This window comes from Phragmites australis, chromosome 5, assembly GCF_958298935.1.
Source record: "Phragmites australis chromosome 5, lpPhrAust1.1, whole genome shotgun sequence".
Classification (NCBI taxonomy): domain Eukaryota; kingdom Viridiplantae; phylum Streptophyta; class Magnoliopsida; order Poales; family Poaceae; genus Phragmites; species Phragmites australis.
Window position 1 is genome coordinate 10977187 of NC_084925.1, and position 67009 is coordinate 11044195.

Here is a 67009-nt window from a genome sequence, read left to right on the forward strand (position 1 = left end):
ATGAGATCTACTAATATATATTCATGACAAATATATTAGTCTCATTGACTATGTTGTCATTAATCACCAAAATCACAATCATGATCTAATAGAGCCATTTTCACTACATCGGCAATATGTACTCCTAGGAGCATAGACTAGTTTTATTATATATATAACACGTGCTCCAACCCCCACCCCTCCTCCGGGCCTCTCCCCCACCCCCGCGCACCGACCTCACCCTACTCGGCGTGCCTCCTCTCCCTGCCGTCACACCCTGACCCCCCTCACCCTTCCCCGTCGACATGCCCTGATGTTTCCCCCTCCCTATCGGCGTCGTGCTTCCCTACATGCTGTCACGCGGACCCCCCACCCTTCCCCATCGTCATGCCCCGATGGTGCCCCCTTCCTATCGGTGTCATGCCTCCCCTCCCCGCCACCACGCCCCTCTCTATTGCCACCACGCCTCCCCCTCCTCGCTAGCACCGCACCTCCAGTTCCCGTTGCCGCACTCCGACTATGAGGAACCACCCAAAAAGTATTCTAATTAATCATTAAGTCGATCATTTCTATAATCACGACTGCAATGATTAACCAGAATACCATTCCGATAGTCTCGACATGTGTTTTGTGACCAAGATCGGAACACATGTCTTTCCAACATATATCATCACAACAAAGCTTAATAAAGAGTGAGTAACAAAATAAAGTCTTTAAGTATTAACAATTTTTGATAATTTACAACAAAAGAGAGAGCTAGGGGGACAATAAAACAAATCATCCCTAGCGAAAAGAGAAACTACGCAGCAGAAGACAAAATCTATTAACAACAAAGATAGATCGAGCCATATGCCCTTAGGTTCCTCCCCAAAACAACATCACATAGGTAGTTTGCACTATTCATCCCCGCCACCTACCTCGGCGGAGGCGAAGTAGCCGAACACTACCTCCTTCACATCGGTAGCACCTGAAAGAGAAACATGAGTACAAAAGTACTCGCAAGACTTAATCCATATTGGTTACATATAAATAACCTGACTCCAAGGATTATGCATTTGGGTGAATTAGTAAGGACCGACCATAAGGTTAAGTAAAGTTCATATGCGAAAGCAGTTTTGACATAAATATGTGAGCATCTATTCATAACCACATGCACCTTTCTACTATGTAATCCTCGACACGAACCTATATGTAACTTGAACTATGATAAACATATCCATAACAGAATCATCTCAACCACATCCCAACATACCATAGCACATTATCTCATATTTGAGACTCTACGACTGTTGCAAATGGACAGAAACATGCTCATGACTAAAAGCACGACAATTTAAATTATTTTTACACCCTCTAGGGGGGTACATCTTTACCCATACGACTCGAGAACCATTCAGCTTGCGTGACTACACAGGCCCACATAAGGGGGTACTCATGTCAACCTTTCTCATACCCAGAACTACCACTTGCGCATGCCCCTATGGCACCAAGGTTACCGTGAGCGTGTTTTGGACACCTCCGGCTCCTTGCCACCTTGCTTCTCCTTTTTTTCCTCTAACGCGTCATAGTGCCGCAAGGCAAGCGTCAGCACGGCGTATGATAATCGGCTTATCTTACCATTAGATCGACATTTGGTTGATACGAAAAGTGCTAGAGCCAACTACAACAACGGTCGATGCTTAAACGATGCAAGCAGTCTATGACATCCGAGTTCCTCTCCAAAAATGCCCCTAGCACCGACTACATCCCATCTCATCCTCACAACTCATCCATCCTAATGTCATTATCATTATAAACAATAAGTAAGCCTTAAGCTCACGAGCAATGGTTGAACCACCACTCAACTTCTACCGAGAACCAATGCATTGCTAAGAATTTCCGTTAACCTTTGAAGCTAGATATCAATATTATCATACTCAAGTACAAGGATAAGGATCAGCAAAAATATCAAGGTTAAGGTAATGCATCAACATAGGTTCTACCCATATCACCTGACTTTGAAATGCTAATCATGCAAACATATATAAATCATAATGTATCATATTAGACACAATTGATCCTAAAGAAGTGGGTTGAGTATGCTTAGATGCTTACATTGCTACTCTGGCACTTGCCTAACGCTACCTGCGCTACACTCACAGAACTCTGATGGTCCGGTATCGCCTTCAACCACATGGACCACCGGCGCGACACTCTCAAACGAATTAAGAATGTATCGCATAAACAAGTGAACGATGGAAAAGTGTGCATATGATGCATGCTCGAACAATAATAGAGCACCATGTTTAGAAAATATTTGCAAAGGAACGCTAAACAATCTGGGTTAGAAAAGATTTGAACCTCGGATAAGATAGCCTAAGTGCATAAAGCTTCGAGCTACTAGCGGTCAAACCGATGGTATGGTGGCGGTCAGGCTGGTGGCGTGTAGAGAGTTTATGTCCTTGGCGGTCAAACCGATGGCCCTAGTGGCGGTCTGACTCCTGACTATTGGGTTTTGTTGTGGTTTTGAACTAACTCACCTGTGGTCAGAACGGCCAGAGCAGCGGTCAGATAGAGAGACTCTGTTGACGCCACTTTGTGATGACACCGGTGAAGGCTCCAGTGAAACCTTCAATTACGAAGGGTACCAAAGTACTCCACAAGATTAGGGGAATGTTTTCTATGATTTTTCGGACAACATGCATGGTCCAAACACGTGAAACCCCATGGATGAGATCTAGATCTAGGTTTAACTTGGGTTTCTCGGTTCAATTCAAAATGGCGAGCAACTAGAACTAGGAAATGATAGAAAATGGCATAGGAAGGTTTACCTCGGCGTAGGGGAACTTCCTATCGAATTGGTTCGCCTCAGGGAAGCTCCGATTTGTGGATTGAGCCTCGAGGTGGTCGCTAAGCTTGAGATGAAGCCTGGGGAAAAACATCTTCGGCGATGGAGAAGAGGGGAAAGAGCTCGTGAAAGACTTCGGGAACCTCGAGGAAGTCCCCACTGTCGATCTCCAATCATCGGGGTGGTCCTCTCCTTCTCTGTCTAAGGTTTGGTTGAGGGAGAGGAATGAGAGAGAAAAGAGACAAGAGAGAGCGAGAGAGAGTGATCGAGTCACTTAAGTTGAGGCTCTAAGCTCTGGTTGGATTGTGGCAAGCCCACATGGCTACCCCTAGCGGTCAACCCGCTGGGGATCCCAGTCAGACCGCAAAAATGATCTTTTTCATTTCTTTTCCTTTTTTTCTATTCTTCTTCTTCTCCAAAGTATTTAGGGTTTTTCTAAAGATCTCTAGACCATCTCCTAAGTACTTTTGAAACATGTTTGAAACTTAATTTATAAATAAATTCATAAAAATAATTATCATGATGATTATGCATGCTTAATTACATGATTAACATTTTGGGACGTGACACCGACCACCCCCCACCCCACCCCGCTAGCGTGCGCTGCCTCACAACAGGAAGGGCCGACAACGATGACCACCGCCACCACTGCCGCAGTGGGGAGCCTCGTGGATGCCTGTCAAATTCAAAATTTAGCGACTCAAAACTACTAAGTATTGACACGACCATGACACGCTACTTAACACACCTACTAACCAATAACTACTAACACTACTAAACAACTACTGATACTACTGGCAACCACTAACCACTAGGCATGAACCAGTTGTGGGAAAGTACTGATACAAACTACTGAACAAAATTACTAATATTACTAAATAAACTATTGGTACTACTAGCAACTACTAACACTACTGACACAAACTACTGAATGATTTTACTATATCTTAGAACTATTGAACAACTACTAACACTACTGAACAAAAACTACTGACACTACAGAACAAACTACTAATACTACAAGCAACTGCTGATAACTACTAACACTACTGAAAACTACTGAACCGATACTGATATAACTACTGAACAAAACTACTAACAGTTATGGAAGCATCTGAACTATAGAAAACTTTACTAAAGATATATATATTTGAATTGTGTGAGTATTCTGCATCAATCAGGGCCATTTTGAATTTGAATCCCCACCCTGATTGATGACACCCAACTATATATTCAATATATTTGAAAGGTTCTTAGGATTTCACATCAGTCACACTGCCATTTTGAAATTGAGTTCTTGGAGTAAACACCATGCAAACGAAGAAGGAAATATAAGCATTTCTAAGGCAAACATGCGTTGCTGTTTTTTAAGGTGCATGATTAAATGGACGAGAGGATCCAATTCTATTCAATTAATTCAAGATAGTAGTATAGATAAAAAGATGTGTATGTGTATGCTAGTATAACTCCAGAAGTAAATGCCCTTGTGAAACATTCCACCCATCCATTCAATTATACGGTATATAGTACTACCTCCATTCTCAAATAGATGTCATCCTAAAATACGTGCAGTCAAATTTTAGAAACTTTGACCGCTAATATATATATAACTATTAGAATTTGGCATATGAAAAATACTTTGGCATCATCTAATTTTTATCAACTTTTACCAAGATATAGTTGTCAAAAGTAATGGTTAAACATGCTTGATGGAGATCGTGTCGATGTCCAAAACAACAAGTAAAAGAAAACAAAGGTAGTACATGTTTGTGAATAGTACTATATATATGACGGCATATATCATGTATGTGTTTAGATAGATTATACTACGTACCACTATACACGATACTGAATGTGCATCTAGCTCTTATGTGTGGTTTTAGTAATTAATGATAATACTTATGGACTAACAATATTTTTAAAGAATTGTTAGTAGGTTGTTCCATAGGTGATGCTTGGAGGAGATATATGCATCAAGATGAATGAGCTCTAGGTGATACTTGGAAGAGAAGCTCAAAGAAGATTGACAATAAACATTAAGGCTAAGTCACTTGTGGAGACTACGTAACTAAAGATATAAAATTATCAATTGAGTTTTAATGGACTAACTCATGTGCTTTGTGCTTGAGAGTGAGTTGGTGTTAGGTTCCTTAAGAAGGTATGAGTTGAATTGAGATATTTTATATGCCAAGAGTGAAGAACAAGATTGAACTCCATATATGATAAAGTGAATTTATTGAAATATCAGATAGAAAATGGTTTTCTATGGTAAGACGATGAAGCGCAATTAAGACTCAATTGTGATGGACCATCCGGTGGTGAAGGACAAGCAAGTGGCTTGGCGCTGAAGGACTAAGACGGTGGTGAAGAGTGAGTGAAGGGTTTGCACCAATACTGCACGAGGCCATGATAAGCTATGGGTGATTCGCATCAATCACAAGAAGAATCAAGAAGAGATGGGGTGAATACGATATAGAAGTTGGCAACCCTTAAGGTTTGAAAGAAAGAAGTGGTACTTGAAGGTATTCAAAGACTCAAATTGGTTCAAACAATTTTTACTCTTGAATTTGAGTATAGTTATACCGCACTATTAAGAGGTATGTAACATGAGCTATTTGTCGTGTCTCATTGCTCAAGAGTTTCTAATCAACCCAAAATGAGAGTTCGCTTTAGGAATCCGGTGCGGAAAGTGTGAAAGTTTTTGAATTAGTTTTTGGAGTGTTCATAATTTGATTCTATGTGTTTGAGATCATGAATTCAACTGGAATGTGTAGCTCTCTGAATAAGCTTTCCATAGAGTCCAAAATCGTTGAAATCAAACTTCGAGATCAAAAGTTATCACCATTTTTAGAGGCTCAATTGTGCTGAACTCGGACACTCCGGGTTTAGCTCCGAGCCTGGTGATTTGTTAGGGCCTAAGTGTTTCACCCGGATACACTCAGTTGAGCTGGAAACTCTGGGTTCTGGTAGTTGTCCGAACCGTCTGAGTTGTACTCCAGCCAGGGCTCTCGGTTATACGTTTTAGTGCCAACCCGGAGACTCTGGGTTAACCCGGATACTTCGGGTCAGTACAAAATGTTGTGTGATGGCTAGTTTTTGGGGGAAGGATATAAATAACCCCTCACCCCCACCCTTATTTGCTACTGCTTGGGCGTGAAAGAAAACCTTCTAGAGCAAAAGGAACTCTCTCCCACTCCAATCTAGTGTGTGATTTGAGAAGAAAAGTGAGTTGGGTTGAGAGATTGAAAGATTGAGTGCAAGTGGGCTAAATCTCATCTTGAGCATTCAAGTTTATCGGGAAGAAGTTTATCATCGTGTTTATTACTCTTGGAGCTTTGAGCTCCTAGGCGGCTAGGCGTCGCCAATGAGCACCCAAGGTTGTGGTGTGCCGTGAAAAATTTGTGAAGACTTTGATTTCGCCTTCGGAAGGGAAGAAATCAAGAGTGGAAATTCAAGCTCAAGTGTCACCAAGCTTGGAGAGGAAAAGGGTTGAGAGAGACCCGGCTCAAGTGTGACCGAGCTCTTCAACGGATACGTAGGAACCTCTAGAGGAGGTGTCTAAACTTCGAAAAACAAATCTTGTGTCTCCTCTCTTGTTTTATTGTTCTTGAGTTCTTGCTCAATATTTATGTATATTGCTCGATCTACTTGCTCATGTTAAATTGATTGTAGGTTCTCCGTGGATCTACTTGGAATCATCATTTGGAACACAAGATTTTATTCGATTTGAGCTAGAACTCCTTAGGTGTCCTTTAATTTTAGTTTTGAGTTCATTCTCTATTGAACCCGGAGGTTCTGGATTTAATCTGAAAACTTCGGATACTGTACAATCATATCTGAACCTGGAGTATCCGTGTCAACCCGGAGTATCTGATGAACAATGTTTTAGGATTTTCAACTAGCATTTTCTTGCATATCTTTTGCTATGAATAATCTTGGTCACACTAGGATTGTAACTTTCACACTTATTTAGGGTGATTGTGCACAAATTGAGCCTAGCATATTTAGGATTTTCACTTATGAAAAATTCGTTAGTTTATTTTTTGCTACAAGTTTAGTCCAATGGTAAAAGAGGACGAATTTTTGTAAAAATACCTATTCACCCCCCCCCCCCCCCCCTCAATTGATATCAAAGTCAAGTCTCTCTTTTCGGGCTTTACTGCCTAGAGAGTGAATATGTTGACTAGTGGATTATTGCACATAGAACCACTCCTATTAGATGGCTCTAATTATTTTTAGTGGAGTACTCGCATGCTATTAAATTTTAGGACCATAGGTCCTTAAATAGAGTGAGTTGTTGATGTGAGAATTTCTTCTCCTAGTGATAAACTCTTATCAGTTGTAGAGGAAGAGAAATGCATACATCTTAATGCTCAAGCTACTAATACTTTATTTAATGCTTTGAGTATAGATATGATTGAATCCATCTTGCAGCTTGAAGACGCTCATCTCATTTGGACTACACTTAAAGAAAGGTATGACAAGCCCAAATATGATGAAGAAGAACTTCTTCCAAAGACGTCATTTGTGGAATGCTCTACTTTATCATCACACCATGAAGAGCACCAAATGATTTCCTCATTTATTCAAGAGGATATCATTTTATCATCCACCTCACCAATTGACAAATCCGAGCAAGGAAATGATATGGTGGGTGAGACTAGTAAGTGTTTAAACCTTCCTTTGAACTTTGACAACACTACTAGTGAAAATTCCATATCCACTAGTGTTGTTAACCCTTGCATATTATCTAGTGCAAAAATATCTATTCATCATGATTATATGGTTACTTGTTCTCATAGCGATGCATCTATGTCTACTAGTACTTGTGAAACTAAATTTTTGAAGGAAATAGAAGTCTATGAGAGACAAAGCCTAGGTGAAGAAGCATCCACCTCTCCAATATGTTCATCTCCTCATTCCGACACCCATATGAGCCTTATGGCTAAAGGTAAAAGAAAACCGGTAAGTGAGGATAATAGTAATAGTACCATTGACGGACTTGAGTTTGGTCATTTGAGCAAAAAGAATATATATAAAATGATCAAGCTCATGCCTGTCATGGAAGGCTTAGAGGATAGCTTTGAGAGGCAAGAGAAATTCCACATTGGGAAAATTGAGAAACTCAAAGCCTTAAATGTGAAATATGAAAAACTTTAGAAATCTCATAGTTCTTTATCTAATCTTTATGGGTATTTTAAAGTTAAGTATATCTCTTTGCCTGATAAATTAGATGTTTTGTCTCGAGTTGATTTAGAAATGCCTTATCCTAATTGCAATGTTTTATCTAAGGACAAATCTATTATTTCTCCTATTGATGATGCTTGTGCTACTAACTCTAATTCTTGTGTAGCATCTTTATAGAAAGAAAATGTTGAGCTAAGGGCTTAACTTAAAAGGCTTACTAGCAAGCATGTGAGCCTATAAGAAAATCATGATAAGCTTTTGTGCACTCATGAAGATCTTGTAGATTCTCATTCCATGCTAGAAATAGCTCATGAGGTAATAGTCATCATGGTAAAATCCTATGAACCTCATGTGAACATTCGTATATTTTCTTTGCCTAATGTAAATGTGGCATGTGCTAGTTCCAGCAATTCATTTGATGTCAACTCTATATTCAATGATGAATTTCCTACTGATCCTTATTGCTCTAAAGCTAACATTTTCCCTAGTGTTGCTTGCAATATTGATAGTAAAGGGAAAAGTAAGAATCTCAAGGATCAAGTGCATTCAAGAAGTAAAAGTGAACTTGGAGTCAATTCCAACAACAAGAATAAGAACAACAATATCAAGATCGAAGGGCAAAATCAAAAGAAGATCAAGGCTCCCATCACTTACTTCAAGTGCAAGAAAGAGGGTCATCATGTGAGAGATTGCCCTTTGAAGAAAGTAGAAAAGAAGATGATCAAGAAAGAAGAAAATAAGAAGAATTTTGCTCACATCGAATGCTTCAAGTGCACCAATGCGGAACATTTGCCTTAAGTTGTCCTAACAAAGTTAATGATGAAGTAACACTTCCAAGAAAGAAATCAAAAATCAACCAAAGGAAGTGTTATAGTTGTAATGAGAAGGGGCATGAAATTGGATCGTATCCTTACAAGAAGGAAGAACTTTGCAAGTCATCAACCAAAAGGCAAACCGGCAAAAAATAAAACAAGAAGCAAGACAAGAGGAAGAAAAGATCTTGTGGAAGCAAAAATCTACTTTGCTACAATTGCCGGGCAAAGGGGTATATTGGTAAAAATTGTCCCAAGGGTAACATTCCTAAGTCTAAGTCATTCAATAATGATAAATATTTTCCTAGGAAGGTTAGGAGTGGTACTTGTGTTGCTAAGGTGATTAGTTCACCTCATGTTAATGTAAGGGTCATTTGGGTGCCTAAGTCTCTTGTGACTAACCTTAAAGGATCCAACATGGTTTGGGTACTATAAAGTTCTTAATTTGCTAAATAGGAACTTAGAGATGTATTGAAGACTTGGCTCACTTGAGAAGAATTTTATTGCAAATCTCATATCAAGTTTCCTTTCAAATCATATTTCTCACCATTTGTGTAAAGAGCACCAAGTATAAAGATTATTAATCCAACATCAAGAACCAATAATATTTCGGTAACAAGTACCTACTTTGAAATATCTAGCCACCTTAACCTTGTGTAGGTGTGAGTTTTTCATAATCTTTTTATGATTGTGAACACTCAAAGTTGGCTAGGTAGATTTTTGCTTAAATGTCTACATTCTTATAAAGTGATGCGTTTAATAATGCTCTCTAGAGCAAAGTCTTGTGAGTGATGCAGGCAATGAATACTGTGTGGTGGTCATCAAGAAAAATATCAAGAAAAGATCAAGACTCATGAAAACCCCAAGCATCTTAGCTTTTTCGATATTCCAAATTGAATCTGGAGGTTTCGATCTTTGTAACCGGACATTCCGAGCTAAATTCGGAAGTTCCAAAATCTGCATAAAGTTGGAGGTATATTGAGATGAAGAAAGGAGTTAAAATTGAATCTCCACTACAAGTGCCTCGTTCAATAGCTCATCAATAATCCAAAAGATCATCCCATCAATGATTTTCAAGGAGACATTTAAAAGAAGGGTGGTAATTCTTAAAACCTCTAGTTATAATTTCTTGTGAATTTTACCTTTTGTGTCCTTGTGAGCTATATAAAGTAAAAGAATACTAGAGAATTTGTACTTGGTGATGGCTATGAAAGATGAACTTAATCTACGTGATCTCATGGTTGTAAGTTCATTCTTGGCACAAATATTTTCTTTCTACATTCATTTTGTGCCTTAACTCAAAATATCGGGTAAACTTCTCTAGATTCTTGAATGAACTATGTGTATGTTACAAGTAATTCAAGTACTTGTATGCACATATTTAAGGGGAGCTCATCCTATATTTTGTATTTTGAGACTAATATTTCTTCAAGTAAAATTTGTGTTTAGTCTCTTTGTGAAATGAATATCCTCAAGGATGTCAATAAGAATTGGTATTGGAGACTTGGCTATTTATTTGAAGAACTATCTAATTGTTTGAAGAGTTGAGTTATATGGAAATATATTTACTGTTTATCAAATGTCATTCTATGAAGGTAAAATTCTATAAAAATATCTTAAATTCATATTCTTGTTCATTGTGTTAGATTTTTATTCTACACAATTCTCTAGAAAGTTCTAGAACTTTGAAGTTTTGAGTCAGGTCGGAGTATCCGAGTGCTCCAAAACTCAGAGGTTCTGGGTCAGGTCGGAATATCCGAGTGCTCCAGAACTCGGAAGTTCCGGGTTGTATCCAGAAATTCCGGATTTTGAAAGTTTTTAGCTCTTTGCATGTGTAGGTTTTGTATCTATGCTTGTTTTAGATTTTATGATTATTCTAGCACGTGTAGACTTTATTACAATCTTGTCATGCCTATATTTTATATCGATACATGTCTTGATTGCTTGCTAAGCGTACAATAAATTTGTTTCTAGTGCATCTAGCTTTTCTTACCAACTAGTATGTGTAGGTCCTATAACTAGTATGGGTAGGATGCATTGCACTTTCATTTGTTCATTGTATGGTTTTGAGTCTTATTTGATTTTATCTATCTTATTGAATTATATTTTGGCTCTTTTCGAGAAATTAAAGGAATATCACATTATGGGAGAGTATTATGCTTTGTGCATCTTAAATACCTATAAAGTGTGAATATTTGAGTAATACCACTTAGAATTGATATCATTACTTATCTAGTATCTATGTGGTGTGTCAAGCTCAAATTTGCAAGAATCTATTAATTAATCCATATTTAATGTTAAATTGAAACTTGTGATTCTTAGTACTTCTCTAGTGATCTTTTAATCTCAAGATTTTGATTTGAATCTTTCTTGCATTCTGATCAAATCAACTATAGTTTTTATGTATTTATTTGTGTTAGTTGATTTTGTGAAAAATGACTTTGAAGCATGGTGTTTTTTTTTCTAAACCTTCCTCACATAATTCTTTGAAAAAAGTTGGTATATGCCTTGTTATGATTACCATCTTGTGATATCTCCATATACTATTATTTCTTATAATTGGTAATAATACAAGTAACAATCCTTATTGATCTAATATCTTTAGGTGATGCACACTATGTTTGGCTACCTTTAATAGACCATAACAAAGATCCAATATATCAAGGAAGAGAAGTCACGAAGATCAAAAAATGAGAAAGATTGAATTGGACAAGTCTCCCAAAAAACATAGTCACCTCATGATGCAGTGAGGTCATTGCATGGTCACACACCGTATGATATGGTGATTGTGGACAACTAGTTTAGAAGGTTTTCCAGACATAGGAGATGAAGTCATCGGATAATGTGGTGTCACAGTATGATACGGTGGTCCAGTGGGATGGTGCACCATATGTCTGTTGCAAAGAGGTTGCAAGTCGAAGAGATCTAAGGTTAAGTCATTGCATGATATGGTAACCATCAGACGGTGCAGCATACTTTATTTCCTGAAGGTTTTAGACTTTGGAGAAGAAGCTCACTGCATGATGTGGTGGATTTTGACAAGGCTCCAATGTTTTAATTGAAGACCATTGGAAAGGGGTCATTGCAAGATGCAGTGACTTCACCGCATGTCACAGTGACTCAAAATTTCGCAGATTCTTTCCCAACGTCTAGGTTTTTTTTGTTGGCTCTATATACTCCCCATCCACCAGCCATTTGAGGTTGCTCATACCACCACAAGGTACATATTGGAGAGGTATTTAAGCACCTTGGAGTTGAAGTTGAAGATCAATACACTAAACACAATATTAAGGACTTGATTAGTGCTAATTTAGGCCTAGTATGCATCTAGCTAGGCGATTAGCTTAGAGTTGAATCAAGTGAGAGATCCACACTTGTTATTCTTAGTGTTTGCCTATACCTAGATAGCTTGGTGGTGGTAAGTCTTGAGGCATCTTCCAACCGAGTTTGTAGAGCAGCCATAAGCGTTGTGAGTGGGAGTGGCCCGTGCCAGACCAGTGAAACAACTACTTCAGTCAAGATGGTGATGGGCATCTGGATACACCTAGTAGGATACCTACCAGTGTGTAGGGGTGAATTAGATAAACCAAAATCAAATTCAATCTAAATGTGCTATAGGTTTATTCAGTGTGGCTAGTCTATCACAACAAAGTTTTACAACCTAAATTATAATCCTAGCAACTACACATGCAACTCTAAAAATGGTAAATGCGGAAGATAAAATTATACAATATTCAAGTACATAATGTAAATGAGTTAAAGAGCGCAAACTCAGCACGACTACTTTTTTCGGTGGTATCGGAGTTGCTTCTCACCACTAATCCATGTAGGACCCCTTCACAAGGGCCAAGTTCCCCAGTTTTGCTATAGCATTGGATTGCAACTCATCTTTATCGTCTTTTGTAGTATCATTGAGCTTACACAAAGGGTTCATGCTGACATTTACCACCCTCCAAACATCTAAATCTTTTAACTCATGATAACAAGGCATGATGATCTTTCAATGGGGGAAATTTGTGCCATTAAATGAGGAGCCCTACTTATATTCATGTGTTATAATATCACTTATGCTCATTATATTTGGACCATGATCATCAAAATACATGATAGTACAAAAGATGTGTATGAAGAAAAATATCATTTTGTCATGTCTAAATTGAGTAATTTTGTCATGCTCACTCATGAAAATACTACTGACATGTACTCACATTTAAACGTTATTGTCAATGAGCTAAATTGCATAGGCTTAGCAAAAATGGAAGATGAAGATGTTGTAAGAAAGATGCATCAAATTCTACTCTGGCTAAAATATGATAAGATCATCACTATCCTTCACAACCCACAAAAGTTCTTAGAAAGCTCACCGCACATAAGCTTTACATGAATGAAGGGCCTTATTCATCAAGCAACAAGAATCTTGCTCTTTCAAGGAAGCAATAAAATATAAAGATGAAGAAGAAAGAAGAGTCAAACTCATCTTTAAGTGAAGAAGAAGAAAATTATGATGATTATGATAATTCAAGTGAAGATGAAGTTGATCTGAAAGCCATTGAAATCATGAAGAGATTAAAAAGGACTTTGAGAAAGATCAACTTCAAATTAAGGCATCCCAATTACAATCAAAGGTGTCGCCTTCACATCTATGAGGAGATAACAGAGGAAGATAAAGTGTCTTAGATGTAAAGAAAGTGGACACTACATTGAGTTTTGCCCATATCTTGCTAAGAAGATAAAAGACAAGTTCAAGGAGGAAAAGAAGTAGAAGAATAGGAAAGAGAGAAAAGACACATGCAAGCATTAGTAAGTGGGTGGATGTAGAGGATGATGCAGCTTCAAGCTCAAGCGATGATGATGAAGCAATCTTTAGCAACAGATGGGCTGCTCTCACCATCAAGGAATCAATTCCTTCACCACTTTCTTCATCATCACGCATATGCCTCATGGCGAAAGGTAAAATTAAAAGCAATGTAAGTGATAATGACTCCGACTCTGAATCTCCTACCTATGATGAACTTGTTAAAATAATAAATGAGCAACATAAGTCCTTAACGAAACTAACTAAGAAGTTCAATATCCTTAAATATGCCCATACAACATTTGTTACTAATTATGAAGAATTAGCTAGCAAATATTAATTGATTGACAAGTAGTATGGAGAGCTTAATGGAAAATTTAAGGATCTTGAGCAACAACCTAAGTCCTCAAAGAAAACATCCATCTCGCTTAATCATTTTAATTCTAAGATAGATGCGTCTATTTTTTATGATGCATTAATTGATGAGTAAGTTTCACAAAACTATAACTATTTAAACTAACTATAAAAAAACAACTTTTGGAATGATTTTCACAAAACTACAAGTACTTGTGCCCCTAGTAACACAAAACTACACAAAAATAGTTTCACAAAACTACAACTATTTTGCACAAAATAGTTGTAGTTTTGTGCAAAAAATATAGTTTTGTGTTACTAGGGGCACAAATACTTGTAGTTTGAGAAACTCGTTTTAGAAATTGTAGTTTTGTGATAGTTAGGTGCAAATAGTTGTAGTTTTGTTAAATTTACTCTTAATTGATATATCATGCTCATCTACTTGAAACGAAAATATTTGAATTGAGACTAAACCTTGCAAGTGAGAATAATGAGCTCAAGTAAGTAGAGAAACTCAAGAAGGACTTTGACCAAATGAAGCAAAGTAATGTCAAACTTCCTCAAAATATTGGTGAGCATGGGCATGAGCTTGAGTCGACAATTCACAGGATTGAATCAAGGCAAGGAAAATGGTCCCCCAATAATAAGCTTACGGAGGGAGCAAATATGACTTACTATCTATGCCATGAAGAAGGTCACAAGTCCTATCAGTGCAAGCAACTTAAGAAGAAAGAGAAGATGAAGAAAACTACCACCTCCAACACCTCCAGCAAGAATAAGATCCAAGGCCTCCACTATCTCTTCAAGAAAAAGATGGCAAGGTGGTGGACTACAAGATTGGCATGCAAGAATGGCATCAATAATATGAATGGCTCCAAGAAGGTATGGGTTCCAAAGACTACTTAGTGTCCAAGGGAATGTGAATGATTTGAAGACATTAGCTCAAATGTGAAGATGAAGTGGAGGTTCAAGCGAAAAAACAAGCCAAGTACAAGAATCAAACAAATTGGTGCAATTATTAATCATCCTATGCCCAAATCCTCTATATAAAGGTACAATAGGGTAACTAGATTCAAGTTATTTCTTATGCTTTCATCTAATCCCTATACATGTCTAAGATTTTATGATCATGTCTATTACTTGTTGCATGCTTTTACTATTGGTATATGTTTAAAAATTCGTGCAATGACTAGGTGAACATTCATATGGTAGGTTGCTATCTATATTTTAATTCTTGTTCATAAAAAATCTACATGTTTTATTAGTTGTACATTAAAGTTTGGCATATATGTGTCAATTCATATATTTTATATGCTGTGAGTCCGAAATATAGGGTAGTCCCCTCAACGGTCATTCATGACAAGTTTTATGTCTCCCACAACTAACTCAATTACTTGTATCCACATATTCAGGGGGAATCTATCATATGTTTTGTGATTTTGAGACTAACATGTTTGCAAGCTTATCTTTGTTTAGTCTCATGTTTAGTGATGAAATCTCCTAATGTATACGATATTTTTCTTTACAAGTGGTTAATAGTTTATCCTTACATATTATACCATTTATCTAACTATCTTACATAATATAGCTTAAATTTCCTCAATTGATTAAATGTTAGATTGTGCATATATTTTTCATTCCACTATATGTATACACAAATTTTGGGGGAGTTTAGTCCATGTTATGAGCTTTCATGAATTATGATCCATATACCTTCCACATCTAAAGGCTCATGATTTGTGAAGCTCTCCATTGTGCTTTTAATATTTTTCCCTTTTTGGTGTTTGATTCTAAAGGGTGAGAATTTTTTGGACCAAAGCAAGCAAGGTGCATTTTCATCGGTATCAAGAGCACTTGCATGATTGTAACCGAAGGGATAGAAGAGATGGTCAATCGATTAAGGGGGAGTCTGATATTCATCATGACCATAAAGGGGATGAAAAATGAAAGAAATAGGTAAGAGCAAGGTAAGCAAGTCACATGCATTATTTCAAATTTTCAATTATCTTCAATTCTTAATATGATCATGCGTCCAAGAAAGTAGTTTCATTTAATTCTGTTTTTATCTTTGATTTTGTTGTGTTGCCATCAATCACCAATCACCAAAAAAGGAGAGATTGAAAGATCAATGACCCTAGCATTAGGTCAATGTGATTATGGTGATTAATGATAACATAGTCAATTGCACTAATATTATTTGTTAGTATAAAAATTTAAGTACCATGGATGCTATGTGATAAACTTGGGGGGGGGGGGGTTCAAAACATGCACCACAAACAGATGACCATTGAGATTAAAGTAAAGCTTCGTGAAGATTAAAGGACCTATTGTTTAGACAAGTGATTATGGTGTTGAGAGCATCACTTGTGTAGATAGGCTTGTTTTCTTTGGTCGTACTATTAAGAGGGTTTTGGGTTATAGACCAAAGGAAGACCCAAGATATCAAGGAAGAGAAGCCATAATGATCGGGACATGAGATGGAATGAATTGGACAAGCCCCCTCTAAAAAACATGTCATTGTATCAATAGTGTATAGATATAAGGTAGCAAAGTTTTCTTAGAGTCATCGTACCATAGAGTGAAATAACCGTATCGTACAGTGGACACCATACCGGAAGACAAAGGGTTTGTCAACTAGTGCCCCATAAAGTCAAGTTACCATATTATACGGTGGGCCACCATATCATACGATGAGTGCAAAGAAGGCTCCAATGGTCAAATTTCTAACCGTTAGAAAGGTGATCATCATATCATACGGTAACTAGAGTTTCTGGGCAGATTCGTCTAACAGCTAGTTTTTAGAGTTGGTCCTATAATTACTCCACCCCGGGCTATTTGAAGGGAGCTGAATCTAGAGGGAGTGTTGCTACACATATTTAAGAGCTCTTGCCACCAAAGTGAAGATATTAAAGATCAACACAATTAGCATAAGATTAAGAACTTGATTAGTGGTAGTTAAGGCCTAGTTTGCATCTAGCTAGGTGATTATCCTAGAGTTGGATCAAGTGAGTGATCCATAATTATTATTCTTAGTGTTTGCCTACACCTGGATGGCTTGGCAGTGGTGAGTATTGTGAGACCCTGCAACCAAGTTTGTGGAGCAGTCGCAAGCATCGTGAACAGGAGGAGTGTCCCATGCCGGAGCGATGAATCACTACCTTAGTGAATACAGCAGTGAGTGTACAGGCGCGCCTAGTAGGAGACCCACCGATGAATGGGGACATCTAACGGCAAGAGCTATGGAGTTAACCGAAAACAAAGCTCGACCCTTGCGAGGGGCTCCAACATGGACTAGTGGTGAGAAGAAACTCACTGATATCACGGGAAAAATCATCTTGTCGAGTTTGTGATATCTATCTTATTTACATTCCACACTTTAATATTGCACCATTTTATCTTCTACATTTACTTTTTTCTAGAATTGCATGTGTAGTTGCTAGGATTAGAACCTACGATGTAAAACTTTGTTGCAATAGATTAGCCACACTATATAAATCTAGAGCACATTTAGATAAAAATTGATTTTATGTTTATCTTGTTGAATTGTGCTAGTTAGTTTTTAGGAACTCTAATTCACCCCACACCTTTTTAGGGTGTCGCCAGTCCTTTCTATTCAAAATCTACTTTCCAATAACTTTTAATATAGGCTCTTATGGAAAACACCACTATTATGGAAAACACCACCTAGAGAACCTAAATGGTGTCTATTTAAGAACAAAATCAAGTTTCAAAAATGTCGTATATTTTACAACGGTGAGAGTAGTAATCACTATTAAGTCTCAGAATGGCAATCATGTCCATGGATTCGGGTACCCGCAGATACTGTACCCGATAGAGTTGGGTATGTTGGGAAACATGTAGGCTACGTTAGTGAAAAATAAAAAATTACACCGTGTTCAACCAGAAAACCATATGAGTAGGGGATCATGGATTGTTACCACTAGACGTGCGGTCCGTTATACAACAACATGATAGCCTTTTGGCTATAATTAACCATGACACGTAGGCCATAAAAATTACACACATGCATCACATACATATAAAGGAGACACTATTCACATCACTCTCTACAAAAACAAGTTAATCGTGGAATCGAATTCTAATGCCGCGATGTAAACACGTTATCCTAAAAAGCCCTATGCTCGGACAATGGAATTTTTTTCGAGGTATAGATCGCATCTATTAAAACGCTATGAAAATTCTATCAGAATAATCATAAAAAGCCAATTCCGAGTCATTCAAAATGTCTCTATTGTGGGTCCCTCAAAAGGACAACAACGCGTAACCTCGATCAGCTAGCTTACGACTTATGTCAGCTCATGGTGTTAGCCCCGATGGTGATTCTAGCTAGTAGGGGCAAGTCACGGCATGTCCTAGTTGGAGCACGAGCCAATCTTGTGGTAGTGTGTCATTGTCTATTCATACCTCATACGACACCTTAAAACCGATTGATCTCATCAACTCGTGCATTAACCAATCCATCAAAATGAACCGATTATAAAAACAATAATAGATCCAATCTACTACTACTGTATATCAACTATATGCATCGATTCAAATAAAAAAATATGCAGGATGGCTTTAATACCAATGTTGTGGAATGGGTAAGCTACTCTAGTGCAAAATTAAAAAAAAAATCTGCCATGTTCAACTAGGAAACCATTGCGAGTAAAGGATCATGGATCATTACCACTAGACGTGCAGTGTAGCAAAAGAACAGCTGGAGCAATTGATACAACGTCATATGTGTCGATGTAAAGGAAGCAGTCAAACTCAACAGGGTTATCGTAGATGATCGACTTCCTAATCGGGATCAACTTTTAGGTTCAGCTTCCTTGTCATGAGCGTTTCGACTACATAGATGGGAGTGTTCTGACAAGGACTATATAGTATCCACACATCCTGGGCTAGAACGTTGAATGTTGGTGTGCTAGCACCATATGCACAACTAGGTTTTCGAGAGGTCTGGTGGAGAGGGTGCATCTATGGTTTCAGAGTGGCTCGACCGTACGCGCCCCTCCCCACGCCTCCCTTTGTATAGATCCTATTATGGACTCCACGTTGGAATCCTATTAGGACTCTAGTCCCTCACAGATAACAATCCGTTTAAGACATCTTACGAATCCAATCCTCATGTCATGTTCTAACCTATTAAGTGTGTGACTCGTTAGATTCATGTATAAATGGCTACGACTCGAAAACCTCTTTCTGAACCAAAATCAACAGTTGGCCCTAACAGGGCTTATTGACCCTCGAATTTACATAAAGATCATATCGACTGAACCTTAATATACACATGCACCAATCCCTTTATCTCACGATACCAGTTAAGCTCAAGGTGAGACACTTGTCATCCATGTGATAGTTGGACCATTTACTCGATCTCGTAGAAGATTACTCAACTCGTGATTAACCCTTTAATCATATTTGCATGACATGCATTTCTAATCCAACAACATTGAGAGGCCCAGAGATATCTCTCTCCTTATATAGGAGGCGCAAATTTTATCTTGATCGCTCACACCCCACGACATGATTCATGGCAAACCTGAAAGCTACCTTTATAACTACCCAGACACGGTAGCTCCTAAGTATGCAATTACATATTCTAGGAATCAATGATGATCTCATATCTAAGGATTCTGTGGGTACACTATTTGAGATTACAACTGATGGCATATCATATAACAATCCCAGCAGTTTCTCAATGTAGGTCTATCCAATACCATGTTCTCTAACATGTGTACACATTATTGATTTGATATATCAATATCTATGATCTGTGAAATATGATCATCAATCAACACATGTGCTAGTCTGTGAATCATTATTGTCTCACATAGTGTGATATAAGACTAGAGATCATTTAGAATAACATCACAATAAAACAAAGAGCTTCACAAACAAGTCACATACTTGCTAATCAATGTAAATAATAATTATCCAGGTAATATAATAACATATTATTTAAAAGTACATAAATATAGATAAGATACAATCATCTCTATGATTGCCTCTAGAATATATCACCAACAGGGCTGATTACCTGCGAAGTAGTGGATCGAGCATGGGTTTTTTAATCTATCCACGGGTCTACTCGATAACTTACAATATTAGCCTGATGCTCCATTACTCCACAGCCTAGCCCATTTGTGAATTTGCTAGTTTATTCTAGGATAAAGTATTTATTTGAGTAATGAACCAAACATATTCTCATTAATATTGTTTTCCTGAATTGTGGTTTTTTTTTTCCTCTTGAGATGATCTTGGAAAGGGTTTTCTAGGCTAGCTAGAAACCCACGAGCGACCTATGGGTTTCGGGTCGCCAGTGGGCACGGACACTGGCATAGATTTTTGCATGTTAGCTTTGCGGGCATGGGTCGGGTTACAAAGTTCATGTGGCTGGTTGAGTGTGGATGTGCTCCGACATGATCTATTGTCATCTCTAATTAAGTCCCAACACTCCAAGATTGCAGCAGGCGTCGCCCATCTAATGGTCTGAATGATCCATATGTATTAGTATCATGTAGTAGCGATTTTGGCAAAGCATAGTTGAAAGTCGTAAGGAACTACTCCCTCAAGTCACAAATTAGTGACATTTTAGGTTGCATGCAGTCAAACTATCTAGAATTTGACTATCAATATTGAGATCGAACATTTGAAAACTATATGAATAGATGTGTCTTCAAAAGTAGTTTCACAATACTATAATTTTGCTATACTTCATAGATATATTACAATAGAAACCAGTAGTAAAGTTACATTTTATAGACCCGATATCCAAACGTTATTTGGGAGAGACTCCACCTAGTGACGACATAAGTGACTTGAGGGCTATAGCGAGCTGCTACTATATTGTTTGAGTTTAAGAAATGATCTTTAATTTGGTGAGTATGAAATAAAAACATGGCCAGTATAGTACGACGTTACTGATGCTAAATGAAAACGTATTGCATCTGTCTCCCGCGCAGACAAACACGTACAGTCCCATGCATTCATGTATACTACTACCTCCATGATTTAATATCGATTCAGCACAATCAACACTCTTACTCCTCTTAATTGTTCCTATTTCTAAGTAATGGCACCGAACTCACCAATCCACTATGATCATTTAATCTTATTCCAACTATCAAGAGTTTTAATTATGGCTTCTTTTGATAAGATCATCTAAAAATAAAACGACATTTATTGAAGAATATAACCAAATTTAAAAACGGCATCTATTTAAAAACAAAGCAAGCAGTGCATCCAGCTAGCTCCCGAAGCGAAGCTTCATCGAAGCCAAGGCAGCAAGCCAACAGGCAGTCGCTCTAGCTAGGGCATGCATGCATTGAATGCCACCACGAAAGGCGTATGACATGGAGTCAAGGAGAGAGAGATCAGAGATCATCTCGTCTCTTTACTTTGGAGGGGTCCAGCCCGCTTCAGGAGATCTCCATCGGTGACCTGCGTCATCTGCACTAAATTTATTATCAATCCTACTCCCATAGACGCGAATGAGGCAAATCTTTCTGAAGAACTGAAAAATGGGAGAGAGCACTAGCTTCGATCAAATGCAATTAGTAAGAAATGAGATGAAACTGATGATCAAATGCACTAGCTTCGATCGGTTGGTGCTAGCTTGTAGTAGACCATGCATGGCTTCTCACTTTTTTGTTCACGTATGTATGCATGCATGGCTTCCAATCTACTACTATAGTAGATTAGCCGTGCTGGGAACTTATGCATTCTCGATGGGGTAGTTCTTCGTACTACTAGCTAGCAAGCAGTACTAGTAGATCGAGCTCAATTGCATGTGGATTGTACTACGTGCCTGCCTTCACTGGGGTGCATGTCGGCCGGAGTCGCGCGCGCGGGACTCGGACAATAATCCAATTCAATTCGCCACCATAAAGGTTCTGCCCTGACTCTGCCTCTGCCTCTGCCTCTGCATCTACATGGTTGGCTGCTCCCAAGACTTCAGTTTTTTTCACGTATGTGTGCATGCATGGCTTCCAATCTACTGCATTCTGATCGATCCGTTATTGTGGCGCAGCTTCCCATGCATGAATGCGCGTGCTTGCATGCATGTAAGCATGCAGCTGCTTCTAGTACCAGAAGGTTATCGGGTTATGGCCTTATGGGTTGTGGAGCTTGAAAGATTCTGGTTGGTTTGATTCGGTATAGTTTCCAGCTGAGGCAAAGCACAGCAATGATGTTAAGTATAGCGCTCACTACTACACAAATTATTTTCAGATACGGTCCATAACCCGTTTTCACAGACGTTTAGTGTACCTACCTGTGATCGAAGACCCGTGGAAATAAATGATTTACACAGACGCAAAATAGACCATCTATGAAAATCTATTTTGACATGCAATTCACTTAATTAACCGGATATGAAAATCGGTTTCCATATACGGTTCCTTAAGTGAACTGCTTATAGAAATAGTTTTCATATGCGGTTCTCTTAAGGAACCATTTATGGAAATAAATTTTCACAGGAGGTTACTTAAGTGAACCGTCTGTGATAATCGGTTTTCGAATCGACTTTTTTTATCTGAAAAAAGCGAAAAAAAAACCTTTTTTATCAAAGGAACCCCGCGGTCGTGCCGTTGCAAGTCACGATCCACACTATATTTTTGCATTGTTTTCAAATTTTTGCGTTCCATAGGAATCGAACCCGCGGCCTCCCTTCACTCTACCCTCACGCGCGAACCCCCTTACCACCTCACCTATCAAGTAGTTGTGATTGAAATTGGATATTTTATCCTTTTAACCTTTTATGCCAAAGGTTTTCACAAACGGTTCTCTTTAGGAACCACCTGTGAAAACTAATTTTTACAGGCAATTCTCTTTAGAAACTGCCTGTGGAAACCGATTTTTACTGGTGGTTCCTTAAGTGAACCACCTATGATAATTGTTGTGAACCGTCTTCGATAAAACAGTCATAACTTTTGCATAAGGACTCCGATTTTGATGTTTTTTTACTCTACGGACATCCACAGAAAAAATTATATCTATTTCTCCCTGACTTTGTCGGGTTTGCCGATTTTTTCGAGGCCAAATTCGGCTTGGAAGATTGCTTTCTCGCCCTCAGAAGTTTCTGCACCGTTTTTGGAACACCCGTTTGTGTACATAGCCGTCACCCCTTATATCTCAAACTTGAGTAGAAATGTACTATGATTTCTAAAAAATAAAAATAAAAATAAAAAATATTTATGGTTGTACTGACGCTTGATGACACTTGATGATATTGTTATCACTAGTACTTTTGTAAGTATAATCTTGTTATTGATAGTGGGGGTCTTTAATCTTCTTCTAGATGATCTTGCTGGAGATGTTGAAGCTGGTAGTATTCTTTTTCTTCTCTGAGCTTACTTGCATTAATAAGACCTATGGTAACAATAGCATATGTGTGATCGGAACTTATGTGTAAAACTTCAATTAATTATTTGGATACATAAATTACCTTAAATAAAAAATATTTTCAACTACAAAGTTATAGCTCATCAAGGGCTATGATTTTCATATAAAATTTGTCTCCATCAAAGTTCGTATGAGAAAGTTATAAATTTTTTAAGATAAGATGTCATTCATTTTCATATGCGGTTTCTTATGTGAACCGTCTGTGAAAATAGGCGCATGCAATTCATATAAGGAACCGTCGGTTCCTTATATGAACCATCTATGAAAATCGCGACCTGCGAAAAAAACTATACCACAAACGATTCACATAAGGAACCGTATGTGGAAATGACCTTTACACAGGCAATTTCTTATGTCGCCCGTCTTTGAAAATCACTCAAATAGTTTACCATACGACCCGTCTAAAAAAAGACACCCTAGATATCTCCAAAAATAGTTTCTGTAATAGTTGCTCTCTCTCTATCTATCTATCTCTCGTGCGAAAAGACTTCATGAATTCGACGTAAATTTGTGGTGCTTTGGAAGGTATCAATTTTGAGAAAAGAACATTTCTTTGTTTTCAACGGAAAGAACCACTACTCTCCCATAGGTCATGGTGTCCTGAAATGTTTTTTACTTATATATTTTTATTTTTCGAAATTAGCAGAAATGTGAGGTCATTTTAAAAAAATGGAAATAGCTGCACATTTCGGTTATTTTTAAAAATAAAAATATATAAATAAAAATAAAAATCTCCTAAAATAAGCTTATGGGCTGATTGAGTTTACATAGGCCTTGGGCCCAAAAAATGTTAGCCAGTCCGATTGAGCCTTTCCAGTTTGTACTTTGGTAGAATACAGGGTAGCCCGTGGGTCCCAATCTGTTTAGAGAAACAAGCTAGGGACGGCCCAGGCACATGTTTTTCACCGTTCTCTCACGTCCCCCTTTTTTTCCGAGGAACGATCCTTTTTTTCTAGAAAGAAAAAGGAGTATTGTGTCCCGTAGGTTCACTGACTCCGTACCGCCTGTTTTCTCAATACGATGCTGTATGGAAGCATATTTTCTTTACTTATAATTCATAAATGTAGCCATGTTTGAGCACCTGTACTGGTAAGAAATTTGTGCAATATATGCTGCTAAGGAAAAAACTTAAATTACAGAATATCTGTAAGACCTTTTGTCATAGAAAAATATAAAAATATTTCATAGAACGGTGCATGATGTTATGTGTGGTACCAAAAGGGTTTTTCTACACCCCAAAGCTAGCTATTAAGGTGAGGAGAGGGCTCTTCCCTCCCTTTGTGTGCATTGTCATTCCAACCAAGATATGAGATATATTTCTACACAATCTCTCACTTCGCACATTAGTGTTCATCAATCCCTTTAGCAACCCTTCATCGTATACCAACGGTCCCTCGGTGAAGGGATCGGTAATATTTTAAGAGAGTGTGGATTAGGACATTTAGAACTATTTCGGCTTCAACGACAACATAAGAAACATATATCAATTTCTATCTAAACATGCTCTAGATTTATCTAGTGTGTCTACTCTATCTAAACGTGATCTACGTACTATATATATGCATATATATGATGAGAATGAAATATATGTACAACTAGATAATTTATCAAGATAGTAAGTTTAAGCTATATTATGCATGGAAGTAGCTTAAATAAATAAAAGATTTGGCAATAATATCAATTGAAGCATTTAAGCATTGCATACCTTTGGGGATATATTAATTACTCCATGAGACTACAAAAGATATCACTAGAAAGATATCTTAGTCTCAAAATCACAACCTATAGGATATACTCCCCTTAAATGTGTGCATATAAATGTTGAATACTTGTGAGATATATATACACTTGTTATTCATAACAATGAGAGTTTATCCTATAGATTAGATATCATAGTACATAAAAGATACCAAATGTAAAAACTAGTGCCATAAAATGAACATACAACTAATAAACCATGTAGGTTGCTCATGAGTTAGAGATAAACACAAGCAACCTATCATATAAAAACCTACACTAGGCATTGCAATAAATTAAAATAAGCATATGCAACCCTATATGAGGCAAATAAGCTAGAAGTAAAAAAACAAAATGTATGAACATAAGTCTAGCTATCATTTACCTCTTTTCCTTTGGATGAGATTTGGGTATGTGATGATCATAATATTCATCAATACACCCATCTTGTACACTTGGCTTCTTTACTTGAACATTCACTTCATCTTGTGAGCCAAGTCCCCAAATCCCCATAACCGCTTTGGGCTTCAAGTCTTCTTTGGAATCCAAACCGATTAGAGCCCCTTCATATTGGTTATGACTTCCTTAGTAACCCAAATAGGTTGGTTACACCTCCAATTCTTTCTCTTAATCAGGTGTGCAACCATCTTGTCATTGTCCTTTTCTTGAGCTTGTAGTGGTTGCTCTTGGTCTTGATCTTGAGTTAGGCTTGATGTAGAGGTTGGAGGTCTTGTTGGAGAGGTTCGTCATCTTATTTTTCTCCTTGGTCTTCTTCTTCACTTGTTTGCATTAGAAGAACTTGTGACCTTCTTAATGGCATTTGAAGCATGTCACGGTGGACTCCTCCGTAAGCTTATTCACCATGAAAGCACAGTTATCTTCAGAAGGTTGGACATGTCCTTTGCCCTTTAATCTTGCCAAGTTTTCTTTGAGCCTCTTCACTTCTTGCTTAACCTCATCTTTCTCTTGTGCAATGAGATTATTAGGTGAATCTACAACAACATTCTCAACGCATTTCTCATTGCAAAGAGGTGAGCTAAATATATCAATTAAATCATCACAAGAAGTAAAAGTATCTACTTTAGGACTGAAATTAAATAGAGAGGTAGATTGCTTCAAAGGGACCTTAGTTTAAGATTCAATGCACTCAAATTTAGCTTTAAACTCATCATACTACTTGTTTAGCAAATTAAATTTGCACAATAATTATTCATAATTAGTAACAAAGGTAGCATGAATGTCATTAAGTGCATTGAATTTCTTAAGCTCTTTAGATTGTTTCTTAAGGGTCCTTTGTTGCTCATTGATCAAATGAAGGAGAATCCTCATCGGATTCATCATCACTTAAATCGTTATCCATACATTTAGTCATAAGGCATTTGTGAGATAACTTGTGCGATGATGACTTATGTGATGACGACCTTGAGGAAGAGCTTTTCTTAGAAGGGAGGATGGTGAAGCTTTCACCACTTGAGCTTGACTCTTTATCGTCGCTCACCCATTTTCCAATGCTAGCAACTACCTTGGCTCTTCCCCTTATCTCCCTCTTCTTGATCTTGATCTTTTTCTTCTTCTTGATATGATCAATTGTGTTGACAAGTCTTCAATAGAAATAGGATGATCAACCTTGGCGTTGAACCTCTTTATGTTCTTCTCTATCTTTGAGAACAGCTTGACCATCTTAGGATCAATTTCTTCATCACTTGATGTGCTTTGATCATCCTCTTTATAGCTCTCTTTATCTTGATCACCATCATCTTCGCTTGAGCTTGACTCTTGCTCTTGTCTCCTTTCTTGGTATCAAATAAGGAAGAAGCTTCTACCTCCATGTTCATTGTCATCTCATGGACGGTGATCTTACCGAGCACTTGACTTGGAGTCATCTTCTTGATGTCATTGTTGCCGTAGATGATGGAGACTATCAACTTGTACTTCGGAATAAGAGCTTAAAGTATTCTTATCCCCACTTGATTATCTTCAATTGGCATCAAACCGAACCTATTGATCTCATTGATAAGAATATTCAAACGTGAGTACATGCATTAGCACTTTTATGGGGTAATTGCTTGATGCAATTGAGCTTAGTAACAGGCACATGATATTTCTCATTGTGTACATCCTTTGTAACTTCATGTATTTCAATGACACTAAACCAAATATCATGTGCATTAGTGAGATAATAAATATGATTAAATGCATCAACACATGTAGATGATAAAAAGATACTCCTGGTCAATACATATAATTGCCTCTCCTTGTTGGTGATGCGAGGTCGCATCCCATCCTCGGTGACTCTCTAAACATTCAATCATCGGGCTTACAAATAACAAGTCATTAGAATTTTTCACTAGGAGAAGTTTATGCCATCGAAAAGTGAAACACTATAGGAATCCATCCCAACCCCAAACGTCACTACTCACTAGGCGGTAAGCCTAACTGATCACAATGGGACTAAGCCTCAAATGCCACTTGAATTAGTGAAACCTTATGAAAGGTATGAAGCTCTAACACAAATTGTAGAGCTAGATGTGAGCCCTAACTCTGATACCCATTGAACGGATTGGTGACGTCCTAACAGAGGAGTGAGTTAGGACACTTAGAACTATTTCGGCTCCAACAACAACACAAGATAAACCTATACCAATTTCTATCTAAATATACTCTAGTTTTATTTAGTATATCTACTCTACCGATCAAAGCACTTGCGACCTATCTAAGAAGGTAAATTGTAAGAATGTAAATAAGAAAACGTAAATACGGTAGAGAAAGCAAACTCGGCATAAGGGATTTTTTTTCTGTGGTATCGATGGCATGAATGCCACCCCTAGTCCATGTTGGAGCTCCACAAAGGATATGTTCCCAGTCGGCACCCGGTCACGGCTCTTGAGCCACCAAGTCACAAAAGCAAAGTCTCCACCCGGATGAGCCACCAAAGCTCAAAGGCAAGGTCTCAACACTAGCCTCTCTTCTGGTTCCTTACCGCCGTGATCACTTCAGAGCTTGAGCTACCAAGGCAAGGGTCTCCATGTCACTGCACAATCGCCTTGTCGCCTCTCCACACCAAGTCAAAGGGTTAACAAGTTTGTTGGCGAGTCATCAAGACTCCAAGGTGTCGGCATACCGAGAGGTACAAGCTTGGATCACTCCTTGATCCAATCTCTAAGCAGCAATCACCTAGCAACACTCTCTCTAGGTCTATAAGCACTAATCACTCTTTAATGGTATGCTTAATCGTCTTGAATGATCACTTTAAGAACTTTGGTGGCTTGGATATCTTCTTAGATGTACAAAAATTTCTCTGGACTTCAGCACCTTCAAATGGCTAAGTGGGGGCTATTTATAGCCTCAAACCCGCGTATTACACATCAACCCAACGGCTCTAAAAGCTGTTAATACTAAATGATCCGGTGAGAACAGTAGTACTAACACCGGATCATCCAGTGAGTACACTTTCACAAACTAACCGTTGAAACCCCAATCAAGCCTCTATGAACACCGGACACTCCGATGTATACTTCATCTTCATCACCGGACTATCCAATGAGTTATCCTAACCCATCCAAGTGTTTCCTTCTTCTCTATGTAAATTTCTCTGATATATGCATCTGGTGCACATCACTTCATCACTAGACTATCCAGTGAGTTGACTTCAGCCAACCGAGCCAATGCAACCTTCTCTGGAAATAATGCTCCAATGTTACACAGCCTTCTTCTCCGGACCATCCAACGCCTTGAACTTTGTTCCGCTTCTTTTTATTGTTTATTGTTCGGTGTATTGTACTGTGTTCATTTCATTCACGCCGAACCATCTGATGGGTTGAACCTTCGATCTTCAGCAGTTGCATCCTTCTCTGATAATAATGCTCTGTTGCATTCATCCTTCTCAACACCGGACCATATGATGGGTTGAGCCTTCTCTTCTTTTCTCTGAAAATACTCCACTGCAACTCTCACTGATCACCAGACTATCCGATATGGCTTAAGTTTCATTCTTCAGCACAAAACCTTCTCTGGAAAAATTTCTCTGGTGAGCACTCTGCTCAAACATCGGACCTTCCGGTGAGGTCTTTAGGCTTCTCTCTCATTTGACAAATACACTCTAATGAGTTCAAACACCTAGAGCATCGGACCATCCGGTGAGGTAAATTTTCCTAGGACTTCTCCAGTTCAGTTCAGCTTTGTCCCGGTTGCGGTAGCTTCTTCATGTATTGCATACGTGAGACCTACTAGCATACATTTTTAACAAATATGTTAGTCTCATTGACTATATTATCATTAATCACTAAAATCATAATCATGACCTAATGAGACTATTTCGCTACACTCGAGCCATGCCACACTGGTACAAACGGTACATCATGAACCTTCTCACACTAGTGTCCATTGGGCTAGAGATGCGTAGACCAAACTATAATACCAATTGAAGGACCGAACAAAATAATTAGAGGAGGGTGAATCTGACCCTCACATAATTTTTGGATGGTCTTTCCTAATTATCATCCAACACGCCCCTCGTCTAACATAGCCAAATTCACATACACAATAGCAATTGAACCTAGGAACTAAGCTAGAAACCCCTTGATACAAGCGGAAGTAATAATGCAACAAGAACAATCAAATCTGAACACACTAAGCTCCAGCGGCCTTGCCATAAAAGTTTGGTGGTCTAACTGTTGGGACCTGGCTGTTTGACTCTGGGTTGGTCCAATTCAACTACGATGCGACGGAAAAAGAGTGGTTTGAAATCTCTGTCTTCTTGGCGGTGTGACCGCTACCCGTGAAGGATTGATCGCAACTTTGGCAGTCTGACTCCTGATGCTTCGCATAGAAAAACATAACGAAGACCGTGGGTCTTGGCTGTCTAACCGCTACCCGTGGTGGACTGATCACATCTTTGGCAGTCTAACCCCTGGCGCTTCATGTAGAAAAAGAGAACAAAAACTTCTTGGGCTAACTATGATGGTCTAACCACGGCTCTGACGGTCTGACTCCTAGCACTTCACGTAGAATTTAGATTCAAAACCCTCTCAAGTGTACTTCTACAGAACATAGATTTTATCGGTGATGCATCCAATTTCCTATAGAGACTTTATCGGTGACAAACAGATTCACTTACCTATAGAGACATTGTTGGAGAAATATGCTTCTGATATACAAGAAAAGATATAAATTTCTATTTGTAAAATATAAAAGGTATATTTCTAAATAATACAATTTACCTTTTATAATCCTCAATCTCCAACGTGTAGTCAATTTCACGAATTTCTACTATTCATGTTTTACAAAATTACTAGCTTATGCAAATACATTGATAGACTAGGTAGTTTTCCAAATAGTATGATAGGATCTAGTTATATAAAAATATGTTTCCTTTAAATTCATTTGAAATGAACTCAACCCAAATGGGCGTTAAGTTTTTTGGGTTAGCTGGTACATATAGCATAAGCATACTTGCAAACAAAAGGCATACTTCTACTGAACATAGACTTTGTCCTGCTAGTGACGCCTCCCACCCCACACCACGACTGTTCATAGTGCCTCGAGATTCGAGAATAGCGTATTAGCACAACCAAAAAGGCATTGCCTACCTGCATTTCCCGCTCTGATCTCAGCGCAGATCGCGTAGGCACCGGGATCCTCTGATTTTACAGGGTAACCGTTAGATGCTAGTTTGATGGACAAAATTTAATGGTATAATAGTTTTACAAATAGTGTATTCGCTACAGTAATTTATCTACAGTAAAAACTGTTTCACTGCAAATCAATATAGTGTCTCTCACACAATACTGTTTCTATCTGACTTCACTGAGAACTTGGATCCACCATGGGAGACAAAAGGCACACATCACGAGTATACCGAAAGCAGAACAAGAATCATTAGAAAAGGATTAATCTCCCATTATATATGTCACTGCGTATGCAATCCATTGGAGTGATCATATCGCATGACTCTTGGCCGGACCTCAAATGCATTCGCTGCAGAATCCGTGACATGCATGACGCCGCCCGGCCACACACTGCAATGCAAGCGTTCCACCACTCACCACCACTACCTGTAAAGCTGGTAGCTGCATGCATTCATGAGCCTTTCTCTCTCCCTTATCCTAACACCTCTCTCTCTCTCTCTCTCTCTCTCTCTCTCTCTCTCTCTCTCTCTACTTAAGTTTGTGGCCAAACACAATTAGACATATAGCTAGCGAGTAGCGAGCCTTATAAGAGTATAGAAACACGTCCTAAAATAGAGATAGCTAACAGTGAAGGCGCCAAAAGATACACGAGCTCGCAAAGCCTACGCTCCACCAAGTAGCAGTAGATCGACGACATCCAATGTCCGGCATGCCGTGGTTCCCAGCCGTGCCTCCGGCGCTGGCGGCCGCCGACGGGGGACGGATCAAGAAGCGTGCGGGGCTCCCGAAGCTGCTGCGCAAGCTCTTCGTCAAGGTGCTCCGCCTCAGGCCCGCGTCGTCGGCTGATGAGCCGGGAGCGGCGTTCGAGGCGTACTACGGCTACAGGATGGGCTCCGACGAGGAGTACCGCTACTACTACAGCTACGGCGGCTGGGGGTCGTCGTGGGCCGGCGTGCTGTCCTCTATCCCGGAGGAGGAGGACAGCTCCGAGGAGGGCACGCCGGACCACGGCCCCGGCCCCGCCGTGCTCCGTAAAGCCCAGTCGGAGAGGTTCGTCGTCGGCGCACCCGACGCCGACACAGTCGTGCACGTCGAGGTCCTCCTGTAGCGCCTTCGCAGCTGAGCTTGTAGGCTCATTTCACCTGCGTCCTCTGCCTTCGTGTACGTCGTTGTAAAGGGCGCCCATATGAGGGCACCTTAGGGCACCTTGGCCGTCCGATCCCGATCCAACGCCGGGATTCTAACTAGACGGAGCCAGTGCGCTTGCGATTCCTCACAAGACACCTGGAACTCTCCGGAAAGAAATTTTATAAGACCCGATCTCAAAAAAGATTTTTTTTTTACATGTCACGTGTCCCTTTCTTTCTCTCAGTTACACGTGCTAGTCGTTGAATCAGAGAAGAACGACATGGATCGGAATCTTATAGAGGTCTTTCGGTAAAGGGTTTTTTAGAATTTTCTTCTGAACTCCCCACCCTATCCTCAATCATCTCAAGGTTTATGGGACGGCTCCAAATTAAAGACGCCAATAGTATCTTAGAGCCTAATGTACAGTGACAAAGAGGATCCAAATCTGTAGCTCGCATACTGCGAATGTGAAGTAGTCAGTTTTATTTGTTCGCCTCTAGTCGAATTCGTGCACACAGATAGCAGGATTAATTCTCAGAAGCATAAAAGGTTTGGCTTGCGAGGCAGGAAAATCGAGCAGGAGAGCTTCTGCGGAAAAGAAAAAGGAGAAATTATGTGTCACCATAGACTCATGGGTGTTGTTTTTGGGCAGCAGCTAGCAGAGAAGTTGCTGTCTTGTTTGACATCACGAGTGATGTGGGTTTCAGTTCATGTTTGCCCCGCATCACATGTCATATATATATATCGTTGTAACCTTTTCTGGCGTGTGATTGAGGGCAGAAGCCTATTGATCCAGCTTTGTGTTTGCTTTGAGTGGTAAAGCAAGTCGTCATGTGTACAAGCCGTGAAAGGAAACTTTTTGTTTCGCATTCCCTGTTATCACGGTGATCTTGCTCAGCTGGTTCTTGTAAAGTGATAATTGGCGTGTACTTTCACAATAATTTAGTTTCACATGACGAATACACCTTTAACATTTGGTGGCCGTCATTCCATGAATGGACTAGCGCTGCAACTACTTGTGTGCTCAAAAGGCAGGATGATACATATCCTGATCTAGGAATATATAAAAAAAGATTTGTGGATTAACAATCTATACCTATACTGATCACAAACTCTGAGGAAGTTCTCACGTTAACCAGAGAGAAAAAAAACATCTGACCGTTTGCTGTGGGACTAAGTTATAACGGTTCGGATTTAATCTAGACCAGAGATCCATGCAAAAGTAACGCCATGCATTACTCTAACCAGGAATCAACGGCTCCTGTTCCATTGATGCATGTATCCGACACAGCACACTAATTCCAAGTCCGGGCATATCCGGCAGGTAAAAATGGCATCAGAGAAAGAAAGCAAAAGGAACTCCATTCATGGAGCAGAAGGCAAGTAGATGACCGATGCATGATTTTTCATGTGTGCATGCACAATAGAACACACACTCGTTCAACTCCATTAAAAAAAGGTAATTTCCTAATAGCGGAGAAAAAGAACTACAAGGAAGATAAGGGTATGTATATATACAAATCTTTCTTAAGTTTCACATTTTCAAATTTACTAAAAATTAAAATTCTAAGCATATATCATCTGAAACTGCAAATGTGTACAAATGTTATAGTAAAAAATATCATATTACAGGTACAAATGTGTTCAAATTAATACTCCCTCCAGCTATAGAAACATGTTTTGGATAGTATAGGTAAAAAGTTAATGAGTAAATTTTATAAAACCATAATTATTTGCACCTAACTATCACAAAACTATAACTTCTTGAACAAGTTTCACAAAACTACAAATACTTATGCCTCTAGTAACACAAAACAAAACTATATTTTTTTGCGTTTTGTTACTAGAGGCATAAATACTTATAATTTTATAAAACTCGTTTCAAAAGTTATAGTTTTGTGATAGTTAGGTGTAAATAGTTATAGTTTTATAAAATTAAGTTATTTTAATGAGATTTTAATTAAGTACTGATAATAATATAGTAAGAGAAATAACAAACAAGGCCGCGCAAGTGCCTGGGTTGACGACTAGAAAGAAAGCATTCTTGAAGAAATGAGTTGCTGGATTTTCTGCTAAAATCATTGTATTGAATCGCTTAGCTTTTCAGCATCTGAATTTCACCAGATTGTTAAAGTTCAATGTTTTGAATTCAATGATTGTTAAAGCTTTTCAGCATCTGAATTGACCAGATTGCACAAGTAGGTCATGGAACCAATAAAAACATAACATAATGATGTGCTCTGTAATGTGCGCCAAGGAGCAGAGTGTTGCTGCAGACAAGGATAGTTTCCGCATCAGGTATTCACTATTATTTCAGTTTCAGTTCAGAATTTTCTTCAAATAGCTCTGGCAGCAACAAATAGCTCAACTTCAAGGAGCAGAGTGCTGAGATTTCTAACTTCAACTATGGTTGAAAACACAAATAGCTCTGGCAACCATCAAATGGCACAAATCTATTCAAACCAAATGCTCAAGAAACTACTACTGAAACTAAGCCAACTAAACTGTCACGAAGCTAAACGACCAGGATTCAGAGATGAGAATCCTTATTACGGAAGTTCAACTCAACTACAGTTGAACTGCACACAGGAAGCCGTTATTCTGTCAATCGGTCGAGCTATGAGCCTTGTTGTACTCCTCCATCTCCTTCTTGTATGCTGCCATGCCCTCGGCGGCCTTCTCGTTCCACGCCTGCCTCTCCTCGCCGCTTAGCTCCTTCCACTTCACCGAGATGAGCGCGTTCAGCGTCGAGTTGTTGATGCCGGGGCGCTCCTCGAGCAGCTGCTTCCTCGCTTCCTTGCTGAAAGTTACATAATTTCACGACAATTCAGCACAGAGGCCATCATGTTACAGCGCTGGATTGTAAAATAAGTTGGGGCATGTGATTTGTGTTCAACCTGAAGAGGAGGAAGGAAGGGGCAGGCTTCTTGGGCCTGTTCGGGTCAGCGTTCTCCTGCTTCTTTTTCTGGCGCTTTTCTTTAGTTTTCTGCTCAAGAACAAGGGCTTATTAGATGAAATCAACAACAGATCGCATAGTACCGTGACATTTAGAAACTAGAAAATCTAGTGGAGCTTCAAGATACCTTGATGATGTTATCTGCCTTCTCCTTCTTCCTGAGCAACTGGAGAGCCTCTTGCTTCAGGATTTTCTTCTGCTCCTCCTCTTCCTTCTCCAAGCTCGCAGCTTCCTGAACACAATCCACGAGCTTCACATTACATATCTATCTTTCAGCACAAAAGAAACATAGAACCATATGCTGTATATAATTTTTTCACACCTCGATCTTCTTCTGCTTGTACACCTCCATCTGCTTGTGGTACTCTTCTTTCTGCCTCCTTGCAACCTAACATGAGCAACAACAGATCAATACCCAGAAACTAAAACATAAAACCACTATGCCATTTGCCCATGGACAAGGGAAGCTCACCTCCTCGTAGGGAGCCTTCTGAGCTCCCGTCATGTTCTTCCACTCCTCCCCAGTGATCTTGCCAATCTACAAGAGCACAAGAATCTTACATCAGATCAATGGACACGCACCAACACACAACCTGAAGTCTGAGAAAACTGGGCACAGTCCACCTCAGGCACGTTCTTCTTCTCCGCGACCAGGGAGGCACGCCTCTCCTGTGAGTACACGAAGTAGGCCGACATGGGCTGCTTGGGCTTGGACGGGTCCTTGTCCTTCTTGTTGTTCCTCCTCTTCCCCTTTTTAATGTTGTCGTCCTCGGCCTCCTGCCTGAACTTGAGGTACTGCTCCAGCAGCTCCTTGGCGGTCCAGCGCATCTGCTCCTCCTCGAGCAGCTTCATTGCCTCGGCCTCACGCCTCTCTTGCCCGACCACCTGCAGGTAGGCCTCCTTCTCCTGCCGGTACAGCTCCTCGTACGGCTGCTTCTCCTCGGCGCCCAGCGCCTTCCACTTCGCGGCGAGCGCGTTGGATACCTCCTTGAAGTCAGCCTCTGTGTTCTCCTTCTTGATCTGAGAACACCACGGGCAAGACAATTCGTCAAACACCTGGCGCGCAAGCCAAAAGAGGGAAGAATCGGGCAGGTTTGGGGCGGTTAATCTCACCTCGTTCCACTGGTCCTTCAACCATAGGGCGTACGCCGCGCAGGGCTTCTTCCTCTCGGCGCCGGCCTTGCCCTTCCCCTTCTTCTTGCCCTTCTTCTTGCCCTTGTCGTCTCCGTCCTGATGTTTCTCGAGCAATGACTCGACAAGAGGGAAGCTCTGCACAAGGAACCAAAGTAGATCAGACGAATTCTAATCAACAGAACAACGGCGAGATCTGAATCGATACTGAGAGATCTGAACGCACCACGGTGGGCTTGAACTCCTTGGCGCGCTGCACCTTCCTGAGCTCGGCCTGGAGGCGCTCGTGCTCCTTCTCCTTCGTCTCGATCTCCTCCTCCTTCTTCCGGATCACCTCGTCCCGCTCCCTTACCATCTCCTCCGCCTTTTCCTTCTCCAGCCGCAGCCGCTCCAGCATTCCCTGCAGCTCCGCCATCTCGTCAGTGGCCACCGACGGCACCTCCGCCGCGGCCTTGGCCTTGCTCTTGGACGACGCCCGCTTCGCCTTCTGCGGAGAGCCGACGGCCGCCAACACGTCGGCCTTCCCAGCGGAGATGTTGGCCTCGTTGTCAAGCACCGCCACGAGCGCCTTGCGGCCCCGGCCGCCGCCCCTCTTGCTCCCCGCCACAGTCGCCATGGATTGGGGGAGGGGGGGGGTCGAGCAGCGAGCGAGAGGGAGAAGGTGTGGGCGTCGAGGAGGAGGAGATGGAGACGGCTTGGTCGGTGATCTGATTCGATTCCTTTGACTTTATAGGATGATGAAGACGAGGGGAGAGCGTAACGGTCAGAAATTTTGAAATTTGAATGGTGGTTAATTAGGAAGGCATTGGGGCGCGTGCAACGGCTAGTCCTGTGTGAGTCGCTGATAGGTGATGCCCACACCTGTGTTTTAATACTCGCTCCGATTAAAAATGTAGATAATTTTAGTCTCATCAATTATTCTTTAAATATAAATTATTCTCAACTTCTGTATGTTTTTTTTTACTTTCTTACCTTTGTTTAATAAATATTATCACTCTCACAAATAAATAAGTTATCTTTTTCAATGTAGAATAAATAAAAGGTAACAAGATCATTTAATCTATTTTTTTAATCTTTATGTATAAGTCTAAAACGATCTACATTTGTAATCGAAGGGAGTAGTTTATAGACCTGAATTACACTGTAGAACAAGTTTAAAGGTCATTGGTGCATTTTACTCTAAATAATCAATCTATTAAGTGGCCTTGAGTAGAGAAAATACGTAATTATGAGATATTATTAGAACAAGAGTACATATGGAATTTTATGGTAGAAGCTTTAGGTTCACTAAGACAAAAAAAAGTATCATTTTAAACTACGGGTGGCAACAGGTCGAGTTTTGCATGCCTGCACCTGATCCACCAGCTCGTAGTCGCGCACTTCACCGCCATCACACTGAATGGTCTGTAGTCGTCCCATGCACCGTCCCGCCGACCCACGTCGCCCCTCAAGCGCTAGCAACTGTCCTTCCCACGCCTGTTGTCGACAGATCTAGCCCTCCAGTGCGCAAAATCTGATGGGAGACGGTAGAATTTGGTCGATGAAGCGTCGTGCAACCTACCCCTTGGCTCCTCGTGGCTCGGAGGGGACGAATTCGTGCTCGGGGCTCACAGATTTAGCATGCTGCTCACAGGTGGGGTAAGCGGCGGCGGGGAGCTAGGAGGGGGGAGATGATGAGGGAGGCGGGAAGGTGGAGATGGGAGGGGCGGGAGCATGAGACAAGAGGGAGCAGGAGCAGGCACCAGTGACCGGTGGCACACCGGTGCCAGCTGCCGGAGGGTAGGGACGACCAGGGAGTGGGGGTCATGGCTTGTGGGAACGAGAAGTGATGAGGGAGTGAGAGATGGAGGGACTGAGGGGAGAATGAGAGATGAGGGAGGGACGAGTGGACGACAAATGAGTGGGCGGAGTGGTTCTGTGGCTGACATATCTTCGGGTTTCGAGTGGGCAGTGGCCCCGTCGGTGGGAAATTAGACTAGGACCCAAACTCGGTTAGGATCGGGGCCCAACCCGTCAACCCCGCAGGGCCATTTTTTTTTACCCAAACCTAACCCCGTCGGGTCTAAAACCCGCAGAGACCCAACCCAACGAGACCAACTACCATCCCTATTCTAAACATACATTATTTTAGAGAACATATCCCTAAAAATCATGATGTAGCTAAATGTCAGATGCAAAGATATGTTGTGTTTAACAGCGAACTCACACTGACAATATTGTACAAAGATACATCAATATTGCAATAATTGAAGGGAGGCTATCATAATCATGTTGAAAGTTTCTCTCAATTGAAGTACTTAAGAATATCAGGTTTCTCCCTTAAATTAGGATAGCCTCCCTTCTTTTTTTTATGCCACCCACCACCAAGAGGGAAAGAAGTAGCGCTACACATTGTGGGTGAAAAAAAATGAACCAAGCATCACAGCCAAGAAAAAATTCAGGCATCAGCTACACTGTGGATGGCCTTAGGAGACTTGTCTTTATGCACTCCACGTTCAATACCGTACCAAGTCAAATCAGCTCACTAGTCAACCTGACCCGCCTCTACATTGCATTTGATGGTGAAGTAAAATATATTTGACAGAACTCTAACTCTAAGATCTATGTAGGATTTAGAGTTTGTAGGATAAAATAAATAGTTTAAATCTATTTTAATCTAAAATAATAATAAGATGTTTTAATCAAAGACTCTTAAACTATCAGCAACTCTGGCTCCAAAAAATTTTAGAATTGGGGCTCTGCCAAACAGATCTAAGCAAAAAAAAAATTTAGAATTGGGGCTCTGCCAAACAGACCTAAGCAAGAAAGGTAGAAAGATTCTTGCAAGTTTACCATTATTGTTCTCTCTTACTGTATGGTTAAAGGACAATTTGGACTTCGTCCACCTAAGGTATGTCATAGGCAGATAAGGATTCCACAAGTTGGTAAAGTTTGTAAAAATATGAATATACAATGATAATTGTGGATGATTTGTATTAAGCTTCGTGGGCTATTTATATAAAGTGTGTTGTGGCTTTGATCTCAAGCAATCCTAGAGATAAAGATGAAAACTAATTATACTCTACCATAATAGTCAGATCCTTGAGGATCATTTACTATATACTCTAACATCTCCTACAGTCGTAGCGTAAGCGAAACAGACGCTAAGAATGGAGTGAAAGCTGACAATTTGCTCAAGATGATGATAGCCCTTTTAGTGCCGAGGTAGCCGAGAACGAGGTGGCCGTGGTCGTAAGCATGGAGGGGGATGTAGGCCTAAAGCACTAACATGAGCACATGCATACACAAAGTTAGGTTGATCCGCCCAATGACAACGACTAGCGTCGACGACGGTTTGGAGGTGTCGAAGGAAGGTGCTAACTCGAAGCGATATCTGGCATGGTGACAAGGACGAGCAGCATGGGGTGGAGTCACTGCTTGGAGAGGCGACAACCCCGACGATGATGGCGTGACCACGAGCGTGTGTGCTGCAGCCATTATAGGCGATGTAGCGACAGACCCGTTCTCGGTGGTGTGACGGGCTCATGCTCGCAGACAACGGACTGGCGACGATGATCCGACATGATAACGACGACAGACGAGGCGCTTGGAAGGCCATGGATGAGGGCCATGTCGATGAGTGCATCGCATTCAGCCACGACGCCATTAGAGGAGAGGAGACGTTAAAGAGGTCGAAGCTGAGGTGGTGAAGTCCGGAGGTGAGGAATGTTGACGGGTCGGCAAGGCGATGCAAACCAATCTATTGATCGGGGAAAAAAGTAGAGAAAACTGAATCTAAAGATGATCAGAGAAAACTTTAATTGATGGCTGATCTATGGATTGACAACACGACTAAACTACGGGTTGTGCAGCCCCCAAGAGAGATCATGAAGATTGTATCTCCTCATAGGAGCGGGGCAACAGCTTAGGGGCGACGTTGGCTCTATACCATGTAGAAATATGAATATACTGCGATAATTGTGGATGATTTGTATTAAACCTCATGGGTTGTTTAGTAGTTATAGGCGCAACTTCGGAAAAGATAATCTGATAAAGCTTTTCTTACCTTGAGTCATTGAGTCATTATATAACCTATTCTATTGTGGATCCTCCACGGTCGCGTACTCTGATCCTCTTCTACGAATCTACAACTCTCTTTACTGAGCGAGACTTCATCTATATCCCTAAAAGTGGATTTTGATTCGATCGTCGTCATATGGTGTTTCAGGATGACATCCGCTAATGAGATCCGGCATTTCAGTAAGGGAGGCACAGGATCATTGAAGGGCTCCTCGACTCTAAAGAAAGTGTCTTAGGACAGAGTTTAGCCTGGAATGTCGTCGTCCTTGCAAAACTTTCTAAACTCTTCCCATATTTCCTTGGCTTGGTTAAAGGGCTCAAATCAATTGGGTTGGTCAAGGAATTAGAAGTACATTGTAGCTTTGATCTCAAGTAATCCTAGAGATAAGCTGGAAACTAATTCTATCCTATCATAACAGGCGGATCCTTACGAATTATTTACCATATACTCTAACATATATTGAGTTGTATGCATTGATCAACTCACCCAAAAGCCTAAGCTAATGAGGAAAATTTGATAATTCACTTATATTTTAATACTCCCCCTCACGTGGAGGCTTCCTCAGGCCTCAGATGTGAAAAAGGAATTGACTGTAATTTTTTTGTTTAATTGCGTCTGCCAGGACTCAAACTTGAAACCTCTAACTCTGATACCATATTGAGCTGCATATACCGACTAACTCACCCAAAAACTTAAGCTAATGAAAAAAGATGAACAATTCATTTATACTTTCACAAAGTTAAATTTTTGTGTGGATGAAGTTTGAGCCGGAGCCATGCCAAAGCTCCAAAGGCTCAAATTGGAACTGAGGGCACAGTGACAGTTCAAATGTGGGGATCGTAGGCCAGTTCTTGGACTGCAGCATCTGTTAATATCAATTGGACTGCAGACTTTGGAGGATGACATTAAGGATGCAGCGGTCACTTTTCCTAACTGTCCCATACCAGCGGCGGATTTTTTTAGGGGGGGGGATGCTTTCCAGTTTCATTTCTTACGGCTAATTAGAAGACCTTGATTAGGAAAAGGTACGATGCACACCTGACACCTATGCATATGTTTTCTTTGCTTTACACCAGCTTATATACGAACATATCATAGGTGAGTCAGCAAAATAACACTACATCTCATTTGATCAGCAACTAATCTTTTTTGCCCGGAAGGAGAGCAAATGATGTTTATCCATCCAGTTGAAACCGTTTTTTTGACTTGTACTCTTTCCACAATATGTTTTCTGAGAGAATTTGCGTCACTGCGCCATTGAATGATCACCTAAAGGTGTATCATTACAGCAAGGTTCACTACTGAAGCAATCTCCGCACTGAATGTTTTGAGTTAGTAATGAAATAAAACAGTTCAGGTGTTCTTATCAAACTGAATTATAAACTACAAGTGCTGAAATACATTGTTATTCTCCAGCGACGGTTGTAAGGACTGAGGGTTGAAAGTATGCAGCATCAGTAGTGCATCTACAAACTAGGGAAAAGATATGAAAATATGCTATTATAACACAAGGTCTAGTGTAAGCTGAGGAATATGGTCATCCCACCAAAATCCATAAGATGATCTCACGATAGGACTCAAATCCAAACGACGGTATGGCTCATAACAGGACTCACAATAGGAATATGGCCGGATTTTGGGAAGATGTGAAGCTCGGCCTTCCTCAATGGAAGAAAGAGAAAGAGCAAGTGACGGAAGGGCTGGACGTTGAAGATGGGGAACGAGGAGAAATTTGGCTCGCTTTGGCTGTGGCCGTGAGGTACGATCTCTCGAGCCAAGTCAATCGAATAGAAGTCGAGTCGAATCACGAGCTGCAAGCTTTTCTTGAGATCTCGGAGCTCTTTCTTGCTTTATCATTTCTCTCTTTCTCATGGTTAGTTTTTGCATCCTGATAATATACCTTCTCAATGCGAGAGCTCTTCTTTCTCCTGCGATTTACTTGCTCTAAGCAGCAGCAACGGTTAGATTTGGGAAGTTCAATATCATATTTCATACTACAGCTCTCAATCGCGAGGTCTCTATTGATTTCTTCGGAACAAATGGAACCCACCGATGGCTGTATTGTTTCCCAGCACACAAGATAACTCGATCCAACTAACCCATTGAACCCACCCGACCCGACCCACCAGCAAATCTAGCGCCGTGGCAACCTGTGCAAAACCAACCCAGCCCAAACTGGACAACAAGCCTGTGGGTTTGTTTGCAAACCCACTAGAAACCGTGCAACCCGGACCATGTACACCCATACCTAACAGCCTCAGAATTTCAACACCAAAGAGAACAGAGGCGACAAGAATCGCAAACCAGAGACGCAGCTGTTAGTGTAAAACTACAAGGAAATTCAACGCCATGAAAGCGGGCATTGGCACAGATCACTGATCAATTTTCCAACGGCAACCAAGTACAAATCTTAGCATCATACTTTCAGTGATCCTAAAGCATAAGCCGAAAGGATGTTCTTCGGGCAAATAGCAACAATATAGTGATTCCCAAGTCTTGAGTCGACTACAAAACCCCAGGACTCCTGAAGAGAAGAACTAGATCACGCTTCAGTCTGCTCCCTCAAGCGACGGATTGTGCTCCTGACGGTGACCGCACTCGCAGTGCTGCAAAAACACACAACAGAATTGTGACGTTTGCGACAATGTATGGTTGTTTTGGAAGAAAAGAAGCAAGTTGGCAAGGAAATACTTCATGGTATAAGCACCACCAGCCTTGACCTTCCCACAGTCCTTGCATCCCCAAATTCCAACTGCTTTCCTCTTCACAGCAAACTGGCAAGAAAACACAGCAAAGGTGGTATTAGGACAAGATATCCTATTTTTCACATCTATATTTTAGAAACAAATTGCCCATCATGCTTAAACGTCTTATAAACCATTCAAATAGAGACCAGATAAACAAAGGAATATATTTAAGGCAGGTTGCTTTCATGTGCAAAGTAGATAAAGATAGCTTCCAGTAAATAGCTAAAAACAGCCAGTAGCAGCTGGACAAATGCATAATCAGGCCAACTAACAGAAGACCTACCTTCCCACAGAACTCGCAGAAGTACTTGGAGTGCTGAGACACCTCCATCTTCTTGATTTGCTTACGCAAGCTAGCACCATACCTAGTTCCTATAATGTTGTCATTTGCAAACGTTTAACTTTGGAATGTCCCAGACACATAAATAGGGAAATAGATCATATTTTTAAAGCCCGTACCATATTTGCCAACGATTCCGGCCTTCTTGGTGCGCTTCGTCTGCATAGGCATTGCAAAAACAACAAATTACACAGCTGCTTACTAAAGTTGTTAAATACAGCAAAACAGGAATAAGTTTAGTTGTGAAGTATTAATGCAGTTTCAAGACTAACAAATTGGACAGCTACATGTTAGCACACACTAAGGTTGACACACCACAAGAACACGATATCATTCCTAACATAAGATATGTAAGTCACTAAAATATCATAAAGTTATGATAGTAACATGAGCAAAATCACCCCATCGCTAAAGTCCAACTTTATTTCAAACATGAAGCACAGTTATGTCCTTAGAAATTTCTGACAGAATAAATACAAGCTACTTGTTCAGGTAATACAGACAACTGAAGAGTGAAGGGTAAAAACTCATATGAACCCAAAGAAGGAAAGAAAGAAAATGCTACAGACCACTAGAAATATCATATGCCAAACACCCGTGAGTTAAAAATGAACCTTGAAAGCTGTTTATAAATGAGGTATTCAATGGCTAGAACTTAGCACTGGTAGCTACTGTCATGCTGCCAGGTGCAGCACGGAGGCAACGCCAAAAGCAAGAAAAACTCCATCCCTTTCCTTTTGGCAACAAATGGGTTGGGATGACAAAAGGACAACATAACATGAACAGTACAGTTCTGACAATATATTTTCCCAATTTTGTTGGGACTCGCAAGAGCACTAAGGACAAAACCACACATACCACATGCCCTAAAAAACTGATAAAATACGATGTCCGTTCACACATACTTGTCACCATTGACTTCAACTGGTCAAACTTTCCAATCTGGCCAATAAGATTTTCTAAGCATCTAGGTTGGTAAAACTAAATTGATGCAGCTAGAAATATAATGATCAACAACTACATTTTTTAGACCGTGTAAAATCAAGTGCCAAGCACTTGAGAACAGAAGGAGTATCTCATCACTATCTTCTCAACTGATACTTTTCAGAAAAGTTACTGAAGGGTGCAACTACTTTAAAGAGCTCCCAAGTGTCTTCATTAACATTAAATAACCAACGAAACTGCAGGGTTAAGCCTATCTTGGACTCAGATTGATTGCACAACTAACATATGGAATATAAACCTACCTCAACACCACCTGCCAATATTAGTTTCATGATTTTCTTAGGTGCAAAGGGATCCTAACAACACTGAAAACTTTGGTCCAACTAACATATCCTGTTTTCAGGTGTGTGGAGTATAAACCTACATCATCAGACATCATCCCCAGCCAATATTAGTTTCACAATTTTCTTAGGATCCTAACACTGAAAACTTTGGCAGAAACAGCTAAAGTTCACCACCATCAAGTTTAGACATGCCGCCTTAGGTGTGGCAGACTTTGGGTTATGTGTGGCCCTACAGTACACACTATTGAACTCCTTCGTGTGCCTTCCCCTGTACAAAATGCAGGGCGCGATCCAACTGCCCACAGCCCATACCTCACTCCCAAAGTGCGTCTTCTACCCTACCGACGGGCTAGCACTAAACCACACTTAAGAAGCTATTACAGACTTGCAGTGATCCTAGCATGCTAACAACAACAACTCGATGCCTTATGTATACTCTAAAGGTCTGTTTGGACATCCTGTACCACCCAAAACACTGCAAGTTCCAAGAGGATTGGAAAAACACAACGACTGCTCCGAAGTATGATTGCCGGACGAAAAATCAAACAACACCCCAATCCCAACACTAACCTAGAATTGCAGCTGAACCACCAAGTTTTAGCGCCCACAAAACACTTTTACGATCTCGCAAGACACATCACAATCACAAGCGCCCAGAACTACGCATCCTCCAAAGGATGAAATGGAACTCATTTGACGCGGCCTACGAGCATTCCAGTATGACCCAGATCTGCGCAAGACAAACCCGCAGATGGTACAGGCCTTCTTCATAGGGAGGAACAGCAGGAGGAGGAGGAGCGGCGTACCATCTCGGCGACGGGTAGGAGGCGTCCGCGGCGGCGCAGGTGCGGTGAGGGCTCGAGCAGGAGGCGCGCGATAGAGAGAGAGGGGTTATATAGTGGCCGGGCTAGGGTTTCGCAGATGCATGGACCGGGCCCCTTGAGCTCGTATTTCTGGGCCTTCCTCTAATAGCCTTCAATCTTCTCATTTGGCCTAGGCCTTGGTCCCTCAAATCGGCCCATTTTGTAGTCATCTTGGGCTACATCTGCGTGTTGCACTCCACGCTCATTTTTTCCTGCTCCTCTCTCCATTTTTTATTTTTTATTTTAGCATTATAGGCAGCCGTTTGAGAAAATAGCAACTGTAGGTGTATATTGCCCAAATTTTAAGAAATGAAAGTGTTGCCCTTACAACAGATGACATGTTAAAAAAAATAGACAGCATTCTAGTACTCTCAAAATTCAAAACACTATGTAAATAATCATAAAATTTTTGAAAATAATATAATATAGAGGATGCTATCATCTAGCTTAAAAAAATTATCTCAAAAAGTTACTTATACAATGAGAAAAAAGGACAAAGTTTAGAGATCCTGAAATTTGGACGTATGTCATTTTTGTTTCTTATTGTATAAATAATTTTTTAAGTTAAAATTTTTGTGAGAGCTAGATAGTAGCATTATCTACACCATAATTGTTTTCAGAATTTTTTCATGACCATAATATTGTATTTTTATTAGGTTTATTTTTAAATCATGTCACCCGTTAAAAAAACGGCTATTCGTACTATTTTTTCAAACGAGCACTTAAATTACTAAAAAAATTGAAAATATAAAAATTCCTCTCTCCCCCGTCGCCTCCCCATGGCGGCATGACCCCATCGCCCCCCTTCTCTTCTCTTGCCCCCATCCACCTCGGCAACTCAGCAGCGCTTGCGAGGCGGCAGCCCTCGCCGGTCTCGCTCAGCCCATGATAGAGGTGGCCACCATCCAAGCTCTTCCGCTGCGGCGGTCCTCTTCCCCGTAGCGGCCGTGGCAGCTCCAAAGAAGATGCAAGAGGCCGTATATTTTTTGTCCCCTCTCAGTTGAACCCGTTGGACATATCAAAAAGTTTATTAGCTGATGCACGAGGCAAAATGGCAAGAATAACCTAGTTCGGGCAAGCACAATGACAAGTAGAATAAATCATGCATGGATAAACTCTAGTAGCAGACGGTTGCAATCACTATAGGGTATCACCACAAAGTCTAGAATATGCTGTAGCGACCAAAAAGGCTGGTGTAAGATGAACAGATTACATCGCATATGGAGCAGCTACACAGACAGAAAAAAGATGGTGCTCTATTTGATGTAAATGAATACTTGCAGTTGCACATGATTCATATGTAAAGCGTAGTAAGCAGGGTAACAGGTGTATAAAACACGGTTGTTCTGTTAGAAAATGCACATCAGGGGCAAGCAAATGGGAGTGCTAGGTGAAGAAAGAGCTGGGGCTAAACTCTACCTTGTGTGTTTTGTTTTCATACCCAGGGGGTTGTTTTCAACGACCACACGACACGCAGGTGATGCAATACGTGAAAAGGCAACATACAGTTTGCTCATGAGACACCAACTTTGTTGAGTGTTTGTCCGTGGCTCTTGTTTATCGTCAATTAGTCACGGAAGGTGGTGGTATTGCCTTCCTTTTTTTCTGATGAGACGAAATGATTGCCTTCCATGCTTTGTTGGTTCTTTCTGAATTTGTGAACGTTGCGAGGTGGGGCAGAATAGAGGCTTCCTATATGCAGGTTGATCGACCGGGGTTCCCAGATTGGAAGCGGTAAAGCCGCGATCTTTTTTTCCTAATACTTGTAATTAATTCACCTTTATATAGAATTATGATTTCCTAAGCCGCGATCTTTCCTGAACGAATGGGCCTGCAGGAGTCGTCAGCTGGTGCTCATCCAGCTGGGCTCAGACCCTTCCTCTCAAAAAATATGGCTGGGTTTGGACCCCCCCAGTTCCAGAATCTGCACAGCAGTGTCTCAACAATTCAGACAGGTTTGGACGACACTGAAACTTGTATTGCAAGGCTTCCACAATCCACAGATACACCAAGAAGTAGAGGTAGCTCGAGGCAGCAAAATTACATCACACGGGACACTCCAACACCCTTCCTTCTTACAGAATAACTAGAGGCAGGTTAGGAGGCAGAGCTACGGCCAACAGGCAGGCACGCACGCAATAAGGCGCGGCACCATGCAAAAACTAAGCTTCCGAAGAGAACAGGATGGACATTCCAAGACGATCTGGAATTCCACAAGTCGATCCATCAACTCGCCTGACAGCCACCATCACCAAGAGCTCGGTTCAGTTCCAGCCCTCACTGGATGATTCTTGGGACTCGCATGCCGAACCCGCGTTTCATCTTCTCCACCCTGTTTCCGACAACAGATTGTGGTTACAGCTTTCGAGTGATGAGAGATGAGTTCAGAATGCAAATATCTTGGAAACTAAACACGTAGAACTGAATACGCTGAAGACGACGGTAGTATGTGCATTAATCAGACCGGGCTAAGAAGAAAGATCTCACCACGTTATAGAAACTTGGCCTTGAATAGAACTAAGCTCTTTGAACTATTCGTAGCTTGACTTTTTTTTACCAAAAAAAATACAGATCTGTAGCATCTAAAGAAATTTACCAGTTATACTAAAGAGTTGGTTTGACGGCCAGCATAATTCATAGCATGCAAGAGATATAACACCGTCAATCATCCATCAAAATTTTAGTTCAAACAAGTAGCGATATCCAGGAATCCCTCCCTATACATGCCTATCTCGATCCTATATGATCTAAGAAAGGCCTTTCTCAAAGAGCAATCAGTTGGGTATGAGTAATGATGCTACGCAAGAGAATTGAACATTGCTCGTCAGGTGGGGGGGGGGGGGGCTCCAGAATAAAGGAACCGGAATAATTTGAAGTTGTTTTGAGTTACTTACGTTGGTGCAAGTTTGCCGAGGCAATACAGCTCTTCGCCAGATACTTCGTCGGATACTTTACCAGAAATCTCAACTCTGTATGATCTACCAGGAGAATCTGGCAGTCCTCGACCCACAAGTAAATCCAAGTCCTTCTGGTGAAGTTCTCTCCCGTTGATGAATACACCAGTATTTCCACCACCACAGTTCTTGGGCATAGGATAATTAAATTCCGGAATATATGGCTGCACCACAAAGAGCCAGATAAAAGCTTTGGTTAGGATATGACTAGGGTACAACAACACACCAAGTCAAGTACAAGCTCACTTACGGGTATCATGCCGAGGCAGGACTGTCCCATAAGACCCCAGAATCCGGCACGGTAGTCATACCTACAGGATATAAGAACAAAATGTCAAGTGCCATTGTCGCTCAACTTTATATTTTAGAAAGAACTACAATCAGTAATGAAACCTAATAGTCAAATGCATACAGAAGGTGCAATTATACCAGTATTTGCCTGGATAGATTGGCCCAGCTATCTTCTCAGCCTTCCTGACGGCACGATCCGAGATGGGATAGCCATTGATGAAAACCTTAGCTCTGCCATTGCCCATTCCACTGTTAATTTTAAAGCTCTTCTTTATCAGGTTGGAGAAAAAAGTATCACCCGATTTTGTGGCCCTCAAGTGGTCAATATGTTGTGCCGCATCACCTGGATCTTGACTGTAGTCAGGATCATCATACTCATCATCTGACAAGTCTAACACGCTCGCTACAGGTACGTCTTTCACCGTGTTTGGCTTGAAACTTTCAGTTAACACACCCTTTTCGTGTTCAGACCGGATACTTCTGCCCCCTTTGCCTGACCCATCAACCACCCTCTCTGATGGAGAATATCCAAAATGATCGCGAAGAGGTAAACTTGGAACACGGGTAACCACTTCAGCATCAGGAGGAAGGTCCCTAGACCCAGAGGAGTGCTTCTGTGAATTAGATCTTGCTGGGCTATTATCATCCTCAGAAATGCTGGAAGATGATGATACGCTTTGCATTTTGTCTGCTTCACTTGAATTTGAGGGTAGATCTTTTTCTTGAGAGCAATGACTGCCTACAGAAAAACTATAAGATGGAAGAAGTCTCTCATCAGCAGTGTGACCATTGCTTCCATGGCCATTATTGGAGCAATTTTTACTTCCAGGTGATAAGTGTGAAACTGGTGTAGGTGCTGAAACATCAAGCCTGCTTCCATCAAGTCTGACCACAATTGCATGTGAGCATGACCCACAACGTAACTTGTACTCGTCTTTCCCCAGCAAGAGAGACTTCTTGGGAAGCTGCAGCACTTCATAGCAGTTGTAGCATATGGTAAATGGGGCACCATTTGCAATTGATTCACAAGTTTGTGCAGGTTTTTTACTCAGGGTGGCTCTCATGTGATTGCGTCGCATCAAAGCATTTATACCTCTGGAATTATAATTCTGTGCACCAAACATCACTGGAACTTCTACAGGGTACAAGCTAGGATTGTTCATAAGATATGGTGCCCTCCGATGGTTTAAACCCAGTGGAGCCCCATGAACAGGTAAGAACTCACGGTGGTAACAATGTAGGCAAGAGCAAGCAGGCTGATGGTAGAAGCCTTCATGGTGATAAGAGATAAGAGGATCAGGATCATACTGTCCTTGGAAATAATTATCAAAGTTTCGCCATGGACATGGACCATCAGGATAGCTAGGAGCCCCAATGTGTGCGACAGGTTCACCATATCCATGAAGATCTTGCTGTGCAGGCACTGAAGGATAAGCATGAGGAAGAACAGGTGTCTGCCCATTCAAGGATGGTGAGCGCTGAGAACCATTCCGTTGCAACTGAGGTGAACCATACCGCAGTCGACTCAGACGCTCATGAGGATTATGCAAATTATTTGTGGAAGTACTTCCATTTGGCTTGTCAGCGATCTTGCAGGATCTCTGCACCTGGTCCCTCAACTTATCAAGCATCCACAAAAGCTCAGAACGGTCTTTCTCAAGGCCACTGACTCTGTTAGGACCGTCAGAATTCCTCCTGTCAGCATGCTCACCGTTGGCATGTCTGAATACCGGCTTCATATGATACTCAGATGGGCCTTCTCCAGGGTAAGCATTAGGGGGAATGCTGTTAACCACAGACCTCGGAGATCTGTCTCTTACCCTCATTGGCTGCTTTGCTGCTCCTTTCTCTTCATGACGAATGCGCCGGTATTTTGCCTCCCGGACTTCCCTACTGTCATCTCTAAGTGCAGGTTCAATCTTCACTGCACTTGGTGTGGTTGTAGTTTGGTTATCATCAAAACTGAATCCAGATTGGCTGTGTGCAGCTGCCATTCTGTTGGGTACAAATCTCTCCTCTGGCCTAGCTTCTGCTTTTTTGGCTTCTGCTTCTCGGACAGCACAACTAGCTTCAGATGCTACTCCTTTCTTATCTGGCAAACTCTCCAGCACTTCAAGGTACTTTACATGTTCACCGTCAGACTTCTCTGAATTAGTATCAGATGCTGAGTTCTTCCTTGCTGCAAAATTGTTCAGGGGAAAAATGTGATTTGTAGTGTCACCAAACATAACGCGAAATTTAGCTAATCAAGAAAATAATGGAAGACTCGCAAAGAGCAAGTCTTAAAAAAATAATTCTTGTCTAACACCGCTGCATCTTAAGTTCGCATTTGCCCAACAGCTAACGCAGATAAGCACAAGTACAGAAGCAATGTACTTGGCATCCTTAAACTAATGGCAAATGATAACAGGCAAATTGAATAGAGAATACTGAACCACAAGTGAACTATTTCAAATAATTGGGTCCAATTATTTTCATATTTCTAAACGGCTCAAGACTCACTCAAACAATAATTGGACCGTCCAGCAGCACTGGTGCCAGCCATTTATTCTGTTGTAAGAAAAATGTGAGGTGACGTTTAAGAAATAAATATGCAAAACGATCTTAGGGATGACTACGAAAATTCAATGGGTTTCAGCCTTTCCAATTTGAGAACCACAACAACCTTGGCGACTTCCCAGAACTGATTATTAATTTATCTCCAACAAAAATATATGTGTTCTGAGTCAAAAGAAAAAACACAATCAACGTGTTTAAACAAGGTCAAGAAAAAATTCCTGATGTTTAGAGTCCACAGAATATTCAAACCAACATTAAACCTTCTTATTCCGACCCACCAAAAATTAACCAGTCAGAAACTTAAATCCAGGGAGATATCCCACACGCTCTGAACCTTTCTAATTTCATTAAGTACAAAAAAAAAAGAGGAGGAAGAGGATATATTCCCCACGAGTTCCAGGGATTCGGGTACTGAAACTTTGACGGCAGGCTCTGAAGATAAATTTGGCTGCAAAAATCAAGGTTTGCCACGAATTTACTGCAAAAATGAGTTGGAGTTCACCCAAAAGGGAAGATTTTCCGTTGTAAGTTTCTCGTCACAACAAGTCAGGAAGGAATGAGGACAAATCCGCGCGAAGTTACGAAAGAAGCAAAGGAAGAAATAATACATTTGACGAACTGGGAGAAGCAACGGGAAAAAAGCAAAGCAGATTGCCCAAATAATTTCTTCATAAAGAAATAACCAAATAATAAAAGCTAAAGAAAACAACTAAAAGGTGGAATCTTTAGAGACTCGAAATAAGACGAAATGAGCTGGTCATATCCGCGTCCCAGGAAACCGCCCAACCCAGCAGCAGCAGTCCCCACGAACCCATTTCACAAATTAACAATGTCTTTTGTAAGAAAAATTAACGAGAGAACCCGCTCCTTCGATTGATGATTTAACGATTAGTCGGAAAACTTGCTGATTAACGACACAAGCAGACGAAATGACCAAGGAAAAATGAAAAAAAAACAGAGATAAATACGCCTAATAAGAACAGAGCAGAATAGGATACGGCAGGTAAATACAAGCAAAAAGAGAAGGAAATCCATTCTTGTGATAATGCTATCGCAGATGAAACGGATAGAGAAAAATAATAAAGATGACGATGCCCAATAAGAACAGAACGGAGTAATTGCAAAGCGACAGGGGAGGATGGGCAAAGGAGAGACCTTGGAGGGTGGCACCGCACCCGCCGCAGACGTAAACGGAGTAATTGGGCAGCTCCGGCAGGAGCTTGTCACACTTGGGGCACCGCACCACCCGTATCTGCGGCGCCCGCTGCGCCGGAGCCGGGGCCGCCGAGCCCTCCCCCTCCATGCACAATGCCACCGACTCCTGAGCACCACGCCCTCCCTCCTGCTCTCTTCCCCCAAGTCACTCACAGCAGCAACCACCACCTCCTCATCAAAGAGAAGCAGGCCGGAGACAAGCACCTCCGGCTCCTGGACAAGAGAACCAGACCAACTCGACAGGGGTAGAGGAGCAATGCGCAGGGACGCCACGGCCAAGCCCGCCAAGAAGGAAGGCAAGAAGCCTGGAGCAAGATGCCAAGAACAGCCGGGAAGGAAACACCAGGAACGGCCGTGCGCGCACAACAACCACAATGCGACGCTAAGACGGAGAACAAGAGAGGCAGAGGAAGAAGAGGCCGAGGCGACCGTCTTCCGTGCCTCTTTTCTCTCTCGGCTTTGCCCGGGCTCAGCAGAGCAAAGCAAAGCTCTCCTGGCCCTGCGACTGCATTGGGTTTCGCCAACTTTCGCCACCTTTTGTTTTTGCCTCTCTCTCTCTCTCTCGTGTCTGCCTGTGTGCGAGTCGCCGAGGGAAGGCAGAGCGTTGGAAAAAATAAAGAGCGGGGGTACGGAGTAAAATGTTTGTTTAAGGAAAGGATGAAGAGTGCTGATGAACCACAGTCACACGGTACTTGTAGCTCAGCTCAGAGCTTGGCTGCTTGCGTAAATTGTTACCGGCGGTACAGCAGCATATCTTGGTGCCCTCCCTCCTAGCGTCGCACCACCTGCAAAGTGGAATTTTGGTCCCGGTGGTTCCTTTTCTATACCAAGACATCTTTTATTTGCAAGAATTTTACTAGAATATGATAGAAATCCTTTAAATTTTTGGCTTGCTTTGAATATTGGGGCAATATCGGTATCAAGTCCTTTTGTGTTCATTTCATTCCCAAGAGAGAGGAAAGGAGATGTATCTTTGTTACTATGTTGGAACTAATTGAAGATCGTTTCGAAAAGAAATTGAGTAGTTTGAAGGTCAAATATCTATTCTACGAGGGAAGGATAGGACTGATTAATTTTGCTCTTTAACAGTCTAGCTATGTTTATATTATTCTTTTTCGAAGTACCGAAAGGGGTTTTAAAAATTAGACTATTGTCGCTTTAGGTTCTTCTGGCAATGGGATGATCATAAGAAAAAGTATAGATTACTTAAATGAAATATTCTGTGTAGGTCAAAGGATCAAGGAGGCTTAGGAATTCAAAATAAATATCTACTAAGTAAATGATTATTCACACCAATAAATGCGGATGGGCAATGGCAACAATTGTTTAGAAAGAAATATCTATGCAATAAAATGATAACTTAAGTGGAGAAAAACCAGGTGATTCACAATTTTGGACTGATTTATTGAATATCAAATATATGTTCCTTTTTTATAGGAATTTTAGATTACATAATGATATATATATCCGGTTTTGCAAGATAAATGGTTAGATTCTTTCACTTTAAGTGAGCAATTTCCCACCTTATATAATGTTGTTATCACAAAAAATTGTTAGTGTGGCTGCTATCCTTAGCTATAAACCGACTAATGTTTCCTTTCGCCGATACTTAGTGGGTAATAGATTAGAAGCATGGAATCGTTTGATAGGTATGATTGGAAATATTGAGCTAGATGATGAAACAAATAGTTTTAACTGGTCTTTACACCAGAGTGGACTTTTTTGGGTACAAACAGTGTACAAGGCTATACTAACATTACACTAAACAAGATTGCTATGGAGCTTGCGCCTTCCTCTAAAGATTAAGATCTTTCTATGGTTTTTTCTTAGGGAGATCATTTTTACAAAGGACAATTTAATCAAGAGAAATTGGCATGGAAATAAAAGATGTTGTTTTTTAATTGCAATGAGAATACATCTTTTCTTTGATTGTTCTTTTGCAAAGTCTATATGGAGAATTGTTCAAGTTTCTTTTGGTCTACAACCTCCAACCAATACTACTAACATGTTCAGAACTTAGCTTGGGGAACAGAGAAAGGGATAAAGAAACAAATTTTGGTTGGAGCTACTGCTCTTTGCTAGTCTATATGGATCAGCTAAAATGAATTGGTGTTTGATAAGGTACCGAAAACATACTCTCATGCAGGTCATATATAGAAGCACATACTAGATACGACTATGGGCACTTCTCCAGAAACAGGAAGACCGAGACTGAGCTTGATAAGTTGTTGTTTTGAGACCACCATGATGGAGATTTTCACCAAGTTTGGGTGGAGGTTTAGTAATAGATTAAATGTTTGAGATGAACGTGTATGTTTGCTTACATTCCCCTTTCCGTCCTATGGTCTATTGGCTCTTGGGTACACAGATTCAATGCCTGCATTTGAACTTTTGTAATAATGAATGGTCAGATACATAGTTGGATGTAGAGGTCGGGACACTTTCATTTACTTAATGAAATAAACTCCCTTTATCTAAAAAAACATGAAGTAGTTAGCAGCCACACTCTAGCACTACCACAGAAACCCCAATCGACGACGGCCTATTAGTGCTGGTCTTGCTAGCACGGGTGGTGATAAAGTATCGCTGCAGTTCCTAACGACCACAGGCCAAAAACTGATGATTCTGTTGGAACCAGTAGTGATACCACACATCACTGTCGATTCATAACACGAACCGACAATAGTACATCATTGCCAGCTCATGGCTAAAACTGGCAGCGATATACACTTTATCGTTATCGGTTGATGCCATGAGCCGAAGGTGAGCCGATAATGTACAATAAGACACATTTTGAGAATTGCAAAATTTAGACTAAGAAAATAACTACAAAATAAGTTCTGAATCGCACTAAGAAATGTATGTACACTAAGAAATATATTATTACACTAACAAATAAGATCATGATCGATTAAAGAAATCCTCCTCAAAGGAGGAGGATGAGTTGTCTTCCACATCGGCCTCATCCTCCTTCAACCTCGCCGCCAGATGAAGAGATGGCGGAGTGCCCTCCATGAAGTACCTCCAGTCCTCATCGTGTGAGGAGGAGTACTTGTCATCGGAGGAGAAGGAACTAGGGTCATCGGAAGAGAATGAGCTATGGTCATCGGAGAAGGCCGCCGCCATTACTGCAATTTAGGAGAGGCCAAAGATGGTAGTGGTGGAGGAGGAGAGGCCATGATGATGATGGTGTAGCTAGCTAGGAATGATGATGGCCGATGGAATGAGGAGAATGGGGAGGGCCAACAGCTGTAAGCCTGTAATAGCCACTCGCAGAAGACAAAGGGTATCGTAGCGATTTAATAATGGTGCGAAAGATGAAGGGGTGCGCAGAAATACCAAGGGAGTAGGTAAGTTATCACTGACGATTGGAGTTACCCACCTGCATTGACAGATATCACCGCTGGTTGATAAATCAAACTGACAGTGATAGCGGGCACGTGAATCGACGTGTTGGTCTATCAGTGTCGATTGTTACCTCCAATCAGTAGCAATATCAATACGCCACACACAAAGAATCGAGACATCTATCTATCACTATTGGTTCGTAACTTCAACTGGCACAACTACGACCTCTATTTAATCCTCATGCGACTGTTTGTACACCGCAACCCCATGTGAGAATTTACTCTAACAGTAGTGAGTGCAGAGTTCTTTGTTCTTCCTTAGTGAGTGTTGACGTGGCCCTCCACGACACAGACACCACCACGCCTCCCCGTCCAACTCTGTCTCCAAGCCCTGCGCTGTCATCAGCCTTCACGACATCGACGTTGCTACTGAAAGTGCATCTAAGCCCTCTAAGTGGGTTTTGATGATTGATGGCAAACGATTAAGGGACTAATATATTTAATGAGCTTTTAAATAGGTAAAAGTCCCAATGATGAAAGCTAGACGACGTTGGCGATCCCCAAAAATGAAGAAAGAAGATAGCGCATGGTTATTCCTATAACTATAGCAATTTATTTTGAATTGAGTATAGGAATGATGTACTATTAAGAGGGATGCAGTGTTGAAGACTTTGTTATGAACTTAGTGTTCAAAGTTAATCCCTAGATGAGAAACACATTTCACATTCATATCACTTGGTTTAAAAAAAGATTCTGCTGATATCGGAAGTTCTGATGGGTTATATCAAAAGTTCCAATATCAACCAGAGTGTCTGGTGGTTCAAAAATCTCAGCGCTCAAGATGGTTTTGACTTAATCGAAAATTCCGATGTTGTTGGTCAGAAGTTCTGATGTGTGCCGGAGTGTCCGATGTTGTTAAATTTCTAGTGCTCGAGAAGTTCTCAGCTTGATCGGAAGTTCTGATGATTTTAATCGAAAGTTCCGATGTGAGCCGGCGTGTCCGATGTGTTTAAATTTTTGGAGCTCAGGAAGTTCTCGCTTGAATCGAAAGTTCCGATATGTGTATATCCCCAGTTCTTGGTTTGAGTAGAGCTAATGAATGTTGTTACTTTGTACTGATCGGAAGTTCCGATGTGGGCTGAAAAAGTGCATAACGGCTAGTATTTGGGATACCCTATAAATACTCCCCCTCTCTCATCTCTTCGGGTTGTAGGTGTTTTGACAAGTTAGAACCTCTCTAGAGCCCCAAAGTTCATCTCTCCACTCCCCTAGCTTTGTACTACATCTTGTGAAAGGGTTTTAAGTGAGAGATCTAGTGAAAGTGGGTTGATTTCATCTTTGAGCACTAAGATTCATCTCCAAGCGTTCTTCGTGCGCATTTGTTACTCTTGGAGATTGAGGTCTCTGAGACGGCTAGGAGTGACTCATGAGCCACCGAATCACTTGTGGTGCACTGTGAGAGTTTGTGAAGGTCAGATTCCGCCTCCGAAAGGGAATGAATACCAAGTCGAGCTGAGGAATGTTTCGTGCAACCTCATGAGGAAAAGGGTTGAAAGAGACCCGGCTCAAGTGCGATCGATCCCCTCAAAGGAGGCGTAGGATCTCCTCAAGGATCTGAACTTCAAGAATAAATTCGTGGTGTCTCCCCTCTTTGGTTATTTATCTCTTTTATGTGTTTGTGAGAAATTCGGTTAATATCTTGAGTTAGACTTTGTGCTTGGTAGTTCTTCTCCAAATTGAATAGTATATTATGTTGTTGCATCTTGCATTTCATAGTTTAACTCATTGTTGCTCATAGATTTAGCTTTGTTTAATATTCAAGCAAATCGAAAGTTTCGATATTGTATATCAGAAGTTGCAGTGTAAGTCGGAACATCTGATCATCTGGATCAGAATATCCGATATTAATTTCCGTTGTGCTGTTCTGTTTTAATTATTTGAAAAAGGGCATATTCACCCCTCCTCTAGGCTGTATCTCGATCCTTCAATTGGTATCAAAGCCTAATCTCCCAATTAGGCTTAACCGCTTAGAGAATTCAAGATGACAGAGAAAGGGGAATGAGCTCAAATTCCATATGAGTATCCAAATGTATCTTCATATGTTTCAAGTCATTCCAGCAGAGCACCTTACTTTGATGGTACTCATTATGCAGCATGGAAGCATAAAATGAAAATGCACTGGAAATCTGTTAACCTTTCTATTTGACGTATAGTAGAAAATAGCTATACAGTGCAGGATCCAAACAAGCCCACCCCCGAAGATGATCAAAATAAATACAAGAACGCTCAAGCCGCAAATACAATATCTAGCGCGTTGAGTGGAGATGAGTTCAATCGGGTAGAAGGTCTTGAGAGTACCAAAGAAATTTGGGACACACTCCGTGGTATTCATGAAGGCACTTCAAGCGTCCGAGAGTCTAAGATCGAGATATTGAGGAGCAAGTTGAATCGCTTTGTCATGGGCAATGATGAGACGCCGAGTGAGATGTAAAATCGCCTAAGTCTCCTTGTGAATGAGATCAAGGGGCTTGGGTGCAAGGAGATGACCGACAACTTCATCGTCAAGAGGATGCTCCAGGCTATCACTCCAAGAAATGTGACATTGGTGACACTCATCAGGGAGTGATAAGACTTCAATGATCTCACACCTCATGATGTCCTTGGAAGAATTCTAGCACATGACTTGATGCAACAAGAGTTCAAGGAAGTTTATGACCTCACCAACCAAGGCTCAAGCTCAAAGAAGCAAGATCTCGCCTTGAAAGCAAAAAAGAGAAGTTGAATTAAGTACAAGTGAAGATGAGAATGAAGATCATCAAGGAAACGCCTTGAAAGCACAAAAGAGAAGTTGAATTAAGTACAAGTGAAGATGAGAGTGAAGATCATCAAGGAAAGGATGACATGGCACTCTTTGTTAGAAGATTCAACAAGTTTCAACCTCAAAGAAGGATGGTAGAAGGATGACATGGCACTCTTTGTTAGAAGGATGGTAGAAGGAAGGTCTTCAGAAAGTCAAAGGGAAGACATTCATTGAGAAGATGCTATGAATGTGGTGAAGCGGGTCACTTAATAGCCGATTGTCCGAATAAAAAGGAAAAGAAAGACAATGAGAAGAAAGACAAGCACCACAAGAAAGACAGGAGCAAGTATCACAAGAAGAACTTCAAAGGGCAAGCTCACATTGGTCAAGAGTGGGATTCCAATGACTCCGACACCGACTCCGATGAGGATGAAGGTGTTGCAACTATTGCCTTTACAACCACTCCACCAACCAAATCACTATTTGATCACTCAAGCGACGACGAGGCACCCGTCTGTCTTATGGTAAAAGGGTGCAAGGTATCATCTACTACCAAATCTCTTAACATTGATGTTACTAGTGAGCATGGTAGTAGTAGTGATAGTGATGACGACTTGCTAGATGATTTAAGTAAATATCTTTACCTAGCATGTATGAGTTGCTTGAGACAATAGAAGGTCAAGAGGAAACTCTTGAGAAGCAAGAAGAATTGCTCATCTTTGAAAAAGAGATAAAACCTTAAACTCGAGAAGCACCTTGCTAAAGAGCGGGAGAAAAATGAAAATTTGGCTAAGATGCTTGAGTTAGCCAAAGCTCCAAATGCTAGCCTTGAGAATTCAAATAAAATACTTCAACAGAAATTTGATTGCTTAGATAGAGTTTATAAATCTCTTGAAGTTGAATTTGAGATTGTCAAGAATAGTACCTCCATCTCTAATGATGCATCTTGCTCTACTAATGTCTCAAATAATATTGATTGTTCTAGATGCAACGATATTAGTGTTGATGTTTGTGCTACTAACTCTAAATCTATGCAAGCATTAGCAAGCCAAAATGAGAAGCTTATGTGACTCATTCACAATAGCCTTTTAAAATGCCATATGGGTAGTAAGGGCCTCAAGGAGTATCTCAGTTATCAAAGAAGCAACTTCAACCATGAAGGACTTGGATATTATCCTCCCAAAGGAAAGAAGGTTATCTTGGTTCAAAAGCAAGGATCAATTTTGTCAAAGCCAAAAGTGTCCAAAACCATTCTACTTGAAGATTCAACGAACATTCAAAAAATTTGCAAGAAGAGCCCAAAATAAGTTCAACTTGAAGATCAAGAATATTAGAAGTGACAACGGAAGTGAATTCAAGAATACTCAAATTGAAGAATTTCCTGATGAAGAAGGAATCAAGCACGAGTTTTCGGCGCCCTACTCCCCTCAATAAAATGGGGTTGTCAAAAGGGAGAACCGCATGCTCATTGAGACGGCAAGAACCATGCTCGATGAATACGAGATCTCTGATCACTTTTGGGCAGAGGTCGTCAACACCGCGTGTCATGCAACAAACCGGTTGTATCTTCATCGGACCTTGAAGAAAACATCATATGAGCTACTTACCTGTAACAAACCAAATATCTCGTATTTTCATGTTTTCATAAATAAGTGTTTTTATTCTCAACAAGAAGCAAAAATCCTACATATTTGCTTCTAAAGTAGATGAAGGCTTCTTGCTTGAATATGGATCAAATGCCTATGCATACCATGTTTTCATTCCATAGACATATGGTCATAGTAGCAGCAATCATCTTCACGGCATTCTTCACGGTGGTTTTCGATCATTGTCCGTAGATCATGCCGATTGCGGGGAATATGATTCCTCAGGTCTTCCTGATTTCCGTGCCTATGGACGTGGCAATTACAGTTTGACCCGCATTGTCGTGTTCGGGCTCAACCACTTGAGCTTCCCGTCTGAGATTCCCCTACTTGAGAGCATTCCCGCCCGTGACTCCTCGAGCCGGGACCGTATTGACTGGGGGGTGGGGTGGTATTGCTGGGATTATTTGCTCGAGCAACTTGGATCTGAGCTGCATCGAGTAAGGTCTTAACTTGATTGACCATAAGGGTTAATGGATTCACCAGATCTAACTCTGGAAGGGATCGAAGGATCAGATGTGCTCCTCGTATGTTAGCATCCAGAGTATTGAACACGTCGTTACCAAGGCTCGGTGGCGGTCAAGCTGATGAAGCCTCATGGTGACTGTTCGGAGGGAGCTTCTCTCTTGAGCCATGAGTCGTCACAGGCAGAGGCGTACCCACCGAAAGTCGCCAGGAGAGGCCATGAGGCATATGTTCTCCCGTAGTCCGCCGGTGAAGGATCGTGTCAGGTGCATGCAAGGCTCCAGCTGCGGATGTTTCTGATGGTAACTCGGTGCTGGTACCATTGGGGGCGACAGCTATCGCCGGATCTTTGGGAATTTTCGTGCCGTGATCGACTACGCCCTCTAGATCTATCGCCATTGGGTCAGTCAATGGGGGGTCGTTGCTTCTAGCCATATACACGAATTGATCTGTTCGGCTGCTATGGTTAGTGTTAGAATCACCATCACCACCCTCGTCTCTGTCGGTGTCTATACAGTGGAGAATATTAGGCTCTGCAGGATCCCACTCGAGATGTCCCACCTCACGGTACGCATCCACTGGTATGGATTTGAGGGTACTGATATGGATCAGTCCACCTTGGTCATCCCAACGAAAAACCATGGTTTTGAAGATGATCTCCGAGTTGACGAGAGGGTACCCGAAGCTGTCCGCTATCAACTCAAAGTGGTCGTAGAAGCCGTCGTCGGAGAATCCGACGTAAACGTGAGCCTGAGACATGATTAATCCTGCAAAGCAGAAGAAGGCCCCTACCTGGCGCGCCAACTGTCGAAGATTAGTTCTTGACAATGTGTCCATAAATAGACTGGGTACCTTCGAGTGCAGGGATTAATCACGAGACAGGACAATCGATGTATACAGGTCCAGGCCTCCGATTGGAGTAATACCCTACGTCCTGTGGGGGTGTTGCTGTCGTATATTGATGATCTTGAGTACAAGCAATGGGGCTAAATCTATTACAGAGACTATATCAGATCTGATCTAACCTAAAGCTAAGGTCGCAGAGTACTTTCTCTTCTAGGGTCTTGATGCTTACATCGAGTTCTCTCTTCCTATGTTTTCTTGTGTGTTATTCTCATCCCCCTCCTCTCCCAGCCTTTTTGCCTTATATAGGGGTGGGAGTATCAACTCCTATCCAGTCATGGTCGATAGGGAGTTGTCTTCCTTGACGTCTAAGTAGATAGATCTGTTTTGAGTAGCAACCGCATCAAGTTAGGTAACTAATCGAAACCTTCCTGATATGTACTTCTGTGATTCCGGATGTATTAGGTACTGCTAATTCAATTCCGTGATATCTAAAACTTCTTAATACACGTTGTACATACCCTGTTCGTATATGATACATTTCTTATGTGCATATACCCCATAATTAGATATTCGACACACCTTATATCATGTTTATGATGGAAAAAGTCACCAACCTCTCTTTTCACAAGGAAGTGAAGCACTCAAGGCTACAAATTAGGGTGATTAAGCATGTTCGTTCCTCTTCGAGTGTGGAGTCACCACCACTAGAATTGGCTTCTTCTTCCTCCACCCTTTGGATCTTAAAGTCCATCTTTTGCTTATGCAAGAGTACTTCTATGAGAGTTCAAAAGAAAAGGGTTGCTAAGAAGAACCTCACTAGGAGAGTCAAGGAGATCCACATGCACTGGATATTCAGCCACCTTGCTCTCCCGATGGTCCTGAGGTTGAGGACAGTGATGAGGATGTGATAGAAGATCCTTTTAGTATAGTTCCTGCTCATGCTTCTACTTTTGAGTCCGATGGAGATGAGGAAGGCGACAAGGAGGACAACAATGAGTAGACCCTATATTAGCTTCTTTCTTCGTTTTGGTGTCTTGATGCCAAAGGCGAGAGAAAAGCTTAATCATATTTGAGGACATCTTCGTTTCCTTTCCATTGTTGTCACTCGGATTTGTTTTATGTATTGGACGTTGTTTAATGTGTTGTAAGAACTTTATTATGCTAGTGTGATGTAATGTGCTACTCATATGTATTGTGGATGCTATGTCATATGCCGTATGTTTAATTATGTTTCATATTGTGTGAGCTATCATGTCATATGCAATTTCTTTTGATATATATGAGATGACATGCTCTATATATTCATACTCTCTTATGCCAATATCGCACATGTTCACACTTGCACACCCACAGATGCAAAGATATAGGGGGAGCTTTCACAAAATTTCATTTCAAGATGTGCATTTATTTTTCAAAAACAAACTTCATACAATGCACACCTTTAGGGGGGCTCACCATATATCCTTTCATTCAAAAACAATTTTATTTACAATCTCTTATAAGTTTTAATCGTGTTATCATCAATCACCAAAAATAGAGATATTAAAAGTACATCTAGGCCCCCTATGTGGGTTTTGATGATCGATGACAAACGATTAAGAGGCTAATATATTCAATGATTATTTAAATAGGTAAAAGTTCCGATGATGAAAGTTGAACGGCATTGGCAATCTTTAAAATGAAGAAAGAAGATGGTGCATGGTTATTCCTATAGTTATAGCATTTTACTTTAATTTGAGTATAGGAATACTGTACTATTAAGAGGAATGCAACGTTGAAGGCTTTGTTGTGATCTTAGTGCTCAAAGTCAATCCTTAGAATGAGAGACACAATCCACAACATGGACACTTGTTTTTAAAACGCTCTGTTGATATTGAAAGTTCCGGTAGGTCATATCGGAAGTTCCGATATATGTTGGAGTGTCCGACGTGTTAAAATTTTGAGTGCTCAGGAAGTTCTTTGTTGAATCGGAAGTTTCGATGTTTTAGATCGGAAGTTTCGATGTTGATCGGAGTGTCCGGCATATGAAAATTTTGAGCACTCGAGAAGTTCTCTGTTGAATCAGAAGTTCTGATGTATTTAGTCAGAAGTTCCGATGTGTGTATATTTCTAGTTTCGGTTTGGATAGAGTAAGGCGTAGCTATTAATTTGAATAGATGGGAAGTTCCAATCTTAAGGTCGGAAGTTCTGATGTGAGCTGAAAAGTACAAAACGGCTAGTTTTTGGAGGATACCCTATAAATACCCTTTTGTCTTACCCTCTCTGAGTTGTTGCTGTCTTGACAAGAAAACACCTCTCTAGATCCCTAAAGTTCACCTCTCCTCTCCCTTACTTTGTGCTACATCTTGAGAAAGAGATTTGAGTGAGAGATCTAGTAAAAGTGATTTCATGTTTATCTTTGAGCACTAGATTTTATCTCCAAGCTTTGCTTCGTGTGTATTTATTACTCTTGGAGATTGAGATCTCCTGGATGGCTAGGGGTCATTTACGAGCCACCGATTCACTTGTGGTGCGTCGTGAGGAGTTTGTGAAGGCCAGATCCCGCCTCTAAATGGGAAGGAATAGCAACTGGAGCCGAGGAGTACTTTGTGCAACCTTATGAGAAAAAGAGTTAAAAGAAACCAGGCTCAGGTGTGACCGAACCCTCAAAGGAGATGTAGGATCCCCTAAAGGATTCGAACTTTGAGAACAAATTCATTGTGTCTCCCTCTTTGGTTATTTCTTATCTCTTATGCAATTTCGAGCAATTCGTTTACTATCTTGAGTTAGACTTTGTGTTTGCTAGTTTTACTTCAAATTGAATAGCATCATACCATGTTGCATCAAACATTTCATAGTTTAATTTATTGGTGCTCATAGAGCTAGATAAGTTCATTTTTTAGGCATATCGGCAGTTCTGATCGCATACATCGGAACTTCCGGTTTAAGTCGGAACATCTGATATTTATACCGGAATATTTGATATCTGTTTTCGCTATGTTATTCTGTTATAATATTTAAAAAACGTCTATTCACCTCTCTCTAGGCCGTATCTCGATCATTCAATCTCCATGGAGATTTGTCATTCTAGCAATGATGATTAAATTATCACATCTTCATGTGTATTAAATTTTTCAATTCTGTAACAAGAGTGATGAGTTTTATTACTTGTGAACTTGTTAATTTTCTTAATTATCAACTTGTTACCTCTATTAGTTGTGAACTTGCCTTTTTTGTTACTTGCCCACCTACGAATTTGAGCTTCATATTGGCAAATGAGTTATTTTGCTACATAGCTGTTTTAATCTATTTTTTGTGATAGATGGTGATTATGTTATTGACCTATGATGATGAGGCAAAGGGTATGCTAGAATGAAGTGGCTATTCTTACACCATTATTATCATTGTGAATCTTCTTTTTGTAATCACCAGATGATATATTCATTGAGATAACAAAATGAAGTTGCACAGTGGTGATAGGGAGGTCATTTTTCTTGTGCCACTTATGAGTCCACATATACATGATAGCTATGATATTTTGTGTTCTAATCTGAGGCCTTAGGAGAATTTAAGTTGAGTTTATAATCGAAAGTGATAGATGCTTGTATTTTTTTCGCTAATTTAAGTTGAATTTATAGTTTTTAGGAATTTAAGACAAAACCATATGTGAATTATAAATTGCATATCAACCATATATGATAAGTGATGATTACATGTATTGAACCGTATGTGATATGTGATGATGAATTGCATGTGAAATATGTGTACTATTTTTTTTGCGGAATTATCACTGCAAATTTGGGCCATGAATATGTAGTGATATCACCACCTTCACAACCGATTTGAGCCATGAACTGATAGTGATAGCAGTGATATACTATTTGTTCTTGGCTCAAACCGGCATGTATAGTATAGACATTATTGTCAATTCGTGGCTCAAATCGGTAGTGTTATTAGGCTGTCACTGTCGGTTTATGGCTCAAAACCGACACTGGGAGCCTATTATCACTGTCAGTTCAGAAATCGACAGTGATAAGCCCACACTGTCACTATCTATTATGCAGTGCCAGTTCAAAAATTGGCTATGATGGCAGTTCTGAAGCGACGGTGATGGCGGTTTCTATAGTAGTGTAGCTATAGATGATGGAAACCAAACTTTGGAGAAAACATGTTGATAGTACAACTATCTTCATTTCCTCATATTCGAGTCACAATTTCTGATACCCATGTTTGATCGACATTTTCCATAGTTATGTGTAAATATAACGGAGTGTCTAAACTTCAGATGGTTGAAAATCAGAGAGATCTCGCTGATGGGCTCTACGGTGGGGTTTAGGGTTTTGGGTCTTAGTGATTGTGTGACTGTAGCGTGCCACCGACCGTAGTGGCAAAAAAACGGCGGTGGACAGACAAAGATGACGTGGGAGGCAAAGAAAATGTCTGGCAACGCTAGGTTAGTGTGGCAGGAGCCAAGGTTGGAGACGAAGGAGGGTGAGGCAAGGAAGGGAGGCGATGACTTGATGTAAAACCTTATGGAAAATTTCCTATGTGTATATCTATCTTATATGAATTTTGTTTTCCCCGCACTCCATCCAAATAATTATTCCTGTAGTTTTATTGTATTTTTCATTCCATAGGATTTAAGGTCTTGGGCACTTCAATCATGCGTTTTTTCTTTTCTTTCTAATGCTATATATTTTAAGAATTCCCCTAGAATTTTAGTGCCAAAAAAAAAGAAGAGCATGGATGGAATCAAAAAAGAATTACACTAAATTTTGGTGCCAAACGAGATAAAGCTAAAGTTCGATGAAATTATCATTTCTAGTAGGACAAACATTTGCATCCATGGGCATAAACAGAAACCGGTCCTAGATCTTGTACATAGAACATGAAGCAAATCTTTGGCTTCATCCTCTCTCTCTCTATCAGCCCATGTGCTAAGGTTGGTGCACTGGTAGTTCGACAGACTTAAGAGCGCGCAGCATTTATTACGGAGGGGGTCTGTACGCCTGGACACGAGAAATCTTGGCAGCCATGGAGGATGGCAGATACACAGCTGGCCTCCTGTTTTGGCGGGCGAATTTATGAGCTTTCGTGAACCAGTCGATAATCACACCCAGCTCCTGCTACTTTACATAACTTACGGATATAGACCGTAGATAATTTTGTTTGTGCAAAACAACCCATTCGGATTCTAAAGTCTTGAAACCCACCATATAAACAAGTCCATGCAGTGTGTTCTTTTCTATACGTACGATGCAACACAGCAAACAAAAAAAATCATATGAGCGAGCCGTGTACTGTTGCAGTTATAGGATTTGCATTTCTACGGTCTAGTATGCGATTTTCATTCGTACTACAAATGATTTTAGAAAATGTTTATACATGGCATTGTGGCAAGTTAGCTAAGGGTGGACAGCCTACCTAGGTTGTTTATTATTGCCTAAATATGCACTTTACTGTTCAATGAAGACGGGGCAATGATATTTCTTGATTCCTACGAAAATTCAGTTATGCATTTAAACAGATTAAATAATGACCGAAGAGTACTGCATAATAAATATTACTCATCGCCACAAATAAAATTTTAGGGTCCAATGAGTAGTGCAAAAAAAAGTAGGGATCGGTGCAATTTTCCAAAAAGAGTTGGTTTCGAAGTTTATTCTC

At 40.7% G+C, this 67009-nt stretch overlaps 4 protein-coding genes across 5 annotated transcripts; 1 reads left to right on the top strand and 3 right to left on the bottom strand.

Moving 5' to 3' along the window:
• The first annotated feature begins 31270 nt into the window (after positions 1 to 31270).
• LOC133917445 (uncharacterized) lies at positions 31271 to 32063 on the top strand. The gene has a single exon (XM_062361347.1). It carries the CDS (start codon positions 31430 to 31432, stop codon positions 31835 to 31837), a length of 408 nt encoding a protein of 135 aa, XP_062217331.1. The 5' UTR covers positions 31271 to 31429; the 3' UTR covers positions 31838 to 32063.
• A 2072-nt stretch (positions 32064 to 34135) lies between these two features.
• Positions 34136 to 36638, bottom strand: LOC133918745 (high mobility group B protein 6-like). The gene is made up of 8 exons (XM_062362781.1): positions 36171 to 36638; positions 35927 to 36082; positions 35438 to 35833; positions 35286 to 35351; positions 35136 to 35201; positions 34941 to 35045; positions 34755 to 34843; positions 34136 to 34657 (listed from the first exon to the last, which is right to left on the bottom strand). Exons 1-8 carry the CDS (start codon positions 36558 to 36560, stop codon positions 34462 to 34464), a joined length of 1464 nt encoding a protein of 487 aa, XP_062218765.1. The 5' UTR covers positions 36561 to 36638; the 3' UTR covers positions 34136 to 34461.
• A 5684-nt stretch (positions 36639 to 42322) lies between these two features.
• Positions 42323 to 45302, bottom strand: LOC133918746 (large ribosomal subunit protein eL43z). 2 transcript variants are annotated; one of them, XM_062362783.1, is made up of 5 exons: positions 45187 to 45302; positions 43211 to 43250; positions 43035 to 43123; positions 42696 to 42778; positions 42323 to 42610 (listed from the first exon to the last, which is right to left on the bottom strand). In XM_062362783.1, exons 1-5 carry the CDS (start codon positions 45187 to 45189, stop codon positions 42547 to 42549), a joined length of 279 nt encoding a protein of 92 aa, XP_062218767.1. In that variant the 5' UTR covers positions 45190 to 45302; the 3' UTR covers positions 42323 to 42546. The 2 variants fall into 2 exon arrangements, with proteins under 2 accessions (XP_062218767.1, XP_062218766.1); XM_062362782.1 differs by lacking the exon at positions 45187 to 45302 and having other exon boundaries at positions 43211 to 43277.
• A 1907-nt stretch (positions 45303 to 47209) lies between these two features.
• On the bottom strand, positions 47210 to 52987 carry LOC133918747 (uncharacterized). The gene is made up of 5 exons (XM_062362784.1): positions 52203 to 52987; positions 48627 to 50667; positions 48448 to 48508; positions 48138 to 48361; positions 47210 to 47575 (listed from the first exon to the last, which is right to left on the bottom strand). The coding sequence occupies exons 1-5, from the start codon at positions 52348 to 52350 to the stop codon at positions 47521 to 47523; spliced, it is 2529 nt and encodes an 842-aa protein (XP_062218768.1). The 5' UTR covers positions 52351 to 52987; the 3' UTR covers positions 47210 to 47520.
• Positions 52988 to 67009: the final 14022 nt, after the last annotated feature.

Coding starts and splice junctions, on each gene's coding strand:
- LOC133917445 (XM_062361347.1), top strand. CDS start 31,430: ATGTCCGGCATGCCGTGGTTCCCAGCCGTGCCTCCGGCGCTGGCGGCC.
- LOC133918745 (XM_062362781.1), bottom strand. CDS start 36,560: ATGGCGACTGTGGCGGGGAGCAAGAGGGGCGGCGGCCGGGGCCGCAAG. Junction 35,352..35,437: donor AGAAGAAGAACGTGCCTGAG/GTGGACTGTGCC, acceptor GTGCTCTTGTAG/ATTGGCAAGATCACTGGGGA. Junction 34,844..34,940: donor AGGCAGATAACATCATCAAG/GTATCTTGAAGC, acceptor GTTCTTGAGCAG/AAAACTAAAGAAAAGCGCCA.
- LOC133918746 (XM_062362782.1), bottom strand. CDS start 43,262: ATGCCTATGCAGACGAAGCGCACCAAGAAGGCCGGAATCGTTGGCAAA. Junction 42,779..43,034: donor TCTGCGAGTTCTGTGGGAAG/GTAGGTCTTCTG, acceptor TTTTCTTGCCAG/TTTGCTGTGAAGAGGAAAGC. Junction 42,611..42,695: donor GGTGGTGCTTATACCATGAA/GTATTTCCTTGC, acceptor GTGTTTTTGCAG/CACTGCGAGTGCGGTCACCG.
- LOC133918747 (XM_062362784.1), bottom strand. CDS start 52,350: ATGGAGGGGGAGGGCTCGGCGGCCCCGGCTCCGGCGCAGCGGGCGCCG. Junction 48,509..48,626: donor ATCTATCCAGGCAAATACTG/GTATAATTGCAC, acceptor TATATCCTGTAG/GTATGACTACCGTGCCGGAT. Junction 47,576..48,137: donor CTCGGCAAACTTGCACCAAC/GTAAGTAACTCA, acceptor TGTCGGAAACAG/GGTGGAGAAGATGAAACGCG.